Source organism: Vidua chalybeata, chromosome 3 (genome assembly GCF_026979565.1).
Source record: "Vidua chalybeata isolate OUT-0048 chromosome 3, bVidCha1 merged haplotype, whole genome shotgun sequence".
Lineage (NCBI taxonomy): Eukaryota > Metazoa > Chordata > Aves > Passeriformes > Viduidae > Vidua > Vidua chalybeata.
The window spans coordinates 94,705,209-94,777,297 of NC_071532.1; the positions used below are offsets into that span (position 1 = coordinate 94,705,209).

A 72,089-nucleotide genomic window follows, 5' to 3' on the forward strand; every position below is an offset into this window, starting at 1 on the left:
AAACTTGGACAAAAAGTTGCTTTTTTGTCAAATGAATTTTTAAAAAAGAAAAACTAATGAAAAATATTTTATTTTACTGCATAACATGGTAATTATATATATATAATTATATATATGTGTGTGTGTGTGTATACATATGCATATATATATATATATATATATATATATATATATATATATATATATATATATATATATTTAATAGGAACTCATTTTCCTTCTCATTTTCAGGAAATAATTCTGATGTAAGAACTGATGACACAATTATCTTTGGTTTCCCAGCAGGAAAAAATAAACAAGTCAAGTGTTAACGTCAGTTTCTGCTTTGTGGGAACATAACTGTGGCCAAAAAGATTTTGAAATAATTTGCACTGCTAAAGCTTGAGTGAGTACCAGTGCATAAAGCTGATAGCATAAACTGGGTCCCTGGAAAGTACTTGGCTTTCATAATTCAGAACAGTTACTGCCATCGATAAAGTACAGAACTGTGGAAGATAATCTCCTCAGCAGACAAAAGGTCAGACAATAAAACTTTTGCTTGCCATTTTCCAGAAGAAATCCATTATATTAACTCATAAAATGCAAAAGGAATGGGTGTTTTCACGTTGAATTTCTATGGGCAATATAGTTTCTCTGAATTTTCAGACTTAATTTCTTTTTTTAATTTTGATAGAATATGGAGCTAAAAATATTTCAAATCTTTCACTTTCCAGTCAATATAGTGCATGTGAAAAATGATACCTTTTGGAGAGTTTATATATTTGCACTGCTGTAAGAACTGACAGAGTACCAGTACTGAAATGGAGAATGCAGCTCACCTCAGCAGAGTGGTCATGTTCACTGTGCTGCTTTGATACCACAGTTATCTATGGATAGGAGCATAGATTAGGGTCTGACTAATTGTTATTAGTTTGGCCACTTCATTATCTTATGTGCAATCACTAACTTACAATCAAATCAGTCTCATGCACAGAGAAGTTCAAAATGAATGGGAGTAAAATATTGATGAATTTCTAATATATGTGCTGCTGATATTGTGAGAACATGTTATGTTATAAAATAAAATTACATGCATCATTGTGCTAGAAGCTTCTCAAAATGCAAAAGAAAAGTAATAAGTAAGGAAGGGAAAAGAGAAAGTGAATTACTTTGAACTTCAAAAATATAGTCAGAACATGGTTGGAAATCTAATTTTAAAGTAAAATTTGCCATATACAGAAAATTATTTATAGTCTGGCTTATAATTAGAAGATGAAGGTATATGTATTTTCAACTATCTCTTCTTTCTTGTAGATGAAAGTTTTCATTATTTTGGGATTTTCAGCAGCTATAGCCTTCACAGCTGTTTTCTTTTCTTTCCTTCAAATAAGGAAAGACACCATCTTTGGTAAGTAACAGTAAAAATATACGTTAGTTTCTTATGTTGATGCTTAAGCTGAAAATACACTGACACTGCAGACAGTTTAGCAACAGCAGTATAGCTCAACCTCTTTTGTGTGCAAAATACACTATCTGGCCTCTCTGAGAATTATTCCATGGAGGTGTTCTTTTAAATTGTAGTTTCATAAACTCAGTAAGTAAAACTTTGTATGTGTAGGGTATCTCAATCACTGCTTTGACTGGGAGCGATTTTACTTTCTTAGCAGCATTCATGTGTCAGATGATCGCTGCCAAGCACGATTGCTGGATTTCTTTCCCCATCTGCTAATCATCCTGGGCTAGAGGCAGTTGCCATAGGATGTCCCACCTGGCACCCTCCTGCTGTCCCACAAGGGTGCTTCTCTCCTGTGGATCTGTTGGCTGCTGGCACCCTGAGGATTTTAGAGCATCTCAGATTGCAGTATTCCTTATGTTCAAAAAATGTAATCTTGTCATTTTTACCATCATTTGTATCTGCTCAATTTAAATTAGTTAAATCTAATAAACAAGAAGTATAGCAGATACCAGACTGAATTTTAAAAGAAACCTGCAGAAACTGATTTTACTTGAAATTAGGGCAGAGATAGTAAAGAAACAGAATTTCAAACCACAATCTCATATTATATAGCTGTATGCATGATTCATAAGGCTTGGTGATATGATTCCCTAGGAAAGTTTTCACTGAATTTAGTGTAGAATCACAAATAAAATAAAATTATATGCAAAAAATTAAATTAAAAACAAATTCCCAAGCTATTACTTCTTACAAGAATTTTTTTTGTACCATCACTTCAGAACAGATCAGGTTTTCTTTCCATACTGGATTATTTACTTTAAGCTTCCATACAAATTGTTTGGAAAGATGTGGTCTAAAATGGCTAAATTATATTATATGTTAGTTAATACAAAATAAATCCAAGAATAATAGAATGGTTTAGTTTGGAAGGGACCTTAAAGATCATATAGGTCCACACCCTCTGCCATGTGTAGGGATGCTGTTCACAAGACCAGGTTGCTCAGGGCCTCATCCAATCTGGCCTTCAACATTTCCAGGAATGAGGCATTCACAGCTTCTGTGGGTAACCAGTTCCAGTGCCTCACCACACTCACAGTAAAGGATTTCTTCCTAACATCTAATCTAAACTTGCTTTCTGTCAGTTTAAAACCATCGGCTGTCATCCTGTCATATAAGAAGTCCCTTTCCCTCCTTTTTATATTCTTCCCTAAGGCACAGGAAAGCACAAATATATTAAAAATATATATTTATATATAAAATATATATGATATATAATATATTATATATATTTTACATATTATATATATAAAATATATAAAATATACATGGACTATAAATAGATGAAATGTGATTCTTTTTATAGTAAGTGTTCTTGGTCTGATGAGACACTACAAGATTATGCTTGTTACTCAAGAACCACATATTTGAAGACATGGTATTGGGACCAAATTCATACTTCTTAGAAGAAAAGGAAGAGACACAATGGAATTTAAGTATAGCAAGTGGATATTCTCTTTTACATCAGTTTGAATCAATATCACAGGATGAGCAATACTTCAAGCATGTTATATTTCTCAGAGCTAAGCCCCCTAAAAGTAATTTTAAAATATGCTATATTAAATAATAAAATAACTACTTATTATATGGCCTGTAAAAATCAAACTTTTTTTTAACATAGACTCAAAAAGGTTTTCAAAAGTAGTGGAAATCCAAATGATAACACCAAATGAATCATCTGAATATTTTATTATGCATAGGTGAAAAAGAGAAATAATTACTGCTATACTTAGATACTGAAAACTTTAGTAGAGTATAATTTAGCCTAGGAGAGATTACTCCTCATCACACATTTCTCTTCCTTGAGCTGAGTGCCTTATTCAAAAAACAAATGATAGAAATAGCACAGAATGTACTACAAATTACACCGTACATAAATGATGAACAATTGTACATAAATGATTGTTATTATTTTTTACTCGTTGTTTTCGAAGAAAAAATGTGCCATCCCACGAAATTCAGATAGAATTGGACAGAGTTGGATAGAGTTGGACTTTAAACATGACTGGTTCTTTTATTGTAAACCAACATGTACACAAAAGAGGGATAACCTATGCCTCATAATAGCATTATACAAAATAGCACAGCTGAAGTATTATTATGTTCACATATATCTTTCCACCAAACATAGGTGAAGAAATGAGAATAGGGTTTTCATGAATTGGCCCAATCCCAGGTCTTAATTTTGCTTGAATATGGACTTGAATTCTTTATGTGACTCAGACCAGGTCATATTACCTGTGAGTGAGGATCAGGTTTGTCCTGTCAATCCAAGGACAGTTTGATGAAAAATACATATGAACCTAAAGAACACAGTTGCATACAGAGAACACAACATGTTTCAGCTGGGCGTATTATATTTGGTCCTACATGACATGTCTATAATTGGATTTATACTTCAAGCAAGGAAATCTAAATCCCCAAGTCTTATATCCCCAATAAATTCTTCTTATGGAAGAATTTATTTAATACACCTACCTTACCTTTTAGAAAGCTCAGACGCCACATTAATTTCAGGAAAAACATAAGGAGATACTTTTAAAGGGCAAAAAATGTAACTTAATATTAGAAACTTGTATATTTTCTAATTGTATATATTTTAATAGATATGCTATTTATTAGCATATTTATCTTTCTTCTTTTCTTTTTGTTTTTTCCCTGTTAAGAACAAATTGAAGATAACTGCATTACTAAGGCTATCCAGAAGGGTTCTAGTCTGGTGGATTTTGCTGCACATTATGAAATTAAAAGGTAAAAAAAGAAGTGAGTAATGTATTCAGGAAAAAAAAAGCTTTCATAACAAAAAAGTTTGATGTCAATATTTTTGTTTCTTTGACAGCCCAAATAATAAACAAATCACTGCCCCCATTTAGCTCTGAGGGATCTGGTATAGAGGAAAGTGACCCTGCCCATGGCAGGGGGGTTGGAACTAGGGGATCTCTAAGGTTCCTTCCAACCCAAACCATTCTATGATTATGTCACTGATAATCTGATCCAACAGGACCTTGTGCATTATCACCAATAAGTTGCTCTTTTAAAATGTGGGACAAAATAAATAACACAAAAAAATTGGATTTTTTTTTTTTTGAGTAAAATAGCTCAAAAATCATACTTTTATGGACCTATTTTTGAACATTAATTATGTTTTTCCTGTGCAGTGAGACAGGAACTACTCCTATGGCATAATGAGCAAAACCCTGTTGCCTTAAATTGGACTGTAAAAGTGAATTTCATATTTCCCCTTCCATCTACAACAGATGTAAAAAAAAGATAAGGGAAAGGAAAGAAAACATTTGTATTGGACTGTGGATAGATAACAAATTAGGGGAAAGCTCCTTTGTGCTTGAGTTATAGTAAGAGAATGAGCTCTTTCAACCGTTTTATGACTAGATTTTCTGTGCAATACAAAATTAATTTCTCTCCAATATTTGGAACACAATATCTAAGTTTTACAGGGTACAATCCCCACATTTTTGCATAGACTTTCCTAAAGACTTATCCCTGTGATTTGAAAATGAGTCATGATTTGCAGAGCTCTGTGAGTGTTAACCGTTTACATGGACAGAAGTCAAGAACTGTTGCCCCTCTGTATGTAGAGACTGAGGTCACTCTCGATTTTTAGTGATAGTATTTTGGTGACAATCCTAAGGCATTTAAAATTTAAAACCATAAGTCTCAAGCTTCAGTGGCTCAACTGCCTCATGTAATAGATGGAAATACTGATATTTATCTGTCTCACCAGATGTTGTGGCAATTATTTGGTCAATATCTTAAACATGATAAATGCTAAGAGATGCTAAAGATAAATGCTCAACAATGATTATTTCAATTAGTAATTGAAATTTTATTAGAAATAAAACTGAGGCCACTTACCCCAGACACCAGACTATTAAGCTTCCTTTGAAATACTATGTATGTGGATATATAGACTTTAAAGAGAATTGGTGCTCAGAAGTCCTATTGATGATGGTCTTGGGTATTAAATGTTACATGAAAGCAAAGCCTTTTCACAGCAGTGAGTTGGGAGACCTCTTTTGTGACCATCCTGCACAAGGTCTTCCACTTAGTGCTGCACCCCAAAAGTTTCTTTCTTATCCTAAAGGCTTCCCACAAAATGAACTCGGTGTGTGTCCAACAGAAGCACAGTTTCTCTTTTAGAATTTTCCTTGAAGAACAAGGTCACAAAACAGCCTTCCTCTTTGCTTTCCCAGCCTCTCTTCATTCAAAATATACCTTAATACATTAAATACCTTAAACTTACAACATATCCAGCACAGACAGCTTTATTGTTATGAAAAAGTTTTAAAAATGTATTCATTGCAAAACCTTCTGTATTTATTTCAATTATAGAAAGATCCAAGGAAGTGGAATAGCAACCCCTACCTTACTGCTGGCTTTCTCAAAATTTCCTGAACAAGAAAGTCAAGATATTTCCCAAGCAGCTGAACGAATGGAAATGTCAATTCAGGTGCTGAAACAAAAAATTTGCCAGAAGCACAAACGTTCATTGCATCCAACTGGTAAATACAGTATATTGACATTGTCAAACCACCCTATTGATTTGTTGAATGCTGTCTTTTAGATTAAAGTTCAGTTAAGTTCACTTTTATTTTATTTTACACTTTCTTTTGTTCTTGAAAACACTTCAGATATGTGTACTTCTCTTTGCTGGAGTGTGGGTGGTGTTCTTATAGTTGAGGAGAGCAGTATTACACTATTGGCATCCTGTGAACTCATGACTGTGTATTTGTATTGCCTGTAATTAGCCTGCATATCCTCAGTGTTGTAAGCTACTTGTTTGCAGTGAAATATCTATCTTCCCCAGCAGTTTGGGTTTAGTGCTTTATCTTCTATCACACTATGGCACTGCCATTTTCAAACACACTTCCTCTCAACATATGCATATCCCTCTTTTAAAAAACATATGTTCATATTTCCAAAACTAATTTTATAATGCACTGCTGTTACACATTTATTTCCACTTTAACTGGCTTTTTTAATATTAGATGGGGAAAGAAAGACATAGTCCAGAAAGTTCAATATTGTCTAAGTAAAATACTTGCTGTTGATTAGGTATGAATTTCAAGATGTTTGTCTGGTGTCTGGAAGGCTCGAAATATCAGAAACATTGACTTTTTTCACCCCCTAATTTAATTCTTTCACTTACATGAAGTGTTCTGCCTTAGTACTAGAAAAATTTTTTCCAAGATATAGAAGCATTAGAGTGCTATAAACTAACATAAAGCACCACAGTTATTATTTTATTTCCTTGCAGAAATATCTGCCTTACTAAACTAATGGGACATTTGTAGAACTAAAAATATATCTTTATCAGTATGTCTGTGCATATATTTATATACACACAAACATACAGATGCTATTATTTTTGTGCTGTGCGATGTCAAAAAGAAGTTGAATTTCTAAACTGCAGAAGTGCACAAAGCTCTTGTTAATTTTCAGAGCTGAAACAATGTTAATATAATGTGAATAGACACTGTCCAGTCTATGTGCTGCAATAGAATAATTTTACATGAATTAAAGAACTAAATTAACTTTAAAGAAGATATGTGAGTCTCTGCCTAGGCAGCCCAGATAACTGGGGAGCTGGGCTCTGAGTGCAGTTTTGAACCTGAACTAACATAGAACTACAGCTCTATCCACAAATTTGGCACAAGTTACTAGTACATAATGACAAGATTATGTAGCCAGTCTAACATCCTATTCTCCTTCTGTTCTCCCTACTGCCTTGTACAGGTTCTAACTGCTCAGCAGAACATGTTTTGAGCTGATTTGGTCCTTGAACCTTTGTTGTTTGTTTTTGTGGCTTAATATTTTGGTTTGAACAATGGATTAAAGCAGTTTACTTCAGAGTTGAATGGGCAGAAAAAATAGATATTGGGACTGGGTGGCATGCACTGGCCAGTGGGGAGACAAGTGCAAGAGTTATATATTACCTCTACCCTCATCTTCCATCATGTGTTGTAGTCACTTTGACTGTCAAGGTTTCTCTGAGTTCAGAAAGAATCATGGAAAGGTTTGAGCTGGAAAGAACATTAGAGACCCCCTAGTTCCAGCCCCCTGCCATGGGCAGGGTCACCTTCCTCTAGACCAGGTTGCTCCTATTTCATGGGTACATCCACCTCCAACTGGCCATACATATTTCAATACCTGCAGAGGTGAGAATAGGTGCCAGCTCTCTGCAGCTTACACAATAGTTTGGCTTTGTCAGATGATCATCATCAGATGCTCACTGAGAGACCCATTTTGGATCATTTCAGAAATATATTTATAACATGCTGTCTTCTGATATAAAGGGTCTTGATTTTACCTAGCTTCCAAATTCCAGCTAATAATTCTGATTCTCTTCCACTCAACATTGAATTCTATAGTCAGCTGCAGGGTCTTTAAATTTCTGCATCTTTCCAGTGCCACATTTTTCTTCCTTGGCATATACTTTTTTGTTCTTGAATGGCATTTTTTACACCTTTGTTGTAAATACAGGGACCAGGCGAGAAAAGGACTACAACACAGAGAAAGAAGGATGCAGCAAGCAGGTCAACCTCAGTTCCCAGCTATTGCTAGACCTCTTTCTTCTCATTCTCTATGCATCACCTAATAAAACCAGCTCTGCCTCTAAGTCCCTGACACAGCCTCTTGCAGTACTTCTCATTAAGTGCTCTTTCTGAGGAAGAGGGAGAATACTGTAGATGCAGTTGACAATAATGCCTTTTCTACTCTAGCAGCTAAATCCAATACAGCAAATTGCTTGTCTGGGTTCTTCATTTCAGATCGTTTATCAGCTGATCTGCTCACTATGATTGCTAATATTTCTGGATGTCTGCCTTATATGTTGCCACCAAAATGTCCAAATAATTGCTTAGCTAATGAATATCGACTCATCACTGGTGCCTGCAATAACAGGTATGTATGATAAAAATTGTGCCCTGAAAAGCCCTTTTTTCTTGTTCTTTAAATCCAAGAAGCTGTGTTTACTTTTTCCAAGGAAATTGGTGAAGAGGGACTGGTGTTAATCAGTTAACTTTGGCATCAACGTGTCTGTAAATGAGGTGCCTGTGAAAGTTCCTGGAGGAAGAACTCATCATTTAAACATTGGTGTACTACTTTTTGTAAACAGGTTTTTCCTCTGAAAGTTTCTAGGATTATGTGAGGAACTTCATATTTAGGGAGAACTGATTTAGTAGATGCCTTCTTCAATATAAAAAGAAAACTTAATTCTAACCCAGCATTTATTTTTTATTGAATTGGATAAAATTATATAAAGCAGGAAAACAATATTACTTCCCAAGGAGAAATATTTTTGTATTTTCCCACAATTCTAACAGTTAGCAAGCATGAATCAAAAAATTCTAGTTGTTATTTTTAATTTGACATATCTGCTTGTATGTGTTTAGTGGTCATTTTTTTTAACTAGTATCTACTTGTTGCCTAATTTATTTGACAATTGTTTCCTGCAAAACCCCACATAATAGATGTGCCCATCTTTTCAGAGCCCTCCAATGCAATGAGTGTTAAACTGAGAATGAGGGCCCTTGTAAGTACAAGGGTAAACAATATTTGTACTCGACAGCCTCTGGATACATAGACCTAAGGTCACAAACTGAAAGGTGGACTGTAAGTTTACAGGTGAAGTGCTACAGAGATGAAAATGGAAGGCTGTTATCATTGTACAGGTTATGGTACTCTGCAATGTGGTGAATAAACAGCAGTACAATTCTGCAGTTTTATTATTCAGTGAGTCTGGGTTTATGAGATGAATCTGTTTTGCTACATCACGAGTCATTTGCAAGGAACATGCCTGATAGACTCTTTGCTGAAAGGACACGACCTGATATGCATCAGTGTTATAAATCTAACTATGTGGATATCCATAATTTCCCCCAGGCATGTTCAGAGTTGCCTGGAATCTGAACTAGCAGCTAGTACAATATTTGCACTGACATCTCCATCAGGGTTTGAATACATTGGCCAAGATTTGTGCAGCTGAACACAGACACATGGATGAAGCTCTTAATTTACAGGCATGGCTGTTTAGTCCTTCTCCCTAGAGATGGAGAGAAGCACTCTGCTATAGGTAAAGACCTTTTTCTCTTCAGTGACTGATAATGCTAGGAGGTGTACCGGCATTTCAGTCTGACATCTAAAGCTGTGTAGGGTAAATATGATTCATTGAGTCTGGCCTGTAGTCACTCTGTTCTACTTTGTATGTTTTTATGCTTGTACCACATCAGAACTTAAACCCACCACTCATATGTGGTGGTATTTTAGACTCTTTGCTCTAAATGTGTGTAAAAGGTGTAAGGTGACAAAAAAACCCTTCAAAACCAAAGGCGTTGAAACCAGTGAATCAGATCTTAACTGAGTCTAAAAATTTGCGAGCCCCTTGAAATACCTCTAGTTCTACTGAAATACATCAGCCTAAAAAGCCCATAACTCTGTAATGTAAATAACATATTCTGTGATGTAAGCCAGCTTCAAGGACTTCAGACATTAAATGAAATATCATTCTGTGCTTTTCCTTGCTTTACAGCTTCCACTTTCAGGCAGAAAATATATCAAGACCTATGTTGCATTTGTACTTTTGTTCACTCTGCTTGAATATATAGCTGTACTGTAGATCACAAAATTCTGCATTTCATGAGTGAAATTCAGAAACAAAATTTCTAGTGGAATTAATTATGTGTCCAAAATAAAAATGTTTTTTAATCTATTTAGAAGGGAGAAAGGAAATGCTTTACAGATGTTCTGCTAAATCAGTTTGCACATTTGGGGCAAATCAGATCAATTGCAAAGGATTTTTTCCTTAGCACTGAGATTGCTTTGTTTTAGTGTTCACTTCCAAGAACAAAGGTGTAGCATAAACATGACCTTCTATGGACAACATTAACATAATAGCAGACATTTCCAGCAGAGATATTATCCACTTTTACTAGTAAGAGATATTAACAGATTTTAGTTTCCTTTCTGCCTAAACAAGCAAGCAAATAAAATTGCATTAATTTAAAATGAAGAATAAGGAACAGAAGGAAAATCCAAAGACCTTTTTTTCCCATTTTTAATCACAACTAGCTAGCATTGATCTAAGCATTTTTTTTAGTGTCTAGTACAACAAGAGGAATTCAAGGGTGAAGGAATTACAGGTACTAAAGGAAGGGACTCCCACAGTGCAATCAGCTTCACCTAATCTTAGCTTTCAGAGGTAGTTATATGTCCAGTGCAAGGCTGCATCTTTGGCTGTTCCTGGTAGTGAGAAATAAATGGAATGAGAGGATGGCACCCAGGAACTGTCTGTCCTTCTGGCTTGATGGACAGGTTATTCAATGACTTACTTTTTGTACACCTAATATTTGGGGCATCAGGGAGGAATTTTATCTGCAACATTTCTATTTCACTGTTGCATCATTAACCATTCTCTCAGGTAAGGACCTGGTGCTCAGTCTGGAGGTCCAGTACCAGCAGAATTAGGAGTATGAGTATGGCTCACCTAGTAGAAAGAACAAGCAGTCCTAACTGAGTCCATTGACTTCCATAAGAAGGAACTGAGATGTTTCCTTTAGGTTAGCTACTTCACCTCAATGCAAGCTAAGTGTTCAATTAGTAGCAGGCTTATTTTTCAATAAGCGTGTCCCATGTTTCCAGAAGTTACACTCATGATAGCTTAGCACAACATAAAACATCACAAATTCCAGTTATTAAGTTGCCATATGGCATTCATTCCATCTACTTGCAACTCGGCAGAATATTAAAATAAGATTCAAAAGATAAAAATATGGATAGTAAATGGCAGCTTAAGACTTCTGCTTCTCAGGCAGCCAAAACAAAATCCAAATGGTACAATTCCAGTATTCACAAGCAAAGGAAAACTCCCACTTTCCGTAAACAGAATATATAGTAATCAAATTTGAGTACTTTATAAAGCTATATGGTAACAAAATCTCATTATTTCAGCTGCCTTTTTAACTCAAGCAAGATTCCACTACATTAACATGTTTAATGCAATAATAAAAGGGCATGTGAGATGGGTTTTACTAGAGTAGCATTCCAGTGATCTGCTAAAATACAAAAGCAATCAGGAGAAAAATCACTGGTTAAGCAGTTATATTAACATTTCATTATATTTAATTGAGTGAAATAGCACTACACTATGTGCAGTATTTTATGCAATTTCAATAAAGGCAAATCAACTGTAACTAATTTGAATGCTTTATTAAAGCATACTTCAACCTTCAAGTGTGAATTATTGTGGATAATTAAGCGTATTACAGCACCATATAGCTTGGCAAATTGAGTCTCTTCAGTGTGCTGGAGATCAATAAAATATTAATATAATTGTTTAGCATCCTGATCCATGTAAATGTATGTTTTAACACTATGTACTTCTACCAACTTTCCAGAAATATTTATGGTTCTTTGTGGCTTACTTTACAACTTCAGTCAACTGAATGCATTGCAAAAAAATAATTTCTTCTTTTTAGTGTTGATATATATTTAACAATTATGAAATATATTGAACAGGACAAGTTGAAAAACAATCAAAAAAACAAAATCCTAACATTTCTAATATTCATGATAGAGGGAAAATTAATTGGGTCAAACCCAAGACTCACTGACTATACTAATAAATAGAAATCACCAAGAATCATTTGCTGACCCTCAAATTAAATGTGACCTGATTCTTGCCACCCTCTTACTTTTACACATTTGACTACACTTTTTTACTCCTCTTCCCCCTTCCAGGTAGGCTGGCTGTGGGATGACAAACTGGTATACAATGATGCCAAGATATGCTCAGGCAGGTGACATTCAGAGAAAAGCAAGTTTTTGTGAGGAAAAAATGCACTGCAGTTAGTGCTGACAACCTAGCAGCATAGTTCAGTGCCTGGGCTTGTGCACAGGCCCTCCCAAAGATGGACCCAAGAAATTGGTATAGCTTCAGCCAGAGGCAGCATTGCCATTGGATTCAGCTCCCATCTCCTCAACCCTGGCTCCTTTGGTCTTGCTAAATGATTTATTCTCTATGACTAGTGTCCAATTTTCATTTAAGTTTTCTTCACCTTCACACTGAAGGGTTTCTTCATATTTTCCCAAGTTTTTATTTCCTCTCTGTTGCTCTAAACAAGCATCTTTTAATGATGCTAGCAAAGGCACTTGAGAGTATATCTGACTTTATGGGGAATGGGGACACTATCAGGAACTCACCTTCACAGCAAGTATTTAAAAAATGTCCAAAGGTAAACAACTTAGGTTATAAACATGAGTAAAATAGTAATAATTCATTAGTAATTTCAATTTTCATTATTTTCCTTTTGAGTAAAATTAATATTGGCACACATAAAGACAAGTATTTTATGCACTTTCAAAGACTGCTATATGAACATCTTATTTTAATGGCATTTTGCTTTATGTGGCTGATTATTTCATATTATTTTATTTTTATGGTCAGATCTTATATTCAGAACATATATATAATATAAATATAATATAATTATATATATGTATGTATTTATTTATGTATTTTTTTTATTCAGAATCTATTCAGAGGTTCTACTGCTGCTGTTGCCTTTTTGCTGTTGATTTTTAATTTTGTTTTTCTTTTCATAGGGAACATCCTAGATGGGGGGCATCCAACACAGCTTTGGCTAGGTGGCTTCCAGCAGCCTATGAAGATGGCCTCAGCCAGCCTCGAGGATGGGATCCCAGAGTCCGATACAATGGATTCCAGCTACCCTCGGTTAGGCAGTGTACCTCCAGATCACCTGAAACACTTACTCTGCGCCATTAGCACACCTGCCACCACAGAACTCCATTTGCATCAGTAAAGGAAGTATCTGTGTAAAATACTTCCAAAGTATCTGTGGAGCTCAGTTAAGAAGCCAGTGGCTTTGCTAAAGCAGAAGTTCAGCCACATGGTGAGAGGTTCCCTGTCCCTGGCTGGGGTAAGCCCAAAAGTAATGGGAAAATGGAGCAGTGCAGGGGGCACTGACATTCCTGAGGGGCAGCCCAGTACTCCAAAAAGTGCTGTAGGGGAGAGCAGGCAGGACAGGAGCCAGCCAAATGCCTGGCCTGGCAGGCACCAGGCAGCCAGCAGACACGGTGATTTCTCTACAGAGGTAGAGGAAAGGTGCACAGTGGACCTAATTCTGACTTTCCCATTATGAAATTGCAGAGAAGAGGGAGGCCTACAAGGATACATGCTGCCATGGCAAGAGGCAATGGTCACAAGTTGCTCCAGAGAAAATTTTGTCTTGAAACAAGAAATTAAATATGTTGTGAGCACAATGAATGTTGGAAAAGGTTTTTGTTGGAATATGGATTCCAGCCTTGGCAACTTCTAGCATATCCCTCATGGGAAATACCCAATATCTGTCTTTATGGGGCTCTTAATAACCTAATCCCTGCTTTCAATTTAAAGTTGCACATTGCGGTCTCCAGAGCTTCCTTCCAGCCTAGGTTTTCCAGCAATTTTGTGATTCTTTGTTTTAATAGTGGCACCTTCATTCAGGGAAGCAGGAGGGGGGAAAAAATGTTGGATGTTAACTAAACAGATATAAAGCACATAGACATGCTAGCATGTGTGTAGGTGTGTGCATGTATGCCATTCTTCATAGGCTAGCAAGCCTTAACCAAACAAGTATTGCTGTCAAATCATGACTTCATTTTTCAGCCAGTCCAACTTACTGATCTGAGAAAGTATTGCAATATTTATGGAGTTTGGCACCTCATATACTTAAAAAATAGCAGACCTGCCATAGAGGGAAGTCTGAAAAAAGAATGTTTGCACAGAGGACTGGGAGAAAAATTCCCCAGGGCAGTGTACAATGATTTGGGCTGGATTTACAATTTGTGATTTGTCATCATTGCTTTGAAACCTGACTTTTAATGGACTCAAAGTCTTGTTATTTTAACCACTGTATGTTTAATATGGATAAGCAGGAGAATTTAGTGTTAATGTCACCTGCAACTCATGTTATTAATGAAATAACATTGTCTCCAAGTTGCACAATTTAGCACTCAGTGATGAAAACCTGACATTTACACAGGCAAATTTCCAGGAGATAGTACAAACTGCCTTTTTCTAGATTCACTAGGGTACATGCTTGTAAAGTAAAACACTCTTAATAAAAGATTATATAACTGTACAGAATCTGATCATCAACATCTGACCATCAGCAAGGTTCTTTGCTTTGTTTTGGAGTAAGATAGGGTAAAACTAATGTCATAAATGTTTTTTCTCATTTACATAATTGTTCTTTTTTGGTACTTTTGGCTATCTAACTATATTCTTTCAAAAGTAATGGGAAAATATTGTGAAAGTGATAGATAAGTGTTAGGATTACTATAAAGCAAAACAGTGATAAGCAAATTTTACTAATTTAAAAAAATATTTGTGGCCACCAAAGCTATTAAAATACTGATCTAAAGATTTGGATTCCTGATGAGCTGTAGGTAGCTTGCTTTTGACTATTTCAGCATAAATTCTGATGTTCCTAACAAGTCCCACGTTGCCTGTTGTCCTTACCAATTCTATTTAACTGAACCTGCCTTATACATTCATTACATAGCCCTTATATTTATTACAGGCTCTGTGAGTCGATTTTACGTGCTGCCCTTTCAGTTGCTTGACTTCCAAGGCAGCTGTTATTTGCCAGGGAATATTTTGTAGCATGAGAGAGGACTCTGTGAACAATGATACCCTGAACATCTCCACAAACTGAGTGCTGATTTTGCCCTGATGGTTTTGCTTGGTTATTAATATAGGCGGGATATGTAGCATAGATGTTTCTATGTGCTCCTCCTGTATCTCTGAGCATCTGTATCTCTGTGCATCTTGCACAGAACTGTGCCAGAAATAATTTTTTTACTTCTCCTTGCTTGGGAAAAGGAAGCTGAACTTTCAGCTACCATGTGTTTGCAACCTACCTCATGTCCTGGGCTGTGTAAGCTCCTTTCATTTACATATGGAACAGCTCAGACTTTGAGTATCAACAGTGATTTGAGATTTCCCAGCAAATCCTTTTGTTTAAGGAGGAGAAAACAGAATAAAGAGAAAGAAAACTTTTATACAGTCTAAAATAGATGTGTGGTTTTCAAAATCCTCTGGAAAGGAACAGATCAAAGATACACTGTTAACTGGCAAACATATAGAAAAACTCCGATGAAACGTCCTTGAAACTGCTTGTGGGACCTTGGTCTCAGCTCCTGAACAGAAATAAGAACCTGATAGAGGCTGGATTTTATATTGTTGTTGGGTTGGTGGGGTTTTTTTAGGTTTTTGGGGGGTTTTGTTTGTTTGGTTGGTTGGTTGGTTTGGTTTGGTTTTAGTCAAACCATTAGAAGCACTCTACAACATAAAGGTGGGGAGAGGGAAGATAGATTTTATCACTGTTCCCCCTACTTTGTAGTGTTTTATCACTTTGTGAGAAGTAAAAATTGTTTGACACTCAAGGTAAATTGGTTCTCTTCTCAGGTTCGTGAAGTGACCAGAAAAATTATTCATGCACCTAATGAGGCTGTTACTGAAGACAGACTGTATTCTGATATCATTATGGTATGGGGACAGTACATAGACCATGACATTGCATTCACACCCCAGAGCACAAGTAGAACTACCTTCCTAAGCGGGACGGAGTGCCAGATGACTTGCGAAAAACAAAATCCATGTTTTCCAATAAAGGTAAGATTCTAACTTAAATTCTTCAAGAGAAATTCCAGGCTCTAAACAGGTGAGTAAAGTCAAATCAAAAACAGTACAACTATTAAATGAAACAGGTAGACATTTAATTTTTTTTTTTTTGTAGAGATAATAAACTATAGTTAATGTACTTAATAAAAGCATCATTTTTTTTAAACTAAGGTTTATGTTTAAGAGAAACCTTACTGGTCTCTCCTAACATCATTGTTCTCATGCTTCAAGGTTTTGAGTTCCATTGGGGAATATAGCAAAGTAGTCATTTACATTTTCAGTCAGATAAAATGAAAGTATATCAATGTTACTCATTGAAAGCAAAGATACTTCTTCCAGTTAATGCAAACTTTCAAAGAAAGCTATCTTTTCAATGTATGTATAAAAATTATCTCCAGGGAGCTGCTGAAACCTACATACATCACATCTTTGCTTTGAGCAGATGGAAAACATGAGTTCAAAGCTTGTTAGAGGGCTAGAAGAAACACAAATAGGTATGAATTTAGGATACTGTATTCTTGATCACCTAATTTAAACCATGTTTTTGTTTCTCAAAGTACAGCCTGTCCAACTCAGGCTACAGGAAAGTCCCATGCCCATCACAGCCCTTGGTGATGTTCAAGTCAGAGCAACCTAAATTGCTTTACTTAGTGTTGGAGCTTGATTTTTGACCAGCTTGTCTATGTACTGCCATGTAGGGCTTCTATCAGAATAGAAAACCTTTTTTGCCTCAGCAAACTGTAGTTGATAAACATTCCACAGTCTCGTTTTGCTTTAAGTGCCTCATTCTTCTTTCATTAAATGTAGAGAAAAATATTTGGCTAACTGTAGAGAACCAAATCTTAAAAGTTATTTGTTAAAAGGTGGCTTGTCTTCATATAGTGGGAGAATTTAAATTTAAAATTTTTATGGTGGGAAGGTTAAGTGAAATTAAGGAATGCCTACAATTTGACCACAGGCAGGTAAATCTAGTCCCTCTCACCCTGGAGATATGGACTTTTGAAAGTCCAAAGTTTTGAAAGTTTGCAGACGAATCTTGAGAGCATTCAGAAAGAGTAGAGGCTTCTTAAAGAACCACATTCTTTCAGATAGTGAGCAACTGAGAGCACTGAGTAACCTGAATCAGCCACAACAGCCCTAATTACTAAGAGTAGGCTATAGTTCTGACAAAAATCCCTAGTTTGCTGTGCTTCAAATTTCCATCTGGGGCAAGAAATTGTTTTTTTCTGTTTATGTTTTTAAATAACAGTCTTAGAAATATTCCCATTCCCAAATTCTTACCAAGAGAGGCTAGGGTGGACACCCACTCCGTGACCAGCAGTGCTTTGTATGATGTGAAAACGGATCCATCTGAAATATATACCACAATATATTGATTCCCTATTTTAAAACAGTCTGTTTTCTGTATCTATAAAACTGCAAAAGTCTTCAAAAGTCGTTTGTTTTTACGATAAATTCTTTGAAATACCATGTCTAGTATTGATTTTTAAGTGCAAAACCCCCACATTTTTTTATTACTACATGGATTTTTTGATTGAGAGAAGACTCATACTGTTTCCTATAACTTGAATGGAATGTGGATCACAGGGACCACACTGGTCTAATCACCCTGGCTAATTCAAGCCTCGAAATCCCATCTATTTAAAAAAGGAGACAACATAAGGCATCTTTAAAAAAGACTCCAAGGCTAACATTATTCATGTGGTAGAGGCATTTAGTGCAGAGGATAAAAGGTCCACAGATTGTCGTGGCATAGACTTGCAAGTACATCCTTCAGTGCTCTAAACAAGGCACAGACTTTGGATTTCTGTCTTGGAGCTGTGATGAGGTTCAGAGAGCATGTTTCAAGGATGCTCTTTAAGGTGAGTTATGTGACCATGTACTAAATCTATCACTGAGTATTTAATGTGTAGCTAAATCTAGCACTGAATGCGCCTCCTAGTCACCAGTGTAGCCCTGCAGGAGGATGGCTCAAGGCTACCTCCTTTGTAGCCGATTGGCCATGGTAGGGGACATACAAAGAAATTCAGTCAATACCCTGAAAGTATTAGACAAGTTTCCCAACTTGTGACCCCTTTACATGACTAGAGTCCCATGAATTTTTCAGCTCCATTTTGTTATTAACCTGTTATTCATAGCTTTGATGGACAGATACAAATATGGTTGTTCCTTTAATTTTATTACATATGTTCAGTATTTTGTGACTTTTTTTTCTCAAAGACAGAGAACAGAATCTGTATTAAAAAAAAAGAAAAAAGAAAATATTTTAAAAAGAAAGGACTGTTGCAGTAGATGCAGTAAATAGTGTGATCAGAGGAACTAATTTTTGAACACTGAAACAAAATGCTACTCCCCTCTAGAACTAATATTCTTTCAGAATTATTAATTAAATAAATCTCCACATATTAAATATTTGGAAAACTGCCACAGTCAGTTTTATGCTTTCATTTTGTATATGAAGAAACTGTGTCTGGTTTCCAATGGCAGTGAAATCAATAGCATATTATACAACAACTTAGACATAGAGGTTGCAGTTTGCACTCTTGCTGTTCCTACAAAAACGGCACCCAAGGGAGAAGCCACCCACAGAAAAGGACAACTGTGCCTGCAACTGCACATCCTCTCTGGGGGTTTCAGCAGGGAGAGGAAGCTCCTGACTGCACAGATTAGGGAATCCATCCAGAAAATATTCAGAGTCAGTGCAATTCAATGAAGGATCAAAAGCTGCAATAGTGCATTGATATTAAAAACAAGGGTCAGTAAATGATTCATAGGTTCCCATGAACTATTATGATTTTCTGTTCTGGACATTTTTATAATAAATTCTATAGAATTTCTCTCAGCAATTCTCACATAGAGGCTGTAATTCCTGGTAGAGCCTGAACATTCTTTTCACTGTATATTTATGGGGTTGCCTAATGGGGGAAAAAAAACCCAAACCCACTAGCTTTAATTTACACTTATTTTATAACAGCTTGACATGCAGAACAGGGCTGTGGAGAAAACTTGACATATCTCAGATTATTTTTTCAGGTTAGGGCTGAGACATAAAGAAGCATTAGAAAGACTTTCATAAGAGAGCTACTGACTTTATTCAGTATTAATTATGTTACTGCCAACAAGATAGACATGACACATACAGTTAGCATGATGCAATCCAGAAAAGCTTACAGTTTTACCTGAGATAAAAAATGATGGAAAAGAAAAAGTCACAGAAAAAGTGAGGTGATTTGAAAAAGGTGACACATAACATGACAGGTTACTGTCTCAGCTACAAATAGATCAGTCATCTGCACTCAACAACTAGCAAAGTGAATCCCTGCTTTTTTCTTCTGTTTCAGAAGCAGCAGCTCGCTGTCAGATGGAATCATGGACTCTTCTCCAAGTTGCATGTCCCCAAATAAGCATTAACATTTTCCTTTTCTTCAAACTTTCAGAGAACCTAAGCTAGGTTTTCTTTTAAATCCACAGGAAAAAAAAAATATTTACAAGGTCATTTTCCACAGGATAAATTCACAATAAGAAAGATTTTTCTTTAGCTCAAATAACAGTTTAGAGATTGTGATACACTTAAACAATTATTACCTTTCATTTTCCTTCACATAGAAGAATTTCACTGTAACCAGATTTGACCATGCATATATAATGACCATTTAAATTAACGTGCAGCTATACAGGAAAACTATTGTGGCCAATCATGGTTTTGTTGCAATTTTTTTCCCTTTAGAACTATGTGACACAAACAGAAAAAAATCACATGAATTTTAGTCATCCATTTTGAAAAAAAAATGTTACTCACTACCCATTTCAGCAGAAAAAGGTCTCTTTTTTTAATTCAGATTATTTTTAATGTATTCCAACAATAATATAAGGAACCTCTATTTTACACATTCAGCTGCTGACTACAAACTACTAATCCTATGAAAAGGGAAAGGACAGCATTATGCAGCTCTGCCAGTCCCTTAATGTTCATTACTGCTGCTTTTCTCCACTGGGGACCAGAACAGATTGAATTGAAATTGCAGAGGCAGTTAACTAAAGATTATTCAGTATGAACTTTATTCAGTGTTGATATGTTTGCTGTGAGCCTTACTGTTTAACAGCATAAAGGCATCTCCTACATTCTTTTCTCAGTGATACCTGAATTCTTCCCAGAATATCTCCTGATGACTAGAAGCAGGAAACACTCAAACACATATAGAGCTGTGGCTGTCAAGTTCAGATATTTGTATTATGACATGAATTACCTGCTTACATTACCAGCTGAAGGGAAAAAGAAGCCACACTAATACCAAAAGTCTTAATAACAAATGCTAAATAGAAAACACAAGACAGAGAAATTACTGATTTCAAAAATCAGTGAAAGAAAATTACTTATTTTTTTCAAACATGACCTACTTTGATTTGCTAAAACCTAGGCAATGAAGAAATAATGGTAGAATTTCTTTACCAAACAAAATTAAACCATTTGTTGGTATCAATTCCTACTGACACAAGCTTTCAGTTGTAAGAAAATCTTACTTGGTATAATAAATGAGGTAACATTATTATATAAAGTTAATTAATTTAATTCCAAAATTGCTTTGTTACTGTTAACCCAAATTTAATGACAGTTCTATCTTTGCAGACTGATCTCTGTATTATTAGAAAAATGAAGCAGAAAGTACATCACATATTCAGCATTCACTGTCTTCTGCCGAAGAGTTCTGAAAAATGAAAAGCAAGCAGACAGAATACAAATAAGGGTTAGCTCAGGTGTCTGTACAAAACATTTATTTTCTCTTAGTCAGATTTTTGAACCTCATTATTTGACCTCAGTGTCTCAACAGTGTGGAGTTCAAACCAATAAAGGACTGGGCAATCTTTCATTTAGCCAAGCCTATGTGCAGCCTTTGCTTTTTATAAAGATGGTCAGAATTCAGTACTTGTAAGACAACTGTTAGAGCAAAATAATGTGGCAGAAGACTTGTGGGGGACTGGCGGAAAGTAGAATGAATATTTACATCTGTCCTTTTTACTTAGGAAGCTGGATTAGAATTCAGTATTGAACCAAAGATTTTACAGTGTGCTGCTGCAGACACTGAAACTCCTCATTATGTTTTTATGCATACAGGTAAACCTGCTGTTTCAGTTGCTCTTCAGTAGAACAGAATTTGACCAGATGTTCACATCTTCACTCTGAAACATTTTATGATGAATTTTGATTGTAAAGTCAGACTGATTTAGATGTAGATGTATTACATCAATATCTTATGAGAGAGTAAATGTTTTGGGGTTTTTTATCTCTGCTTAAAAAATATTCATCTTTTTCCTCCAATCTAAACAATCTATACATATTTAGAATATGTCACTCCAGTAGATGAGGTCTGAGCAATGAAAAACTGAGAGAGCAAAGGTCAATATTTAGACAAGACTCAATTCAGCATCCACAGTGGTTCTCCTCACCTCAGAAAATACCCTTATTTTGTATGCAGGTAACCGCCAATGATACATTATCTGCAGGGATGGATTGCCTGCCCTTCTACCGCTCCTCTCCTGCATGCGGCACTGGTGATCATGCTATTCTCTTTGGAAATATATCAATGCTAAATACAAGACAACAGATCAATGGCTTAACTTCTTTCCTTGATGCCTCTACAGTCTATGGCAGTACCCCTGCTGTTGAAAACAAACTGAGGAATTTAACAAGCAAAGAAGGCCTTCTTAGAGTAAACTTAAAGTATTATGATAACCATCGGGAATACCTGCCTTTTACAGACCAGATCCCATCCCCTTGTGCACAGGACTCAAGTGCAAGTGGAGGTGAGAGGGTGGAATGTTTTCTGGCCGGGGACAGCCGCTCCAGCGAGGTCACATCCCTGGCTGCCATGCACACGCTGTGGCTGAGGGAGCACAACCGCCTGGCCCGAGCCCTCAAACGCATCAACGGCCACTGGAGCGCGGAGACCGTCTACCAAGAGGCACGCAAAATTGTTGGTGCTCTGCATCAGGTTGGCTGCTTGTTTGCTTATCTACACATTGCAGTGAATATCTCAGAACAGAATTCAGAAAGCTTCAAATATGCTTCTGTGAGGGGCTTTTGAGATCACGTTACCCTTTCTTTACCACCCGTTTCCATGCTTCAAAATATGGCATATTTAAAGTTTGTTTTGCTTTCCACTTTCCCGAATGCATTATCCTGCTGCTTAGTTTGTCTAGGCAACTTAGTGCTCTGATTTTCATGGCAGTTTCTATTCAGATATATATTTTCTCCAATGTCTGTTTTGTCTATAAAAGAGGCCTTTTCAGATATTTTTTTTTCTTGGTAAGGGAAATTATTTAAAAGTAATGTATGTCTCTATATATAATATACAAAATGTTTACTTTCTCACAGGTATATAATAAATAATAAATCCCCTGTGTAAAAATGCCTGTGAAGTTCTCAATGAAGTAGTAATGCACAAACATCAGGGGCTACTGTTGACAGGAGATAGCAGTAGAAATAAGAGTGGGAAAATACAGAAGAGTCCATAAGGATGTTTATAGTACACATTTTTTCTGACTCTTACAATTTATTTTTTTTCAGTACCAAAGGAGACTTTTTTGAAGATAAAATGGGGAAGGATGCAATAAAACTTCACTTTTCTGATAAAACACTTTTCCTTCCTTCTGCCACAATTTTTAGACAGTGGAATAGAATATGAAGCATGTTTCCTTTAAGAAACCACCTACATTATCTACTGCATTGTTATGTGCACTCAAAGCCATATAGCTTAAGAGAAGTAACATATATCACTTAATTGTATTTAGTCAGTTCTTTTGAAATGTTTGGCTTTTTGTTTGCTTTAACCAAGTCAGCTCCTCTGCCATAAATATGCCATTTTCTTTAAAAGAATTGACAAGAATAGTTTTTAATATGCATTAGAAGAAAAGTGGAAGTCCAAAAGCAGGCCTCTGTGCACTCATACCCTTCTGGTTTGCATCCACAAACATTACGGCCTGAAAGAAACAGCTTTGTGCAAAGCAATGCGCTGCATGGATCAGCACTGCTCATTATCTCTGCTGGTATCACAGACTAATGAGATTTGCCTGTGGCTCATTAGAAATGTGTTTGAGTTATATCTAGCTGGTTTAGAGACATTCATTCAGGACAGATAATTGGAGTGTCTCTATTAGTGTGGTATGTTAACTGGCACACTAATGACAGCTCTGGTTGAATTTGCTTGAGATTTCCACTATCAAGTATTTTTTCAGTTGCTAGACATTTCTAAAATTCTCTTTTTTTGGAAGGAATACTTTCAAGCGTAAGTCTTGCCTGTGGGTGTGTAATTATAGAGAATTGAACAAAAAACCTTTTCTTCTTTCTAAAATAAAGATGATGGAAAAAAAATATCTCTACTTAGACCACACTTTTCTTCCTGGATGTTTTTTGGCACCATAAATATCTCTAGTGACAAGTATTTGATAATAGAAACTTCACAAAGTTACTAAACATAATAATTGTCTGTTGATATCCTGCACAAAACAGATTCTTTTTTTGCTGCATTATACAGTTTCATTGTAGTAACTGTCCTTTCTATTTCATAGGAATGACACATGACCTCATTGTCATTTAATATCTGAAGAAAAAATGTTCAGTTATGCAACTGCTAATCTTAACATTACTATCTCATACATAAGAAGTTTGCACACACCTATGCTGCTCTTTCTGGAGACAGTTTCCCCTGATGTGCCATTTGGATTTTGAAAGATGGATTATTTGGCACTAGTCAGATGTAGCAGGACTTCTGCAGATCAATCTGAATCCAATTCTCTTTGAATTATTACAGTACCAGGGAACCATCTCTGAACGAATACAGTTGCTCCCGCTTGATCGCAATTTTAGGTCACAACTGCCTTTAGTTTTCAGTGTACATGTAGGTGTTTATTTCACTTCCTTCTACATCTACTTGTGTTCTCTGAGCATCTTGCATGGTCCAAGGCATGGGTTGAAAGTGGGTAACTTCTGAGACTTACATACATTAACTACTTGGATGAAACTTGTTTGTGAAATTAGATGATTAGATAGCTCCTCTCAGAATATGAAATAATAAAGAATAAATAGATAAACAATATATATTATAAAATAGTATGTCTTGAATAATGTCAGAAGTCATGTTTATAGTGTATAGTTTAGACTATTAACAAAACTATAATCATGTGTTCATTTTTTATTAAAAATTGAACTCTTGAGAAATCACCTTTTACCCAAAAGTTTAGGACTTCAACATCATCTTCATCATCTGTAAATCCTTTAGTATTTTCAGTGAGAACTGCATACTACCCATGCATAGCACTTTAATGAATTAAACATCATTGCTGTATTTGACAGTTTTCTATTATTTCTGCAATCTTTTCCAAGTGTTGAAGCTTCATTTAATTGGCACTACACTATCTCAGTGAGCTACTATTCCTCTGTAGTTACAGCTGGCCAATGGCAATGACAAGACACACTTTTGGCCTTACTTATCCTTATGGTGGTTCACATATTTTTATATTCTCTCTTCCAACCTTTTTTTGTTTTCCGTTCCAACCATTGTGCCTCACTTACGCCTACTTTGGGGTATACTTGTAGAGGCTTTTGCAACGAAAGTCTCCTGAACCCTATGAAAAGTGATAAGAATTTCTGGATCTTTTGCATCTAATTGATAATAATGTTTAGCTGTAATTCTGCCTTCTGAATGAGAAGAGTGCTGCCTTTAACAGTAACATCCTGTCTGACTTGCAGTATTCTAGTGTTTAGATGTCAGGATTCAGTTAATTTTTCTGTAAACAGTGCACACAGAATTCATGATATGATGCAAAATCTACACAAAGCCCTTTTGGACACTCAGATGCTGTTTCCATCTGGATACTTACCAAATGATTGGTGGAATTGCTAAGTGTTGTATTTTCTCTGATATGACTAAATGAATAGCATTTAAATGATCTTAATTTCTCAGTTAATATATGGTTATATAGATTAAAAAGATCAAACACCGAGCATATGGGCCTCTGTTTAAAACACAATGCTCATTTGTCATAATTTTCCACCAAATTAAACTGTTGGAACAATGACTGCCATGAGATAGTAGAAATATTGATGTTATTGATTAAAATTCTTTTATTTGTGAGGCTTCTGCAGAGCTTGGATGTGATGCTATGAGGTGATGAATGGGGCCTAACAGGAGCTTGGATTACCACTAATCTCATAAATGTCACAGAGAGTTGAGACCACACAGTACCTTGCAGGTTCAGACTCAGGATATCCACATACATTCCTTATGCTCCCCCAAACACCCAAAAGTTAACTTTTTGTTAACAAATAGACTCAGAGTAAGCCAGAAATTAAGGAACCATTCATTATACTAGTTTGTGATTTCTTTCTCCTATAGTCACTTTCTATCTGATTTTATTGACATATTTTGCAACAAGCACATTCCTTTGTTTCCACAAGAGAATCTCATTTATTGAAGGAATACTCTACTGAAAGAAAGTACTGTTCTTATTTATGAAAGCAAATAAACATTTTATATCATTATCTGAGAGAAGGGACTGCATGCAAAAGAGTTTTAACAAAAATAATTTTGATGCTTGTCAGCTGTTAACATCTTCTTTAAGATTTATATATGTGTCAGCTGTAAGAACCTGTAGTGAGCCTCTCCTTGACTTCACACAGACAAATTTGGCCATGTCCAGAGACTACAGAAATGCTAGATACTATTTCAGATGTGGTTCTTTGGCAGATTCCAGTTGCAGTATTGTATTCTTCTGTATTAGAAATTAGCCTGTATTGTCTAAAACTCATTTCTGTTTGATGGAGCCTCATTTAGCCTTTGGAAGTTTCCATCAAACAGATGTCTCTCCTAGTGGAGGGTAGGCAGGCATAAGACCCCTTTTTACCCTTAGCCTTTTAATTTTTATGTCTTGAAATGGCAACCCCTCTTTCCCTATCAAGAAAATTACAAATGCAGGTGTTGCCTCTGGAGCAAATGAAAAATCTGAGTTGCCCTTTCCTTCAGGGAGTCTGGCCTTCCTGAGCAGCTTAGCTTGGGATTTCATTTAAAATGAGCCAAAAAATTAGTCATGCCAGGATTTTTGTATCCATGACTAACCTACTCCTCCATAAGGTCTTTTATTGTAAAAACTATATTTAAAATTAGAACTGCTGGCTTGCAAAACCTTTGTGAATAAAGCAAAAGATTAGCTTTTCAAATGACAGTGTCAGTATTAATTTCTTGCAATAATTTCAATTGTTTCATATGCTGCATTAAAGGAGCTGTAAAAGGGATTCTAACATATTGTCTTTCATATATTTTGTTCACTGCACAACCTAACCTGAAAACCTAAACCTCTACTTTCTGAGAAAACTAATCGAATTGTGGAAAGGTTTGCTTGTCTGTGCTAAAAGATAAAAAAAAAAAAAAAAAAAAAAAAGATAAAAAGATACAAGTTTTTTATAAGGTCATTTTATGCCAGCTAGTTTTTTCAATATGCACTATATCAAGTTCAAAGTACATTTGTCTGTATATTTATTGCATATTATATTGAATCTGTGAGGTATTTTATTGAGTTCATTATGCTTCATATTTATGTCATATTGCTTTATTGAGTTCAGCATAATCTTTAACCTATAATGCATTTTCATTTTATTTGGTACATTAGAATATTTTCCCCTCTTTCCTTTTGTCATGATTACTCGTATGCTTTTCCAGGCCACTATAATACTGTTACATGATAAAAGCATTTGACAGAAGGTGTTTATCAGCCTTTCATTTTTGAAGTGTATTTTTTAGAAGTCTATAAATTTATTTGAGTTTAGTAAAAATGTCTACAAGGGGATTTTGGGCACCAGTATTTTAAAGCCTCATCATTTCAAATAAAAATAAAAGAGGATTTGTGTCACAAATGTATGTCTGAAAATAGCATCTATTCACATTAGAAAGCATTCTTGAAAGATATTATAGTGTTTCTTGCTTTCATTGCCATTTTTAAGGCCATTATAATTTACATTTTTAATCTCAACACACCTCCTGTGAGCTGGATTACCCCTGTGGTTTGTAAATGAGCAGCACTAGTAATCTCTGCTCAGGAGGCTCTGGTCTAGCATCTATGGTAGGACCTAACAGGGCTTGGCTGTTGCACTGTGCTGATCTGTACCACTGATTCTCTCCGGTCTTTTGTCTCCTTGCTGCAAAAATAAGACTGATACTGTTTTCCAGGTAATACTGCCCTTACTTATGCCAAATGCTCAGGCAGAGATGAATGAAGAAAAAAGCATTCAGCACCTGGGATTCATTACTATTCATCTATAGAAAAGCTGAAATATGTTTCTTTTTCTTTTCTTTCAGATTATTACCTTAAGAGATTACATTCCCAAAATCATTGGTCCAGATGCTTTTAATCTGTATATTGGCCTTTATACAGGTTATGATCCCACAATGAATCCTACAGTTTCTAATGTATTTTCAACAGCTGCTTTTCGTTTTGGTCATGCAACAATCCAGCCAATAGTAAGGCGACTGAATGCACAGTATTTAGATGATCCTGAACTCCCAAATCTTTATTTGCATCAAGTTTTCTTTAGTCCTTGGAGGCTCATTAAAGAAGGTATGATCTTATTTAAACTGCTTCTGTTGCTTTTTGCTCTTTTCTTCCTCAGAATACTGTAACTTTTTTCAAAGTTACTTATCCTGAATTAGGAATGGGAGCATTTATTTAATTTATTTATTTATTTAATGAAATTATTTAAGTTGTTGATTGGAATCCAGAGCACTAAAAAGAACTTGAATTATTATTCTCAATTAAATAGTTGACTGAATTGGAAAAACATTACTCTCCAGATTAAACCAGTCTGGTACATTAGCAATAGAAGGATGAATGATGATGAAGACATTTCTGAGATTTTTTGTGTATAAATTTATTAACAGGTTGCAAGTTCTTTTATACCTGAAGAAGATGGAGCTCTTTCATACCACTATTACTTTTACTTTAAACTAAAGGAGATTTTTGCATGTGCTTGAATGTAAAAACCTGTGTGGACAATGTGTTCAAAACATAGAAACATATATGTGTTCACATTTGTTATGAAAGTTATAACAATTTACGAATTTGCTATAATATAATCTCTTTTATTTTTAAAGGAGGCTTGGATCCTTTAATAAGGGGTCTTCTAGCACATCCAGCAAAACTGCAGGTACAAGATCAACTGCTGAATGAGGAGTTAACAGAAAAATTGTTTGTGTTGTCCAATAATGGTTCACTTGATTTATCGTCATTGAATTTACAACGTGGCCGTGATCATGGACTCCCAGGTCTATTGATTTTTCTTGAGTTTTTTCTTCCACCTGGTAACTGAAGTATAACTGCTTATATTTGGGATGCAATCATGAGCTTTTAAATAATAGCGTTGGTAATCTGAAACATCACTTAAGTCTCTTTTAAAATGTACATTACTAATATTCTTAACTTTAATGGAAAGTATTAGACAGTTTTTGAGATTAAAATAATCTGGTAAATCTGGAATCTAGAAGAACAGTAGTGAGTGGATCTGGGTGTGCTCAGTGTAAGTACCTGAGGCTTGTTTTTGCTGGAACCAACTTTGAGAAGTGGGGCTTTCTGCCTAAAACATCCACTTCCCATCAGCAGGCTGTCCCCAGCCTCTGGGTTAGGTCAATTTAGGCACAGCCTCACTGGCTCCACCAGCCACAGAAGGTGTTGACAGATGTCTCCAGGAGTGGTATAGATGGCTTAGTTAGGTACACTCTGCATTTTAGGAAATATTATATGTTTGTCCCTGTTTTTTGCATTAGATTTTTTACTCCAGTCAGCCCAGGGTAAGATTGAACTAACAGTCACGGACTTAACAGTCCATCAGGCCATGGATATACCTGCTTAGAGGAAGACTGCTGGAGGTTAGTTCAGATCCTGCCATAATTTCTCTGATCAATTTAACCAATAATAGTAGACCTTTTTTATACATAACTGTCTATGACTATGATCAAGGCTGTCAAAATCCAGTCTTTCTAAATTTTAGAATTTTAAAATTTCATATATCCTGCCTAACAGACAAATCTAATCTTCCTTTAAACATCATATTTGCAGGTTATAATGAATGGCGAGAATTCTGTGGTTTACCAAAACTGGACACTCACACTGACCTGAATACAGTAATAACCAATCCCAATGTCACTGAAAAAATAATGGAATTGTACCATAATCCTAACAATATTGATGTTTGGCTTGGTGGTCTCATGGAAGACTTTCTTCCAGGTGCTAGAACTGGTCCCCTGTTTGCATGTATAATTGGAAAGCAAATGAAAGCGCTAAGGGATGGTGACCGGTGAGTTTATTATGAGTCAAATCATGTGTAGAAACACAGCAGCAATGGAGATTTTACAGCCACTTATGTTTCAAACAAATCATTCTCTACCCCTTGCACATTTTTGTCTTAGCTCCTTCAGTTTTGTTGGGTGAGCTTTTGATTATTCTTCTTTGGTTCATATGTAGTGTCAATTCCAGATGACATGGAATTTGTTTCTATGGTACTGAGGTGTCCAGCTGTGCACTCCTGCTGAAAATGCAAGGTGCCACCAGAAGTTAATTGTGGCAGGGGCCAGTAACTTCTGCATGGATTAATATAGTACTGTGCAGGCTTTATTCCCCCTGAGGGCTGCACTGGGCTCAGGAGCTGGAAGAACCTCAATATTTTTCTTTGGCAACTGCAGCAAAGTCAGAAGGGATAGGAAAAAGCTGTAATTCAGGCTTCATAGAGAGGATAATAAAAACACCACATACTTGGCCTTATGTGAATTGGGACTGCAGAATGTTCCCAGAGTTGCCTCACTGGACTCAGCATAGAATGTCAGTTCAACCAACCCTGCACAAGTGTCACCAGGATCTTGTGCCAGTACAACCCTTCATACCAGAAAAGCAAGAGAAATGCAGCTTTAGGCCACAATGGGGTACAAGAAGCTGTTTATATCTTGATTCTGCTCATGAAGTAATTATAAAACCAAACTTTACTTCTGTCATATACTTGTGGCAGTAATTTTGGCTCTTATGAGACAAACTAATTTAAAACTGCTCACACCATGCTAGCAGGGGTGTTTTAAGTACATCTGGTCCTTACAATGACCTTTAAGCTCTTCTTAAAAATCACTGTTGTGGAAAGTAACCAGTATGGAAATAATCATCCAAGGCAGAATTTAAATCTGATCTTTAAAGAATGTTAATTAATTAGCTCACAAGAAAAAAAAAACCAATGCTAATCATAAAGGTGATATTTTATTTGCAGAAACTGCATAGACAACACACATTCTACTCAGCTGTGTTAAAAACATGGTTGAAAGTCTTCTGTATTGTACAGGCATACTTGTCCCTATCTGAGGAAGGAGTATCTATGGAGGTCTTTTCAGCCTCCTTTCTATTATTCAGTACCTTACACTATTACTTAACATTCAGTGTCTTATAATGCTACTTGCATTTAATAAACATAAGCATAATTTAATACATTAACTCCAAATTGAGGAAAAGAGAGTTCTAATAATGAAAGAATTCCCCAGGTTTCTGCCACAAAGTTTGTGGCAGTTAACTTAAATGTGAAATGGTATTCTGTCATTAATTACAAAGAAACCACCTAAGAGAAGTTAGAAGTATATAACAACATGTTATGGTTGTCATATAACAAGAATGGAAAAGTCTAACACATTGCAGTGTCTGGTCAGCTAGAGTGTTGGGTGTTATCTGCAACTGCACCAGCGACACTATATATACCAGATACTCCAATTGGCAGGTCTGTACACAGGGATTTAAAAATAATTCTTCTAATGTACTCTTTAAGTTCAAAAATCCAGACTACCTGGAATTGTCATCTGACTGAATTCTGAATTCTGATAGCCCTAAAAACCTTTTTTTCAGTAATTTGACAAAAAATAAAAGGTTTTCTTCTTCCTATCTCCTAAACTCAAGCACTGTCTTAACCACATCACCTGAAACAAATTGTTTCCGATCCATCACCCTTCTTCCTCCTCTTCCTCCTCTGAATATTTTTGCAATCTCAGGATTTGAAATATTTGGGCAAAAATTCTGAAGTTTTGACATACTTTGCATAGGGATTTTGTCACCTGATGCAGATTGAGTGAAGTAAACCAAAATGTTTGTTAAAGTAAACATCTATCTGTTGGGTAGATTTAAAAAAATGTTTTTAATTTAGGCTGTAGATAAAACTGAATTTTGTTATGAAAGTAGAATAGGTTAAAATGCACGTGAAAGGGGACATGACAAGTGTAGGAGAACTGAGTGGAGAAGTCTTTGATGGCTTTGGTTCTGGGAAGGGGCCTTGGAATCGTCTGTGAGGTTCCAGGAATTTAGGAACAGTGGCAGGTGCGGTGTAGGATTGAAGGCTCCTTTCTTTTTTTCTCCTTCCAGCCCCTCCATCTCTCCTGCATTTCAGTGCTGCTTAGGTGTGAGATATTCGCTCCACCCCGGGTTCTGTACATTGCCTTCTCCTTCAATGTAGGCCAAGTGGGATGAGTTTTTTAACAAATCAGGCTTCTGAAGGTAACTATTGGCCTACAGATAAATCCAGTTTTCCAAAATCTCACATGCACTTATTTGGCAGGTATGCTCCTGTTAGCAGCAGGATCCGATTTGCCCTCAAAAGCCACCCTAGGGCACACTGGCCACAGTCTTCATCCTCTCCAGAACACAAACACAATTATCAGACTTCCCATTTGTATGGTACCTTTACAGGCAGCTCATAAAAATCTTTAAATGCTGCACACGTGCCAAGTTTGCATAGAGTCCACAGTCAATATTGCTGTTCTGTTCTAATCAGGAAAATGTAAACACAAACTCACAGACTTTCTAGAAACCTCAGCCATATGCCCCCTGTATTATGGATCATAAGTCCTGTGTTAAACCTGAGGTCAGTTTGTACAGTGTGATCACTCCCATACTCTACTGCTGATTATCCTCAGGCATGTTACCACCAATCCTGCCTAGTGTTTGGGAAAATCCTAACTGGCCTGGCCTGAGTACCACAGGGAAATAAGCAGTATAGAAGTGCTTATCATTGTTTAATGTACCAATAGAGATGTTAAATCAAACTCTCCAGAAGTATTTTTGCTATTAATGACATGTCCTTATATACAAAATGTTTGTCTTTCCTTTTCTCCCCAGTGTTTTCTTTCCTTTTACCTTTTAATGTATATGTATATGTATATGTATATGTATATGTATATGTATACATATATTTTTTTTATAATGTCACCATTTAATAGATATACCCTTGTAGCACCAACTGGTTCCTCTCTTCTGACACCACATTCCTGATCTGACAAAAATAAGCAGGTCTTGTCTGTTCCAGACAGTCCTCTTAGCATACTTTTTGTATGATCAAAAACATAATTACTGTCCATTCAGTAAGGGCAAGCAGAATTCAAAAGCTTTGGTATGGGAAAAATCTATTATGGTTACTCCTCTAATTCTTCTGTAATTTATGCTTTAAACAATTTATGAGTGAACAGAACATATTAGTGTGCATAGGAGTAAGGATCCAGTCCAATCAAATCTGTCTCAAGTTTTGGTCTCAGGATTGTAACTTTTTTTTGTGGACCTGTTTAATCAATGAAAAGCAATTCTGCTGGATTTAACACGTGATCTGAGTACATCAGACTCACACTAGCCTTTTTATGACTGGTTCTGTATGGTCATGGTGTTTACTCTTACTATTGTTATATTCACCTATTTTTGCTGTAATTCTTATTTTTGGTCTTTTATATAAGGTACTATGAATGTAAGAATAACCAGCTCTTTGAATTTGATCTTTTCAAAAAAAGTTTCTATCATTCTTTCCAGATTTTGGTGGGAAAATGATGATGTTTTCACAGAAGCTCAAAAGCATGAACTCAAAAAACATTCACTGTCCCGCGTTATTTGTGACAACACAGGAATTTCTGAAGTTCCAGCAGATGCCTTTCAACTTGGAAAGTTTCCACAGGATTTTAAGCATTGTAGCAATATACCTGGGATGAATTTAGAAGCTTGGCAAGAATTTTATCAGGAAGGTACTCTGTAGTTACCAATCTTTTTGAAAGGGAAGGGAGGGGAGGGGAGGGAAGAGGAGGGGAGGGGACAGTAATGAGCAGTAGTAAGCTCTGGACTTGATCCAACAAGTCCATGTGCTGCTTATGTTGTATTGCTAGTTTTGTGAGGATTACAAGTCAAACCTGTAGTATTCCATGTAAATTATTTTCCAGAAATGAACAATTAAAGTCTTGATCACCTTAAAACATGTGAAAATTTTCACTGAAGTTAATGTTTATAGCAGTAATGGAGAATACCCTCAATTTGCAAGTATAAGGGAGTGTCATAGTTTCACATGGGATGTCAAACTTTTAATGTTTTAAAAGCCTGTAATACAGACTTTCTATTTGTAGATGAACTATGTGGAACACCAAAGAGTGTAGAAAATGGTGATTTTGTGTACTGCTCAGAATCTGGAAAATTTACAGTGACTTACACGTGTCACTATGGATTTCAGTTACAAGGAGAGGAACAATTAACCTGCACAAGCAAAGGATGGAACTTTGAGGCTCCAGTTTGTACAGGTATCGTATCTATTATTATTATTGTTGTTGTTACTATTAATATTATTATTGTTATTATTAATTTCTGAATTTTCTAACAGCTAAAGTCCACCATAGCTCATCAGATGTGAATTCACACCTATGCTTCCTTGTAGTTAGCATCCTGGGCTAATATATATAATAATACAAAAATGTGAAACTCTCTCCAGAATTACTATCTCAGTAATCTAATTCTACGCATCCTGATTCCGCAATCAAGTTGATGATGGGAAAATGGCACTAAAAATTTCCCAATTAAGCAAAAATCAAGGCTATTAACAGCCAGTGGGAGGGAAGGGAAGGAGAAAGGGAGGAAAAAGATAGCAAATCAGAATTATACATTGCTTCCTCCTACCTTGAACATAACAGCATGACAGAGTGTTGTCATTTTCCTGGCATTGTTTCAATGGATGCTCTAGATAAAAACTGAACTCTACACCACTAGGTCATGTGTCATCCTAATAATTTTAGTAAAAGTGAAATAAAAACATTCTGTGAAGTGAGTAAGTGAAATTAAGGAAACTAATAATCACTTTAGGTCCAACCTCCGTCTCCCAAATATCTGCAAAAAGATTTGCCAAAAGTTAATTACTTCTGCAGATACAAAAGTAGAGCAGGTGAAAAATCAGCAAAAAGACATTTCTGGCACATTTTCACAGGAACCCTTTTCTGTTATTTTAATAGTTCTTTCATCTTCTCTTTTCTTTTTGCCTTTTACTGTTTAGTAGAATACGTTAGAAAGAGAATGTGGCAAATATTTCAAGACTTTCACTCTTCATGCTATGAAGAATGAATTCTCTCTGTTCACATTTGAAATGTGTGTGTTTATAATGGGGTGGGGTGTACACGTATATATGTATATATGTATGTGTGTGTATATTCACACTCCTCTACTTTATAAGAAGATGAGAGAAAACTAAACCCAAAAAGGCTGTATTTCAGAATATATTATGGATGGTGGTATAATAATGTGAGTGAAAGTGCTGCAGCTCATCCACAATAAAGTCTGCTTATCGGTATTTCTGTGATAGTGGAATAGAAAGCTCTTCATTCTAATTGTATACCTGGTATGGAAAGTCAAATGAAATTTGCAGCTCTTTCCTTTATTCACATCCTATTTATCCACTGAATTCCTCCCACATAAATACCATATAGAGAAATAAAGCTGTTAAATGAATTATAATAGAACTTTTTCAATAGATTAATGTTCTGGCAGTGAATGGAATAAATAAGTTAAATGAGTGAATCATTCCTTGTCCTAGTTTCTTTTAATATGTTCAGTAATGTAAACAAAAGACTGTATATCTGCTATAGGAAAACAAGCTGCTGCATATATTAAAAAAGCAATGCCTTTATTAAAGGAAAACCATCAAAACCCACTTATGCAGATGCTACTTGAGTTTTACAGTAGAAAGCACTTTGTTCCACGCATGTCTGTGCAATATGTTCCCATTCTTTTAAATATTCTGCAAATTAGGGATAAATCAAGCAATATAATGAGGAGGATAGAGCTTAGCATTTCTGCAGATGGTTTCAAAATTATATGCTGTTCTGGAAAAGACAGAGTGGCTTGCTGGCAAAAGCATAGATTCTGAGAGCTGTTAATTCCCGCTTACTAACTTGGGCTTTGACTGAAATAATTTCTATGGATTCAGGAAGTCATTTAGTGCTAGAATATGCTACCTTCCTTTATATAAAGTGATGTCACACTCCTGATAGATAACTATTTTGATTTAGTAAACTACTGCTCTCTGAGTAGCAGGGTAGACTGGTCAGATCTGACATGCACTATTTAGTGATGAAGAAGAGTTAGCTACTTAGCAGACAGCATGACTATGGATCTGCAGAAGTGGAAGCAGCACATTTGAATTACAGTGCAGGCAAAGGTGCAGGTTTTCTTTCCTGGATGATGATTAAGCCATGAACATTAACTCAAAATGTAGTTTTGAAGGGAGTAAGACTCAGAAATCTTCATCCTGAACAATAGATTCTTTTCCTACTTCAAAGAAGTGTTATGAAAGCTATTGTTTCTTAAGAGTTCTGAAGTTTTAGATTTTTCCTGCATGTTAGTCTTTTGACTGTCTTAGTTGATAACTATCTTTGGGCACAGCTACTTTTTTTTACTAAAATTTGAGTAGGCTGATCCTATTTCCAGTGATGGAAAGTGGTGTCAGTGACAGTGCTAAACTAAGTCAGTAAATACAGGTCAGTTTCTAATACTGATTGAAAATTTCCACTTATATTGAAGCAGCAGATCAAACATTGTGTTAGAGAAGGAAAGGAATAAAACCAAAAAGAGAAGACACTGAAGACTTGACTAGTTGTCCACATATGGGTTTGCAGTGCTTCACAGGACCATTGGTCAGAGACATTAAACAAGATGTCAGATATACAGGACCAATTGGAAAGTACCTAAAATAACACTAGACACCTACTTTTAGTCAACTGAATTCAGTCATGCAAGTAAATATTACATAGAAAGAAGAAAGGTGCAAAAATATGAAAAGACCCCTTTCTTTCCCTCACTGAGTACTTTCTCTTCTGCACTGCTGTTTCCCATTTCATCACATAACCAGAAAGTGAGAGTGAAAGATCTTGAAAGGCCTCAAGAGCAATATGTGTATATACATTTTCCAATGGATAATTGTTCATCTGCTCAACATTCTGCCAGGATACTGTCATTTTACAGAATTTACATAGCATCTAGAAACAACCATTCTTGCAGTGATATCACAAATTATGGTTATAAATTTTGTAACCTAAGCTAACCTGAAAATTTGACTCCTCAAAATCATATCTAGAAGTGTACAGAACTGTGTCTGCATTATTGTTTTCATTATCTCTATAGAGCACAGGATGAAAACATTTATAAAGGAAGTAAAATCTTAGGACATAAACACATGCAAGAAGAACTGTCAAGTTTAGGATTTGCATTTTTGAAAATCCAGCCAATTTCCATTTGTAGCTTTTGGAGGATTATGAAAGCAACATTTTTTTTTCATAATTTCCAGCTTTAAAACAAACAAACAAAAAAGCAAAACAAAACAACCCCCTACATTGTCCTTTAAACAGTAACAATAAAGATTTTTATCATTATCAGTTTCATTGAAAGGGTACAATGCTTTTCATTTATAAATCCTTGTAAAAAGTGTCTATGAAAAATTAGTAATCCCTTTGTAATTTGTAATTATTATTGATCACTGTGTACTCATTTTGCAGACATCAATGAATGTGAAAATGAAATTAATCCACCATGCCATCCTTCTGCTATATGCATTAACACTAAGGGCAGCTACAAATGTCTCCACACTGATCCCTACAAGCTGGCAGAAGATGGAAGAACGTGCATTGGTAATGGTTGTGAACCTAGTGTCCATTAAAATGTTCTCTGTTCCACTTTACAATGCTGTAAAAATTCATCAAATTACGTTTTATTGAAGAGCTGTTAACATATGTGGAAAATCTCTACACAACCATGGGCATAAAGATACAGAGAGATTCTGTAAATGAAGGTGTTTAATAAATAATTCTGATACATAAATAAGCTTTTAATTTCCATTTGTATTGCATATAAACCACTAAGTATTTCCTGACAGTGCATATGAGGAGGGAATCAAATTTGTCTCAGTTTCTCCTGTCATGGATAGAGTTTGTTAAAGTGGTTATTTAATGCTGTTCTTAATACTGTACCAATGTTAGCTCACACTTATCCATTTTCTATACATCTCAGGAGTTGAACCAGCTGTCCTGGTTTAATGTTAAAAGCTGATGGGTTGTTGTTAAAGTTATGACTTACCTGTTTTATCTTCCTGTATTCTGAAACCCAGATCCTTGTAACCCTCTCCCTCGCGTCGGGTACTCCTGCCACTGCTCCCCGAGAAGATTTCCGGGTTCCCAAGATGCCTCGCAAAGAGTGCATATTAATTATCATAACTCCGGAATTATTAAATCTGGATTATCCCTAGAAAGCGAGCCCAGAACTACAAATTACCGGTGCCCATGGGTCGGGGACAGTCCCTGGTAGAAGGAAGAGGGCATAAAAACATTCCGGGCTGGTCACTGCAACTTAGAAGAAGCCTGAAGAGGATCACCTCCTAAGACTGTGAGCCAATTGACGAGTCTCGGACGTGTTCCGAAGAAGGTGGAGACTTCCGACCCTGCCGGTATCTGACAGGATCGAGGCCCTTCCTCTGTTTGCCGGCTCGAGGGAGCAGCGGTGGCGTCGCGAACCCTGAGCCCCCTACCCCTTAAGCTGAAATCTCTTAATAAAGGCCTATTTGGTTGGAGCACAAGGTCTCCTAGGCCCATTTATTTCATCTCCTAGTTAGTATCTAAATTCAGCAGCTAAATATTAGCTAAGTTCCACCTGACACATTCCAAAACTGTCAACCCTTTCAGAGATAGCATAACTTAGGCATTTTCTTGGGGTTCTCTACTTTTCAGCATGCATGGAAGCTGTATGGTAGAATTTTAGGGGGAATATGAGTACAGTTGCCCACTGAAGCTGAGCAATACCTGTTTTGGGGAAACCTCCATGAAAATCTACTATCCAAACTCAAGTTAATGGGTACTTGGCTTTATCTAAGTGCCCAAGGGAAGCACATAATGTTTAAACCACTCAGATCTTGCATATGGAGTGCTGTATGCCACACAATCATAAGTTCACTGAACCTCACTGATGGCACATTACCTTTTTCCTATTTCAGCAAATTCCTTGGTCATGATGTGGACAGTTACACTGTCCCTTATTATTAATTGTTCTAAGAAAATACAAGATGATAATTCCCCAGCAAAGAAACATCCAGTTGCAAACAGACATCTCTTCAATTATAAGAGGTACATCCAGTCAGATTTCCAGCTGTGTTTCAAGGTCACATGAACATATCTGACCAGTGAGACCTCATTCTTCAAATGACACCATAAGTGAGGCCACATGACTTCATCAAAGGCTCAGGAATGAAGTGCAGTGAGAGACTGCACTAACTCAGAATGCACACCAGTAGAAAAATTTCCCCAACAGGAGGTTGCCAGGACGGACCTACTTCTCTCTTGCTGTAGCAAAAGCAAATGCAAATCTTCAGGGCCTAATTTTTATGAGATTAAACTAAATAGTTATAGTGGTAGCCATTCAGAGTTTCATCTGAATCAGAAAATACAAAAAAACCCACCTTTTTTTAGGTACTTCTTAACTTTATTATTTATTCCTTTATCCAATTAACCATGGTTACATTTATTTATCCCTCTAAATTCAGATATAAAAATCTGCTTTCAGATTAATTTAAAGTAGTTAATTCACTGGTGTTGAATGCAACAAAGATAACACAAGGACACTGCTTTGGCATATGGCTGCTGTTGCAGCGGGTATGTGCTATGGACTTCCTGATCAGGAAGTAGATGGGTCTTCAAACAACAGAAAGAATCTTTGTGTTCACAGACCCTGGCCCTCATGGGGAACTTTACCCACAGTTGTAAGGACAGTACAGCAGGGCACATACAATCTAGAAGATTTTTGGGGAGCACTGACAGCTTCCTGACAAAAGCAACAAGGAAAGGTGCTCTGTGGGACCTAGTGTTTAAAAATGGTTGAGATTGGAAGGAACCCCTGGAGTTCATCTTGCCCAGTGCTTCTGTTCAAGCAGGATCATTAAAGCAAATCAACCAGGACCATGTCTAGACAGCATTTGAATCTCTCCAAGTGTGGAGACTCCACAACCTCTCTGGGCAAATGGTACCAGTGCTCACTTACCCTCCCTGTCACAGTTTCCTGATGACACCCACTTGTATACCAGTTGCCCATTGCCTCTTGTCCTGTCACTGGGGACCACTGGAAAGAGCCCAGCTCCATCCTCTTTGTACCCTTCCTTCAGATATTTATACAAATTGATAAGCTTCCCCCTGAATCTTCTCTTTGCAAGGCTAAGCTGCCCCAGAGCTCTCAGCCTCTTCTCATAGGAGAGATACTTTAGACTCTACTTGTCTTTGTGCCCCTTCTCAGGACTCTTTCCAGTATATTGATGTCTCTGGTGCACAAAGAGCTCAGATTACCCACCCAACTCCAGATGATGCTTCATCCAGAGCAGAGGAGAAAGACCACCTCTCTTGATCTGCTGGCAATACTTTCCTTAATGCATCCTAGGATATCATCATCCTCCTTTGCACGAAGGGTGCATTGCTGGCTCACGTTCAGCTTGGTGTCCACCAGGCCCAATGGTCCTTTTCTGCCAAGTCATTTTCTGGCAAGTCAGTCGCTGGTGTGGGCTGGCGCCTGGCGTTGTTCCTCCCCACATGCAGGAGTTTGTATTTTCCCTGTTGAACTATGAGGTGTCTGTTAGCCCATTTATCTCATCTGTAGAGGGCCCTGGGCAACCTGCCGTAGCTGATCCTGCTTGAACAGGGAAATTTAACTAGCTGACCTCAAAAGGTCCCTTCCAACCTCAATGACTCTTTGATTCTATGTTTAGGTAAAGAGAAAACAAACTGGATTTAGCAGTGTTTTATATGGTTTCTCTGTAAACTGTGGTTCTTAACATACTAGTGTACATCTCTCACTGTCATTTTTCATATTTTTTGAATTGAGAAAAGAGTCAATTAGCTATTTGATAGTAGATTGCTCACAAAAATATTTGTATTAACAAGGGAAAGGAGAATGCTACAGCTAAGTGTATTCTCATTTGTTTAATTTCCATATTAAAAAAATGAAAATTTTATATAAAACAAGCCATTTGTCTTTTTATTTCAGATAATAAGTTTTTATCAAGGACATTGAGTGGCTTCATTTGTTGGTCTATTGTTTTCTTGCAATTTTAAGGACATCATTCATAAGACCAAGCTAATTTCATCCTATGGTTAGAATGAGGTTTTGAGACTTGGTGAAAAAAGGCAGTGCAACACTTTTCTAAACCAACATATTGGTGATAATAGATGAGCAGCTGAAACTGAGCAGTAATAAGAATTTGGGAATCTGCAGTATAGAGTGATTTAAAATTATGAGAGCACTTCACATTATTATGAGCATTTCAGTCTTCAAAACTAAAAAGCTCTTATAAATGTTGAAGAGCTCTGGTAATGCTAACTATTCAATACTGAAAATCTAGATAACCTTCATTCCTGCTATTATTGATGAAATTCATCAGTAGCCTCGAGGCTTTTTTTTCTAAGTTTGAATAATGTCTTTGACTCAGATGGAAACTTGTATAGGATAACTTTATTCAGGAAGTTAATTTGTTGCATGGTCTCAAATCATAAGTTGCTCATCCCTTGCCACTGTGGCCCGTGGTTTGTGATACTTTTAGAAGAAAAATAAACCAAACAAACCCCAAATAAAAACAAACAAAAAACTTAAAAAACGTATAAAATTCCCCATTTTCCATCTATGCATACTCAAACCACAATAAAAAGACTGTCACAATTTAAATATTTTCACTCTTGATCCACAGTTATTTTACCTCTGCACAAAAGAATTTACTCTCAAGAGTCTTCATAGTCATTCAACCCAGAATATTGTCATTGGCCTCTAATTTAAATTAGTTTTAGTTCTTGTTTTGAGTTATATGACAGTGACAGATTGTAACTTTTGGATAAGTGTTCTTAACTTTTTGCATGCTTTTACTTCCATGTCAAAGGAACATAAATCCTGAAAATGACACTTCCTTAAACTTTGATGGAATTATAATATCGGACCAACTTTCTTTGCTGTGCTGCAGAATGCTGTAAGAAGTGAGTCATCACAGCAGGTGCTTTAGTCTGCAAAGTCAGTTAGTATACTCAGCACTGCACCCTGCAGGGTTGAGAAAGACAGCTGGTTTGAGATGGCAGAAAACAAGACTTTTGGCACTTTTATCAAAACTATAGGGAAAATATGGATCATTTGGGGAAAAAAATATTCTGTGCTACTCAGGTGCTTACAAAATAGATCTTTTTGTATGCTCAATTTTGTATTTACCAGTGGATGGATTCATATTGTTATAAAGACTTAACTGAGACACTGAGATAAATAGTGAGGCATATTCAGGGGTAGGTAAAGAGAATAGGCTGAAGCAAATTAAATATGTACTAAACTCAAAACACAATTTTATTCCACTAATGATGTGTAAAAGCAAAACTAAGGACTGGAATTAAAACAGAGTAAGAGATAAATTTTAGCAGCATTTTTAGCAGCTATGATATTCTATTCTGACATATGCCCTTTAATTAGATTGTTTCAATGGAAAATATAAAAACTCTATTATGATTTCTGTGAGTGTTCATAGCAATTCCATTGTGCCTTTCAGCATACATAAGAAAAGTTTTTTTACATTTATAGTTAGTTAAAAGCATGGACAATTAAAAAGCTAAGTTACCAGTGTAATCAGTTTTTGAATCTGTATGGCTTTTGGTGAAAAACTAAGAAGGAATTAACATTCTCATTTTACCATTCTGGATTCTATCTCACAGCCTGCAAATGAAGTTGGTGTGCCTCTCTTCAGAAGTCTATCAGTCACATGATTACACCCTTTGGATACTAGAATTCAAGAAAAAATGGCAATCAGACCTCCCAGCCTGGAAGGTCATTTTTATTTTGCATGGTTCTACATGGCATTGGAAGCCCACACTTCTGCCAAGCTGATGGCCGCCTGCCCACTCCCAAAACAGCAAACCAATTTTGCAAGGATACAGATGGCAGCTGAAGATGCATGGCGTGCCCATCACTGCAGAGGCAAATTCCACCCTCCAAGAAAGTTTTGTTGCTCCATCACTGTGTGCCAGATTGTACTTTATCATGTTTTCCTCAGAAACATAAAAGTGAAAAACACAAAAGATACTGTGGCACTTGACACAGCAGAATATATTTTTTGTAATGGGCCACATGCTGGATCCCCAATTCCCGCACACAGTAAAGACAGCCAACCTCCAGGCAGACCCTGTCAGCCCAGGCTTAACTCAGAGGCAAACACTTCAAGACAAACTCAACCACAAGGCTGACAGCCTTGTCCAAATTTGCCACAGGGCTTAACTCATGCTGAAAATCCAGTGGAAAGGCAAAGGTTTGTGTACTGACCATTTTCCCAGGAGGTGTTTGCTCTCTGTTCCATGGGGCATCCTCAGAGCTGTGATTTTAGACTCCCTGTCTTTGTAGAGCAATGTCCAGGTGTCTGCACAATGCTTGGAAAGGGGTAGGCAGCCCATCCTCCATCAGAATTATCATGCTCTTCCCATTGTCCTTTTGGGTGTTTCATGAACCTGCTTGCTTATCATACACATGACCTGCATGCTCTTTCTCTGACTTTTTATTATAAAACTGTGGGGTGCTTATCCTTTATTTCCACCCATGCTTTCTTGAGGTTCTATATTAATTGTAGCTAATTATTATTTTGCTGATTTGATTGCGGAATGAGATTTGACCACAAGTGAAAGGATGAACATTATCTTTTGAAAAACATAGGAAATGTTAATATTGGATGACTGCCAGGAAGGTACCAAGAGAAACTTCAGCCAATGTCCAAAATGAACTAGTTTTCTCAGTTTTTTGTTCCCAGAACTTATCTGTTATTCAGCTTGTCTGAGCACTACACATTACAAGTGCCCAGTTCCAGATCTTTGATAATTTTGGACATGACTGAAATAAGAGTCTTGTATTCCCTTTCCTTTTTGAGCTCCTAAAATAAAGAATAATGATTGGTACCACTCTCTGTATAGGCAATTAACAGTAAAGGTAAACAAGCACAGGCTGAGGTTAGGGCCCCACTAGATTAGCTATAAATCAAAGGTAGTAACCCATTTGTGTCATTAAAATCCCATTATCCTTTGTGTGAATGGAAAGACTTAGAGCTATGGATCAAAGTTTATTCTACAATGCTTCAGGGATTTTTTTGACATTTTTCACTATGATGGCAAGTAACCAAGATGTCAGCTGGAAAGCATTTAAGAAACACTGACTTCTTTGACAAAGAAAAATACATCATCATCTGTGACTTTTTCTCTTTTACCATTTTCCAGTCTGTGAGAAAATTTGCAGCATTTTTCTGTCTTCTATTTTTAATTTTAGGAAAAATACAAAGCTCTCAACTTCTTTGGGTCATTTTGCAGCCTGAATACCTCTAACAATACCCTTAGTTTTGTAACTCTGCCATGTCAAAACTTATACTAAGGACTCGGATCTGCTGCAAATGGTCTCTGAATACCAAGTAGGTAGATTGTTGACCACCCCAAAAATTTGTGAACTTTGAAAGTAGAGTTGGTGCCATGATAGTTAGGTTGTTGCTGACTACAAAGAGCATGCTGACTACATTTCTGAAAAACTGCTGATGTTTACTTGTACCCAGCAAAGTCAGATGTGACTCTACATTTTAACTAAAATATAAGAAATATGTGACAATGACAGATTTTACCAGAAGGAATTTAAATAATTGTTGTTTTGGAATTATGCTATTCATAATCAGTTCTGACCCATTTTGACTGTTTCTGAATTAACTTTCCCATTATATTCCTCTGACATATTATTCAAAATATGTCACTATAATAATAAACTCACTGAATGATGATATTTCACATGGAACAAGTCCTCACACTGTAGAATTCTGCATTTTCTTCTGTGGGACAGAAATTCTTCCTTTGGGCTGTTCCCAAGTAAAGCAGTACTATTTTCTTTAACCTCTTTCTGAACTGGTGATATCTGGCTTCTGTCTGGTGTGTATTACACTTTCAAAACAAAGGGAACCTGTCTGTTTAGTTGAGGTAAGTACCTTGGGAGTATTTAAGTGAGCGCATTGTAGAGTGATCTTCTTGTGTTTTGTGGTATTTTTGCACTTTTTCTTGGATTATTGCAAACTCTAGTGACAATTCTCCTTATGTTAAACATAAACCCAAATAAATATATATACCTTCAGTGGAAGAAACCTGGCAACAATAGGAAGAAGGAATTTAAGTGACTCATATAAGGTGTCTCGTTCTCCACAGAAACTTCAGAAATCTTCCAGCAGCAGATACGGCTGTTGATTTCTCACAGTTGAGGGCACAATGCATAAAACCAAAATCATAAGTAATTTGGTTTAAAATATATGAAGAAAATGATGACACGTGAAGTCACTCATGCTTGTAGAAAGTGCACTGATGTTTTTCATAAATGGTGCAACATCTGCTCCTCTTCCATTTTTGTATTAAATTACCAGAACCAAAACTTCCATATATATGCATGTATACCCATATGGATGTAACCTTTGAGATTTCAGTAGGTAAGGTCAGACAGTGCTCTTTCTGTGATTCTGCTCTATTGATTTCCTTAATAAATACATATTGAATTCTGGCAACATAATGTTGCATGTTATGATACATTTTGCTATATGTTGTTATTCCATATGCCAGATAAAGTTGGAGAATGGGATTTACACCACATGATTTTAGATTCCTGACTATATCTAAGTCAGTCCTTTGGTGGAGTTCTGCAGGAAATGGGCTCTTCTGGGGTACAGCTCCTCTGATACTCTTCTGACTTACTTCAGTTGTCTACATGAGGATGAAGTTAATGCTCCATAAGCTCACAGCATCACACATCTAGACATATAATGCACATTAAGCTTAATGAACTCTGCCAGGGCATGATGGGGGCTAGAGGCTGCTTGAGGGTAGTTGCTGGAGATGCTAGAGGCTCCCTGGGGTGTCAGGGCAGGGGCACTCAGGCAGGGTATGTCCCACCTCCTGACCAAGAGCAGGGCAGCCAGGGGCACCGCGGCAGCGCCAGTCCAGGCACTGGGCACACTGCTGGGGACTGGGGATGGGACAAGGCTGTGCTGAGACATGAGCCAACAAGTGAGGTTCATGTTTCACATCAATAGAGGACTGCCATGGGCATTGCTGTGCAGCATCTGTAACAGAGAGTAGGAGGGGAACAAACAGGAGGGGGCCCAGCTTGAGAGCAGGTCCCAAGCTAAAGAAATTTCAAAATGTAAGCAAATGCTAGAGCTCTATTATTATTTTTTTTCTGGGAAAAATGTGGGGGGTTTGCAATCTTTATGCAATCCTCTTTATCTTTTCAATCTGAGGTTTCTCCCTGTTAAAATAAAGACTGCTTGATATTTATCAGCTGAGACACCTCCTGTGAAGGCTGCTTCCAGATGATGCTAATTTGTGCTGCATCTTAAATACGTAGAAATTTTTGTTTAAGAGAATGTTTTATTTAATTAACCTATCACTACAAAAATCTGATAGACAAGACTGAAATTTGTTTAACAAAACTAATAATGAATACTTATATGTCTACAAGGTATTTTTCTGCAGGCTCTAGAAACACTTTGGAGACTGCTAGGCCAATCTGAACTAGGAGTAGGACTCTTACTCACTCTACTAAGCAATTACAGAAATCTTTCTTTACTAGGAAAGTTATTAATGAGATTTTTTTTTTTTTTTTAGAAAAAGAAGCAACACAGATTCTTCAGTTTTAATGGCAGAGTAGAATTAGATTTTCAGTACACTGGAAATTTACGAGCAGCAACAAAATACTTTGAAAAGTATTTCTGAGACATACTTACATTTTCAGTAAGAATTTGTGATGAGGAAGCTGGATAGTTATTAAATATGTATAAAATATGCATTATATGTATTATAAATATGTATTAAATATAATCCTTTTACGCTATCCAGTTAGCCTCTGTATGTAAGATCATTGAACATGTGGGCATCTGAGTCTTTTCCCTGCTTTTGACACCCAAACTGATTTCCTGCATCCAACAATATCAGATCTACCCTCATATCCACCATGACTGAACTATATTCTTATATTCTTGCACTCATCCCAATTCTAGCCTATGATTCACAATGATGCTATTCTGATATATATAACAAAAAGAACAAAAAAATTAGACATATCTATATTTCAAAGAGTTTTCTGGTTTCTGAAGAAACTCAATTTTTTTACATAACACCAAAAATCTTTAGTAGTATTATTAAAAACAGGGAGAGTATTGTGACCATAAGGTAATGCTAACTACAAGCCTGGATTTCCTTCTGCTTTCTTGTCCTGAATCAATTGTCTTTCTTTCACTTCTCTGCCCTCTTTCTCCTGAGTATGCTGTCTGCAGCATTCCTTCAATGCAGTTCAACAGAGAAAAACCCCTTGTTTTAACAGTGATGTATTGGAAACCTCTAGGCATTTACAGGTAACTAATTTTTTTAATAAAGATTGCTCTCCTAATTTGCCTTTCATACAAGGCAGGAATTTACACAAACTACTGGATTTTCCCACGCTTATTCCAAAGTGAAACTACATTTACTATTGATCATTTCAACAGAAAATCTTGGTTCATTTTCATCAGAAACTATTTATAGAAGCACACAGGAGTCCTAGGGCTAGAAGAAGTACAGCAATCAAGCAGCTAAGCCTAGGCACTCCTGAAACCTCAGTTCCTGGCTGAAGGAAAATGCATTTCTGCACCCAAGATTTAAACCTTAGATTAAATCTAAGTGATATCTGACATGATATCCTGACATGAGTTTTCCTGAACAAATAGCTGGGATCTGTCTTTTCTTTTGCAAATAGATCTTTATCCCATAACAGCTTACAGGTCAGAGAAAACAAGATTTCACAGGGACTCTACAGCTACATGCAATTCATCCCAGGAGACCAGGTCTGATGCTGTTAGAGTTGCACCATGGTGGACTGATATCCAGGGTTAGCAGTATAAGGAGGTCTTGATTTTATACATAATTTTATTTCTGTTTTTATTAATATATGGGATTAATGGCTTATGTAACATTTTAAAAGTATCTTTTCATTTTTTCCCATAAGCTTGCTATGCCTGGTAGACTTAAGTGCATTGCTCTCCCTTTGCAGAAAAAAAGGTGTGATAAGTGGACTCTTTATCAAAATAAATCTTTTGGTGGTCCTGCAGGAAGTGCAGACTGCATCTCCATTAGGTGAGAGAAAAGGATCAATGCTCTTTCACTGATCTAATTTGCACGTTTGGCCCACTTCCATGATCCCTGTGCATAATAGCCAACCTGCTTCAGAAGAATTGTATAGATGATGAATTAACATTGGCTTATCAGCATTCTCTACTAATATTGTGTTGAATCCCTGCCCTAAATTCACAAGGCATGGAGAGAAACGCCACTGCCAAGAACCTTTTTTTATACTTAATAATTATTCTGTGACTGTAGGTGTGGACATGTGAACAGGATTTAAATTCACCTTTTTTTCTTTTTGGTTTTCCTTTCTTTCTTTCCCCAAATTGCTGCTGAGGAATCATTTTGATTTAAGGATCCTATCTGAACTGTTTAAATGTCTGTAACAAGGAAAGCTATGTTTACCAGTTCTATGAGGGTTTTATTGCTTGCTGTACAGTAAATTACTCTGAAAAGAAGAATGACTACAAAGTGTTAAAACTGATCTGTTTCCTTGCCTGTGCACACATGCTGGGTGCAAGGGTGTTTGCCTGCGTGTACACATGCTCTTTGGCAAAATACTTCTCAATTAGTTGAAGTAAGATGAAAAATAGAAATTTGAAGGATTTTAGAAGAGTATTTTGAAAACATCTCCTCTGCCCCACTAAACTGATATAAAAGAGTCAGAAACTCTTTTCAAGAGCTAAGGCTGAGACCTGAACTATCCAGACAGCCACCAGCACTGACATTCAGCTCTCAGAAGTTTCACAGAAGTATTCTAGTTACTCTGTGTAATTTTCCTTTTTAATGTTTGAAAGCTGATTTAAATAATATATTTCTTTTATTTCCAAATTTTGCTCAATAACTTCTTTAGGCTTTACCTGAAATTACTCAGAAGATATGTTCTGATTCATGCTGAATTGCTCACTTTACTGGCTGTGTGAGAAGTTCAGCATGTTTCCTTCTTTTGTTTTAAACAGGACATATTCTGTTAGCACATCAGGTCTATTGAATGTATTCAATAGATGAAATTAATCTAGTTAGTAAATAGAAACTGAAAAAAACCACCATGACAATAAAAAGATCTCAATCCACCATACTGGCCAATCCAGCCAGTAAGGTCTAATGTCCCCAAAATTAAAGCATTATAAAAAATAATTCTGAAGTGAAATCCTACATCCGATCAAAGTTTATCTACAGGGAAGATATTTACTTAACTATAGCAATACCTGAATGGAAGGTGGGCATATAAACATAGAATTATCCAGTTTCCAAATCCAGGGTAACAGTATAGGAAACAGATTCATTTGACAGTTTGCAAGTGTTTATATATATAAAGTCCTGCAGATGCACTAGGACTTTCTTACATGTTTTACCCATGATTTATTCATTAGTTTTGAGAAAATTATTGGGTTTTGGTTTTAATATACCTTTGAATATAAGTAGAATGTTTGAATAGCTGCCAGAGGCAACCTGTCACATGCTAATAAAAAAAAATTTAATCTCACCCAGGAACTTGACATCAAGTGAATTTTTCTTTCCTTCCACATGAGGTACCACAGAAAGGAGGATTACAAATAAGCCTTGGAGACTAGGGATATCAACAGAACACTGCATGCAAATTGGGGTACAAACCTGCTTGCAGACTGTTCTCTGAGCTGAATACTAAATTAAGCAGGGAGCTTAGTGAATCTGTATGAGATTGGATTTAGCTGGTTTTGGACATTGTGGGTTTTAGCACACCCATGAAAGGGCAGATTACAACTGTGCTCTGAAAAAGGAAAGGGGCATGGACTTTGGGATGCAGAAAATGTATTTTTTTAAACCCAAGGTAAGAAAAGCTGAGTGGGTGCAGGAATCAATCAGCAAGTTGCAGAAAGAGTCGTTGTTATAGTGTGGGTGCTGAGAAAGGTGCACAGAAATTGCAAGTGGAGCTCATAGTTCATGGCATATATTGTACTAACAGTAAAAGTTACCTTGGGAAAAAATAAAATCAAAAGGTAAAAGACAGAAAAAGAAAGGGAAAACTCTCCTCAGTGGCCAGCAGGAATAGAAGTGATGGAAGTTCCCAGGTAAGCAACCACCCCAAGGCTCCCCTCCAGTGCATCAGGGTTCCCCCACAGAAAGCTTGCAGTAGAGACACAAGATTTATGTTCGAACCCTTGTAGATGGCTCCTGACTAAATTATCTTATCTCTGTTGTGCTGACTGGGGCTGGTGCTGCATCCTCACTGCTACACTCAGTATTAAGTATGTTATTGGTTCTCCAATTTACCCTGAAGACCCAAAAGAGGTGAAAATAGGTCAAGATTGAGTGTTTCTCCTGCCTGGCACAACTGCTTCCTTTGAGCCCACCACTGCTGCATTCCCAACTTAGCAGGATCAAGGCCATGGGAACAGATCATCGAGAGGAAAATCCAGGCTCAGGGCCCTGGGAGATCCTGTCCAAATGGCTGGGGTGATGAGGACCCCACCACTGCTGGGGGAAGGCAGGCTGAGCATCTGCAAATGGGAGGCTCCCAGTACAAAGTACAAAGGAGGCTATGTCATCCAAAGCACTGTGCAACACTCTGCACGCACACAGCAAATTAGCACCGAGCATCGCCATTGTCTGATGAGGCTGAAGAGAAAGAAAATTCTCTTCTGAGCTGTGAGTCATAAAACAATTTTGTTATTGCAGCCATTAATCAGCTCTCTAAAATTAGATACTTGGGATCCAAATCAGCAAAACATTTTATACATGTGCATGGAATTCAGGCAAAGCTTTAGATACAAAATTTAAGTGCTCTTTTCCTTGTCTTTAAGACCATCATAATCTACCTACCATGTAAAAATCTCAAAATGTCTTAGAAGACAATGGGAAAATTCAGAAAAAATTCACTACTTTGAGAGCATTCAGTGTCAAGACGGTTTTGAACTTCTTTAACAAAGAGCTTGCATAGTTTCTTTCTTCTTACTTTAAACATTTTAGAGTCCTTTATCATACCATAATGATAATATCATAAGACAGAGTATGTTAAAATTTAATATGTGGGCTCTTCCAGTGCTTCCAGTGAAGTAAATGAAGAGCAGTATAGTATTCGCTCTGGAAAATCCAAGATGTGCTCTTAGTTTCTTTGTGAACAAAGAGAAACAGCTCTGTTCTTCTCTGACTCCAGACAAATTAGTAAAAAAAAAAAATAAAATAAAAATAAAACCCAACCAACGAAAAACCCACACAAACTGAGGTACTCTCTCAAATTCACATATTTTAATTTCATTTACATAAATGCTTTATTCTCAGCCACTAACATATGCACTTGAAATATATCTTCCTTCCTTATATTCATCCCCATTGCCACTTTTACATACTAGCCATTAAGAATCTTTAGAGATTCTGTGGTTTGGTAATCTTTATCCAAAAAACAAATTAGTAACATACATGAAAAACAGATTAATATGTTAAGAAATGTAGATTAAATTAATTGCACTTATACCAATGTATGGCAATATTTCATATTCTTTGCTGGTATTTAAATCCTCAATGATCTCTGCACATGACTCATGGTTAATATACTGTGTCTTGATTACAGCTATCTTTTTATGCAAGTTTGAAGGAGACTTTTTAGCTTTCTCATGTGCACAGCTACATACAAAACTGTTTGTGAATTTTTTTTACATTTTTTACTAATTTGACTGTGTTTTCAGAAAATAAGTCCATTTTTATTGTTGTTGGTTGAGTTAATTTTAAACACAATCCCATTGCATTCTAATAAAACTTTTAAGTAGTCACTCTCAGATTTTCCCAACTTCATTGTGCCTTCACAGTTTTTCTTTTCTTTCTGTTGTCAAATTCACATTGCATTTTCAAAGGGATGGTTGAACGGTGCCCTGTTTCTGCATTGTAAGACATAACAGCAATGTACTGTGATACAATGGATTTACTTTAAGGCATTATAAGATAACAGGGAGCTTCTAATGAGCTCCATTTATCACTCGGAAGTGAAAAATTCACCCACGCTATAACAGGGAGAGAAAATATTAAACTCTTGCTACAATACTGAAAAAAAAAATAAAACTCAATTGGTCTTGAACTCTTGTTTCTTGCAGTAAAAAGAATCAGTTACATGTTCTATAGGGTCTATAGTTTAAATGTAGAACCAGAAAGAAATACTGTTTAACTCCAAAAGTGTTGCTGGTTCTGCACAGCACAACATAGAGACAGTGTCTCACACTTCTGGATGTATCATTGAGGAGCCAACTTTGGGGTTCTTCCCTGCCAAAAGCTACATAGGATGTTGCAGATATGCCCATAGGCTTCCACAGATTTGTGAGCTTGCCACAAGACTGACAAATTGACATCTATTTCACAATACCCCCAGCAGGCACCATTCAGTAGCAGGGCTGACATGGTTCATTATCAGCAACATGTATCACACAGAGTACACATTCAGCAAATGGGCAGATGTTGTCAAATTAGGAATGACACCAGATCAGATGATATCATTTGTAGCAGAATAAACACTGTCAAACCTGTAGGAAGCTAACAAGCAGATGCAGCTCCAGGACTGCTGCAGACAAGAGTGGTCAGTATAAAGTGTGATTTTATCTTTGTACACAGGCTCCATCTGCATTAGGAAAGAAGGCCCAGGCTTGTGGTTGATATTTGTCTCAAAGTCATCCATGTTTTGACCCATACCACTAAAAAATCTATCTTGTTGGGGCTTTGAGCATTATTTCCAGCACCCAGTGTGATTTGCTCCAAGATTGCTCCACGACTGACTTCTGAGATAAAGATATTAGCATGAAAAGCACAAAAAAAGGAATCATTCTGAATTAGAGCTGAATTTAGAAGGTGTACAGTGACTATGGCATGGGGCCACATATTGAGCACAAGAAAACACTGAAGGTCATAAGCAATGCTGTACTGATATGTGTGGAAAAAAAGATACAAGCATATAGCTAAGAAAGCAAAGTATAAGCACAAGGGACAAAAGTCACAGACAATCTTCAAAATGTCATCCCTATTTGCATTTGCTGTCTTAATAAATTGTTTTGTTGTTGTTGCTGCTGCTGATTTTATGTAGCAAATATTTTCTTCTTATTATTTCAGCCTGATTTCCTCTACCTTCCTGTTGGAGATCTTTAGGATAAGAGAATATAAAATTCTGCCAGAAACAGGAAATTAGCTTCTAAGAGTAAAACTATGCAGCACTATGAAGCTTTCTTAGAGATAGAAATAAGGGGAAAAGTTAGAAATCACTTCCACATTGCATTCCTGTCCTGGATTGAGTTGGTTTCCACTCAACTTTTCTATTTCCCTCTGTGTTGATTTTACATGGCCCAGTTTTTGGTAATGGTGGGGAGAAAGGGGCCAGGCATAGAGGTGGCTTCTGTGAGAAGCTGCTAGTATAGCTTCTACCATATCTGGCAGAGCCAATCCCTGATGGCTCTGAAGATGGACATGCTGCTGGGCAAAGCTGAGCCAGTTACAGAGGCTGGTAATGCCTCTGTGATGACATAGTTAAGAAAATCAAAACTAAGTGGGCAGAGACAGTTTTTCTTCTAGTCAGAGAAGAGGAGGAGGTGACAACATGCAGACACCAAGGTCAGTGCAGAAGGAGGGGGAGGAGGTACACCAGGCACCAGAGCCGAGATTCCTCTGCAGGCCGTGGTGATGACTGTGGTGAAGCAGCTGTGCCCCTGTAGGTCATGGGGATCCATGGGGAATGCAGAGATCCACCTGCAGGCTGTGGGGCAGGTGCTCATGCTGGAGCAGGTGGATGCCTGGAGGAGGCTGTGATCCAGTGGGAGACCCAGTGGATGGAGAGGGCCCTTGGTCCCAGGCTGGAGCAGCCTGTCCTTGGAGGATTGAAGCCCGTGGAAGAGTGACCCATGCTGCAGCAGTTTTGGGACTCTGTGCCCGTGGGAGGGACTCATGTTGCATCAGTTTTGGCAGGATTTCTGCTCATGAAATTTGGAGCCATGCAGGAGAAATTCAAGGAGAACTGTCTCCCGTGGGAGGGACCCCACAGGGAAGGAGGGGAAGGCTCTCTCACTGAGCAGTGGAAGAAAACCTTGGGTGATAAACTGACCAAACCCCCATGCCCTGTCTCCTGGGCTGTCAGTGGGAAGGAGGGAGGGGCTGGGGGGAAAAGAGGTGGTTTAAGGGCTTATTTTACTTCTCATTATCCTCTTCTGATTCTGTTAGTAAGCTGTTTTGCCCTTGGAGTGTTTTCTCTCAGTCCTATCTCCACTCATGAGCCCTTCGTTAATTTTTTTTCTCTCCTCTGCCCCGCTCTGGCAGGGAAGGGTGAGTGAGTGGCTTTTGTGGGTGCCTGGCATTTGGCCAGTGTCAAACCACAACACCCTCTCTCCCACATTTGTATGAGAATCAGGATGTCCCACAATGTTGATGTTGAAATCCACCTCAAGTTCACAACTACCTCCTGCCTCTACTTCCTCACCAGTTCTTCTAGCTTTGACATTGTGGACATACATACCCCTAGTATACTGGCAAGCAAAAGAGTAAATTTAAGATTTAAAAAAATTTTCAGCCACTGGAAATTCTGTTCTTGGTCTCAGTGAGACTGAGAAGTCCACCTGAATAAGCAATAAATGCTGGCCTGTTGATTCTAACAATCCTTTTCATAATTAATCCATTGTCATTTTCTTTAACATACTTTAAGTGGCAGCACAATTTCCAGTTCACTGTATCACATGGACACTGCAAACAGGCAGTCTTAACACTGATAGTGTAAAGGTACTTTAATACTTATTTATTAAGCCAATATAGTTTATCACTGATATTTGTAAAGCATTTCCTTGGTAGAAATTAAGTCTAGATTTCCATGAGTCACATAATACAGGTTTCTGTCATGAACCATCTTTGATCTTCTCTGTACATATTTAATCAGCAAAGACATGTAGATTTAGGCTTGCCTGGCTTATAGCCACATGTCGTTGGAGTAGGGCCCAGTGTTGAGAGTCAAACTTTCTGACCAAAGACAGCTTGAGTGAGAAATCACTAGTTTGCAACTCCTGACAGACTAATTCCTATGTATGGGACTCCATAATAATTTGTCTATATTGATCCTGACTATGCAGTGTGAATTGCTAGTCTAAAACCCTGGAAATCCCTGTATTGTGCTCTATTTAGCTGTGTAAATGTACTGGTCATTTATTGCAGAGCTTTTACAGTGATGGTGGTTCTGCATGGTTTCAGGCAATAGTATTGGGGAGCAAGAATAAAGAGGGATTCTAGAGATGATACATCTGTGATCAGCCAGCTCTACCAAAATTTTCAGGCAGCATTACAGATGAGTACTACAACGGCTTGTCTCAGTTATGTGAGTTGTTTTCATTGTGTAGCAAATCTTCAGTATCAGTGTGAGGTTTTATAGCTTTTAAGAAATGTCTTTATATGATTACCTTATTAATAGTTTTTTATATGCAGTTGCCCTTGATTTTGGTAACGTCCTGGGGAAGCTTCTATGGAAGCTTCATTTGTAAATATTTTCATAAATCATTACATTCCTTAAGTAGTCAGGAAAAGCAATGATCAGTATAATTTTCTATCATCCTCCATGGCATGGAGACAACTTTCCTTCACCAAGAAGAAATACTGAGGGGAGAAGGAATTAAGACAGCAGCAACAATGACTGTTTGGAATGTGGTTATGAACGTCTGTGAGAACTGTGAAAGCTTTAGAGATAAACTAAAAAATAGAAAGAATGAGGAGGTTTTCAACTATTTCCAGTGATTTCAGACACATGCCATGTAAAGTCTGCCCTAAACAATGAGAGATAGATGGTGATTTAGAGTCCACATATTTTTGTGAATGAACTTCATCATGTCACAGCAGTTGAAAATACTGAAGATAAAAAAGAGAGGGGACAAGGAGGACTACAGAAGGAAGGAGAGTGGATGGTATAAAAAAAAATTGCATTGCTACAAGCTGTAGCAACATTGGAATATAAAGCAGATGTGGATTTTTTTTAGCTAAATGAAAGGCACATGAAGTGGGAAAGAAAGAAAAGTAATTCACACAAGAAAAATTGCTGTCAGTGTTGGAAATAAGCTGAGTCAGGGATGTTAATCTATATGTCATTTCTACCTGCCACTGTAATAATTTATCCAGCTCTGTAGTATCAAGAAGTCATAAAATCATTCAGGCTGGAAGGGAACTCTCACCGACTGTACTGCAAACTTCTGCTCAAAACAGAGACTGAACCAAGTTCAGACAAGGTTTCTGAGGTCTTTGGCCAGGTGAGTCTGTAAAACCTGCAAGGAAGAGAGTTATGGAATCTCACTGGGCAGCTTGTTCCTGCTTTGCATACTGACTTGCTCCACTCACCATGGACTTCAGCAGAAAGCCTGGCTCCATGTTCTCTGTAACTACCATGCAGGTGTTGCAAGGCTGTTGTCAGGTTCCCCCAAGGCTGTCTGTGCTCCAGGCTGCAAAGTTCCATCCCTCTCAGCTGCTTCTCTCAAGGCAAGTGCTCCCACCCCCTAAGTATGTTGGTTCCCTCCTATGAACTCATCCCACTTTACGATGGAGTCTCTCCTGGACAGAGTGGACCAGAAGCTATTTAACAAGTGCTGAGGGAAGGAGAGCAATCCCTTCACCCTTAGCGCAGCCCAGGATGCTGTTGTTGATTGTTGCTGGTGCCAGGGCTCAGTGCTGGCTCAGGCTCAGCTCACTGCCCACAAACTTCATGAGGGTTTATTCTCCCTCCTCCTCCTCCATTTTGCTAGTAAAGATGTACGGAGAAGAGTGTCCTGAGGGGCTTCACCTGCTTCAGGCATTGAGGTGGAGCACAAGGCATTGACCCCTACTGCCTGGGCTCAACAACGGGGACAGTTTCTCACCCAGGTGGAAGTGTCCCGGTCTGGACAGTGATACATCTACAGCTAAACATGAGAATCAATGTCTAAACAGGCCTCTCAGAGACAAGATGACAAGCAAGGAGCTCCTCATGCTGAGAACAGTCCGTGGGAAGTGCAGTGACACAACTGGGTGCTTGAGGCAAATGTGAGCAAAGTAAAACTCTTCACTGGTCTGGATGATTTTATGGGAGTTTTGGTTGCCTGCAGAAGGCCATAAATAGGCCTAAATCAAGCAGCTTGATATTTCTAAGCACCTATTGGAAGCTGTCAGTCATCACAGTCCCGAAGTGGCCAAATATATCTGTTGTTTTATAATTACTTCCAGTATTTTTCATGTCAACACTGAAATGCAAATGTTATTGTAAGTTCTGTTACATTTTAAAACTAAATGAATATACCATGGATGGCATTGCATGTCATGGGAGCCACTCTAACTGAACAGACTGTTAGAGAAAATGATACTGCATGCAATCAAGATCCTCTGCTGCTCAGCTCTGCCCAGAAATGCAACTACATCTGACAAAGTGGAGCTGAAAGTCCTTGAAGCCAGCACAGACATTTCTTTCCTTCAAACCTTTGCCATTAATGGTGAAATTTCACCACATCACTCTAAATGAAAAAAGGAGAGGAAAAAAGTCTCTGTTCTTCTATGCTCCATCTTAGACTCCCTACTTCATAATTGCCTTCATTTGATACTATTAGAGCAACATTTAAGGTGTCTGAATCAAAGCCTGTGTTACACTGCTAATCTGCAGCACTTATTGCAGGGTGAACATCCTGAAGACAGAAATGGTTTAATTATCGATCAGATTTACCTCTGCTGATAGGTACATCAGGCACTGTAGGCTGGCTGGGAGATTGGTATCTCTAATACTTTTCATTCCTCCTTTTTATCATTTAGATGTATTTGTTTAGGTGGAAAAGCATGAATTATAGTAAAATGATCCCACTGTTTTTTCTCTCAACTTCAATCTTTGAAAACAAAATGAGGAAAACTTCTTTGGTTTTCCCCTTTCTCTTACATATGAAGTTAATACTCACCTAAATGAGACCCTTGCCAAGTGGTTGAGTTTATGACATCATTTTGAGTTAGTATATTTAGTGTTTTCAAAAAAAAAGTTTTAGGATCACAGCTTAGTTATGTGGTATTTTATATCTGATGTAAATATGTATTTGAATAAAAATTATTTCAACATGACCCTGTCCGAAGGACTTTGGCATGCAGGAAGTGAAATGGTGTATTTTGGTGAAAATTTAAACTCTGTCTGTGGAGAAAATATGTTATAAAATCAAAATTAAATTCTGTTACTGAATTAAGGGACATACTTATGAATTTCCTCACATAATTTTTATTCTATAGATATAAGTCTCTGAATTCTCTGTACTTGCACTTAATTTAAAACCCTCTGCAGCACTGGTTGATTCACTCAGGCTTTTCAGCTCTTCAAAGTTGCAGAAACAATTGCTGAGGGCTTATACCTACTCCTTTTAATCATTAAAAATAACAATGATGTATGGGCTGATGAATCTTTGTCCTTGAGAAGATGAGATTTTCGTATTTACTGTTGAAGTTCACTTGTATCCAACCTCATTAGTTACACTTTGCAAAAGACTTGTATTTTGTTTCATACTGTAAGTTATGAGTCTAGGAGCCCTATTAAACAAAACACTACTGTTTTATATATAGTTCAGATGAAAATATACATCATAAAAATACCCATTAAGTAGGGACTATCCACATTAAGATATAAATAACAGTGAAATTCAAAATGGGAAATTCAACAGAATTTCACTTCTACATCAAAATTCTAAATTAGCACTATTCTGGACAGATATATTTAGGCTAACTGCATATCTTCCAGTTTAATTACAACATTCATACTTCCATTATGGCTAAAAATATAGAGAACAGATCAATGCTATACTATAAAGTAGATAAGGTATTTTATCAGAGGTAGGAACTACTTAAATTAACTAGCCTTTATCTGTGCTATTAATTTTTGTCTTAATTAATGATGTGCTAAAAATACTACATAGTTCTTTTATGGTAATGATGCTAATTTGTATTCAAGTGTCCTTCTGTAACAGAAGATATTCTTTGCTTTTTCCTAGCAGTTGTAGGAAAGCACACAAATGAAAATACAGTGACTTTATCTTAACATATGGGAGAAATGACATAGGTGTATTTTTCAGGACTGTATTTGGTCTGCTGGCAATTATGTTAAACTTGATTTATTAGTTCCATTAAATTGGGAGCCATCAGTAGGTCAGATCCCTAAATGCAGTACTTTGATATTGAAGACAGTGCAGTTAGGTTTACCTACCTTTCTTATGGATCTGGCCCACAGTTCAGAAGACAGAATATTCCAGAGACTTCAATTTACTCAAGGTTATGAGTGGAACTCAAATTCACTTTTAAAATACAAAATCTGTTAGAAGAGTAAAAATCTTTAGGCTGATTAGAAGTATAAGAAATTTATACAACAAGCCGGATGTGTACAAGTATTTGAAACTCAATAATGCTGAAATGTACTCAGTGGCATTTTAAAAGCATCAAAAGCCAAGAATTCAGTGTTCAAAACTATCATCTAAAAGCCTATCCATAGCCAGAGCTATTTTGTTCTCTAGGTTTGGTCACTGAGATAAATTGCTTATATCAATATATTGAACATTTGGAAGGGCACTAGAGTGGTCGAGCTACTGTGAACCTGTGTCAAGGAAGTAATTTATAGTAAATATACCAATGATATCACATCAGTTACACAACTGGGAAAGAGAATTCGCTTAAAAAATTACAGGAATTTTATTTATTTTTCAGCAGTCACTCAAAGTAATGGGGGTTTTGTTGTTGGTGGCTTTGGGTTGGGTTTTTGGTTTATTTTTTGTTTTTTTTTTAATATGTTATTATTCTTGACACATGTTGGTTATTGTACATAGATCTAAAACAACAGAAATATGACTGTAAATTTAGGCTCAGAAATACAAATCAATTATTTTTTAGAAATATCTTGTGACTAGCCTGTGTTTTTTTATTGACACAAGCACTTTATCAATGTTAAACAGTTTTCTCAAATAACTTCAAGGAGCTATCAGAACTGACAATTTCTGCTACCATATTTGCATCTTAATGAACTTTCTGATAAAGCAGGCTGCAGGCTGACTGGAAGTGGCATATTTTAAATTTGTCACTCTGCTTCGTCCTGTAAAATACTTCAGAAAAGGAGGTGGATGTGGGAAACAGCAGCCAGGCTTGGAAGACATGCAGGTGAGGGCAGAAAACACAGCTGACCTCTCAGCTTTTATAGAAGCTTAGATAGAAGCTCTTTTATAGAAGCTTAGATAGAAGTCCCTCCAGGGTCAGTCCCTCCTCTTGGCCCCCAGCCTGACTGTCACCCATGAGAGGAGGTGCTCCTGGCTGTCCAGACACCAAAGACAAGACCACTGCCCTCTACAGTGCAAGCACTGACAGGTTGACCTCAGCTCATTACTACAAGCTCTTCTTTCAGTCCTGCACTTTTTGCAGACCAGACTCTCTTGCATTGCCCAGCCATGCAATTCAGCTTTTGGCAGTCTTGCTGTCACTTGATAATTTTACTGAGGGCATCATTGTAGTGGAGTTAGCCTCTGACTGCTCAATAGTCTTGCTACCAAACTACTATCTAGACAGCCTGCTTTTCGGCCATCCTGTCATTGCTTTTAACTCTTCTGTCCACGTGCAGAAGACTGGAGCCAGAGGAGGCACATGCTTGAGCATCTTTCTCAAAGCAGTGCATAGAAGCACAGTTAGATTTTACTTCATGTTCCTTGTGTCCATGAAGGCAAAACAGGTCACTCTCCTGCAACTGTCTCTGCTCTGCTTCTCCCAGCACCACCCAGAAGATAAAGAACAGGACTTTTCCTGTGCTGTTTCCCTAATGATTTAAGAGCTGTGACTGACAATTAATAGAAAAGTAGGATGGAAAAACACCCTACTGGGTAGAAAACAAGTACAAGCTGATGATTAAAAACTTAAATGGTATTTTACCAGAATATTCATTCTAATATGATGTTGCTGACACAGTCACTTTGCACCTCTTCTCTCATCTCCCCTTTTGGCATACTGCTTTCTTGGCTTAGGAAGCGGCCTGTTCCACTAGTGAAGTAGTGGTTCCTCCATGGCTAAAAGGGTTGGAATAAAATATACAGTAATGTGGGAGCACTTGGTAGAATAAGCTCCAGGCTAGTCTCAGAGGCTCAGGAAGCAGCTGTTGCTTCCAAATTGTTTAGCAGATATTGTACTATAAACACTACAGTGTAGCAAAAGGGTTTTTTTTCTGGAAGTCTGACACAGGAGAAAGAGGAAAGTAAGACTGGGCCTCCTTCAGTCAAAGGTGTATGGGAAAATTACTTAGACAAGTTCCTGATGATTTCAGAAATCTGGCTACATCAGAGATAATTTTCATTTGAAACTAAGTGTGGAATTAGGGATTAAGAGACAGGAGCAAGTCTCTTGTGAGGAAAGGCTGAGGGAGCTGGGCCTGTTCAGCCTCCACAAGAGTCAATTGAGAGGGGACCTCATCAGTGTCTGTCAGTATCTGAAGGGAGGGGGTCAAAAGGACAAACCAGGCTCTTCTTGGTGGTGCCAAGCAATAGGACAAGAGGCAGTGGGCAGAAACCGATGCACAGGAAGTTCCTCCTGAACATGAGGAAGAATTTCTTTACTGTGCAGGTGACTGAACACTGGGACAGATTATCCTGAGAGGCTGTGGAGTCTCCATCCTTGAGGAAATTCAAGAACTCTCTGGACACAATTCTGTGCCATGTGCTCTAAGATGGTCCTGCCTGAGCACAGAGGTGACCCTCTATGGTCTTTTTCAACCTTAACTATTTCGTGATTCTTTGAAATGAAAAGTCAGACTGTGTTTTTTGGTGTGTCTGAGGACCCACCCTCTGTGCACATGCTGCTGGTCAGTCTAGCAAGCTCCTTATCCCATGCACTCTGCAGCTTCTGAAAGCTCTTGTCTTCCATCACACAGACATCTGCCAAGCACAGACCTGGAAAGATGAGCTGCAGCATTTGCAACCTGAAAAGAAACAAGAAAAGCATTTTAATTCCAAAACAGGTAGCACAGACAATATGCAATAAAAACATGTACTTCTCAAGAACCTTTTAGAGAAGAGGGCTGGTGCCTCCAGGGAATAGGCAGGTACAGGACAGCACCTGCCCTCCTCTGCACCAATCACTCTCCTGGGGTCCCTCCTGCCCCTGAGGCCAGCCCTAGTTTGCATCATAACTGGGTAGGTTTTTGAGACTTCTTTGGAATAAGAATTGCTTATGACATATGCATTTAACCTGATTTTTGCCATTGCTCTGTTTGTCCTGCATAGAGAAAATTAATTCTCATTGATTCTCAATAAAGGAATAAATCAAGAAGGAATAAACAAAGAAAAATAGAGAGATTGTCCTTTTTAACAAATATCCCACAGATATTTCAAACCTTGATATGGCATAGAATTTCATAGATTCATAGAATCTTTCAGGATGGAAAAGTCTTCTAAGACCATGGAGTCCAACTATTAACCGAGTACTGCCAAACCCATCACGAAACTGTGGCCCCCAAGTGCGACATCTACATGCTTTTTAATTACCTCTAAGGATAGTGAATTAACCACTTCCCTGGGCAGTCTGTTCCAGTGCTTGATACCCCTTTCAGTAAAGAATTTCTTTTTGTTAATATGCTGTAATACACCAGCATATTAATAATATAGAAAATAATTTGTTTTTCTTTTTTTTTTAACAAATGCTTGCTCACATAAGACCATGCATAAATTGCAACATGTTTACATGATCCCTCACAATAATTTGTGACTCAGTGCTGTGCACAGAGTGACTTGTATGTTGGTCATAGCTGAATGGTTTAAAATCAGAAGTCACAGTGCAATGCATATTTTATGCTACAGCACCATCTACAGTAAGGACAAAACATCTCGTGGTAAAGTTCTATTTTATCAGATGTTAAATCACAGTGGGCTTGAATTTATATTTGTCTGCAGATTTGGCAAATTTATTCCCAATTTGCAATAAAAAAATGGCTTATTTTCTGATTAATGAATAATAATATTAACTTCCTCATCTGTTCTTTTTCTTAGGCTGCCTCATTTGTATTTTATAGGCTAACTTGTGTACTTTTTAATATTATAATAATTTTATAGTCTGTGATAACTCTTTCTAATTCTATAAAATACAAAAAGTATTTAGTTTACATCAATTGTTACAAATAAAATAACAATCTACCACTTAAATCCTGAGTTATGTCACATGTTATGTTTCAATCCCAGATCTCCCTGCTTCTTCCTTTTGTCACAACAGGTAAGTATTTGTTGCCAGACAAATTATCTGTCTCACTGTGCCAGCATCCTGGTCCAGTGGGCATCTACATATATGTCAGCTCACTCCCAAGTTCTCACTCCAAATAACTGATCAGCTTTGTGTGAGCACAATCCCCAGCAACTTTTCCTTGTTCCTTGTTCTAAGCAGGAGAACAGAAAAAGTAATATTTTTCTTCCATACCATTCAAGTTTCTGGAAATATCTTATCCATAGAGGGCACTAGCATATAAAAATATCTTTCAGTCTGGTTGACCATATCTATCCTCCATCTTCTCAAATCCTGGTAATTATACAGTGTCAGTGCATACCACGTTGTATACATTTAAATTTAGAATTTCTGCTAAATGTGCAAATTCTGCTGGACTTGTCTGTAGTTTGATAGCAATTTTTTATTTCTCTTTTGCTTATAATATTTCCCTTTATTTTTCTTTTCCTGTAAGCCTTAATTCACTGAAGTATAGCAAATACTTTCTGTAAGTGTTGGAATTTTTTTTTTTTTAGTGACCTATACTGATTTGCACTGTGGAATCCAGGGAATCTGCTTTTCCCTCCAAAAGGCTACAAACTGCAAAATTTTATTAGGTGACCAAAAGAAGCTAACTTTAAACCTTCAATTCTTTATTGCTCACCATCTAAGTAGTAGAAAATCTAACACTTTCCCAGATCAGACCAGACAATGGAGTGCATGAGACAGAAGTCCTCTTTTTTATTGCTTTCTGTACTATTATTAACCCCTTACTTCCTTACTTCTGGGAAAAAAAAAATGTAGGACAAGTAGGGGCAGGAGGTGTGGGAAATGGCAGGGCAGGTCTTTATAAACTTCTCCCTAGTGTCCCACAGTAAAACACATGCACCAAATTCTGAACAATTTCAGCAGATTATTTTTCTTTTGACAATTTATCATTATCTGAGGTGAATCACCTCATATTTTTTCTGACTAAGCACAGGAGTTTGACCTAACAAACAGGTGGAATTAGAGTAACAATCTTATTTAAGACAAGAGCTCTATGTATAGAAAGGCTCTGGTTTAAGTTGGAACAACAGCTCCTCACAAGCAGGATTTCACAGTTAATAATTTTACCTCCTAAGTGTCAGAAGAGTATTGGCAGAGCTAATGAGAAGCTGTAAGAGCTGTACCAGTGGTCTGATGCAGACTCATAAGTGGAATAATTCCTGAAGGTATGTGTAATGTAACATGCATATGAAATAATAAAGCAGCTGCTCCACAGCTTGCTCCTTTTTCACAATAACCTTAGCAGAGGGCTCATGAATTGAGAAGCCAACTATTGCTTCCTGTAAACTGGGCTGGGCAACAGAGCAGCTAAAAATTTGCAAATTTTCTATAACTTACAACTTCAGGTGATTGGATGTGGCATTTATTTCACTTTTTCTATTTTTTAACAAGTGTTCAGTCCGTTTAAATACTTTTCTTGACCATAAAGTCTTCCCAATAGTGCTATTCCATCTTTAGATCTCTTCCAGACCTAAAAAAAAAAAAAAGATGGCTTTCTAAGAATGAGAGTATTTTATTATACACAGCCTATTTACTTAAAGACATAAGATTTGAGACAATTACAAAGCATCAGACTGTCTGGTCTGATTTCCCATGTCTGACACATTTTTCATTTTTGTACAGTTAATCTACCCATTTTATGAATTATGACAAGCCACCAAAATTATGTTTAGACAAAGTTTGAGAAGATTAGCTGATCTTTTTGTAGCTGAGCATCAAATAAGAAAACAATGAGGACCCTAGACATGACTGGATTTGGCCATTTGTCCATCCTAATTTCGGTAAGGTACTGCCCTTTCTATGCTCTAGGATTGCTGCCATGTTCTTACAGATGGTGCCCCTGGTTCTTCCCCTGTCTGTAAATGGTGATGAGCTTCAAAATACATTTAATGCCTCATTTGAGACATGATTGTGCCCCTTGGCTTGGGAACTAGTCATGATTATGTCATAGAGGGAGAGGAAGAATCCATTACTGCTTGCTGGCCCCAGCTGTTAATGGTGCTGTGTCTTCTTTTATATACAAATTCTCTGGCTTCAGGTTTCACTTGGTACTTCTTGTTGCTTTTCGCTGCTGCCTATGTTCTCCTCCTGTGGATATTAAGGTTTTGTCAAAAAAATCATAGTTTTGTCTTTTATTTTCCATTATATAAACTGTTTTTTTTAATACTCACGAAGTATTTCCTTTAGGTTTTAACTGATTTTTTGTGGCTCATTTTTCACATCTTCAACTTTAAAGTTTTTTTAAATACTGTATAGATAGAATACTTAGTATAGATAGAAAAAATTTCACCTATGCTACTCATTTTTCTTTTATTATTTTTGCCCGTCATATCAGCTATTTTTGGAACAATAGTATCTTGAAAGCTTCTGTTGACTTACTTCTCTTCAAGACTTCTCTGAGTTAGTTTTCCAGAACAGAATACTTACTTTATTAGGAACAGACTGCATATTGGATTTTCTTAGCTTTAAAAATGTCATAACTTTAAAAAAAAAAAGTAATTGTAAAAAGTTTAATTCCAATACACCCTTCTTTCTGTTCCACTAGTTATAAGAAGTCTGGGTTCATAACACCTCCAGAGAGACATGAGACTTGTGGATCGTACTGAATGTGGAACTCAGAGGAAACTGGCTCCTGAAAGTCAAAGCCGTTGGTTCTCTCTCAGTATCCTCTGGATCCTGGTCCTGTCCCAGATTCTTTCACAGCACTGAAAATCCACCTGCATGCCAAGTTCTGTATCAGTTCCATAGGCTGGTGGTCCTCGTGCTACACATACTGACCCACTTGCCCACAAAATTGCCCTTTTGATAAGTCAGGAGCTGGACTCTATGCATTGACTTCCAGGATTTGGAATAATGACCTGTAATTTGCAGCAAAAATAAACTGAATTTACCACAATGTGTAAATGCTTGCCAGTCATTTTCATCACTGTTCATTGTACATCGTTGTAATGACTAAATATTACCAGTCATAAATAAGTGCATATCTTTAACCTGTCTTTGTAATTCCAAAAGGGAATTGTTTCCAGACTTTGAACACAAACTCCCATGTGGCAAAGCTATATTCTTCCTTTGGTTTAGCAAATACAGAGTGTCCAGGCATACATTGTGTTGTTTCCATCTTCTTCCACATTATCTGTTATAGCACCATTCATTAGGCTTCTCACAGCTGTGAAGTATTATATTTAGTTGAGGAAGTTTTTGATTTCCTCACCCTCTCCCAGCCTTTGCCAGCAGACTGTGTTCACTAGGAACCATATCACAGATTAGGCCAGCATGACAGTTTTGGACACAGGTCCAGATCATGATTCAAGATGCCTTTGGAAATTACATAAACATGAAGATATATACACAGAAATATTTTTTACTAATATTTAATTCAAATTTCAACAGGAAAAACAAATAGCCATTGCTAAGAAAGGAAGCATCAGCTTTTCTAAATGTTGCCAGTGGCTTTCATGATGAAAAATACATAGGCAGCATAGTTCCCATCTCAAAAGGAGATGATCATATGGTACAAGAAACCGTGGCAACATTGATTCTTCTTTGCATATTTATATTTTTTTTTTCCTAGTGGTATCATACTTAAGTGCAAAGATGAGTAATTACTTTTATCACCAAATAACTAATTTCATTGAAAATGAACATGCAAAAATAAATATAGGAAAATGTTCTTCCAAAAAAGTATTCAGGCTTCCCTAACCAAGTAAGTTTTGGGGTTGGGGCATGGGGTTAAATGCATGTGTGCTTGTGTTCAGGGGTTATACAAAGGAGTTACTGGAGTTATTTCATAACCATGCACTTAGAGAAAAAAATAATGCAAAACACAGCTTTTGAGTTTTTCAGCAGTCTTTTTTCAGATGCTAACTAATAAATTGTGAGAACCTGAAATGACTGATGAATAAATCCTTTGATTCTTATCTCAGGAGAAAAAGGCATATTCAGTTTGTTTTCTCTCAAGTATTTATGTGATCGTGTTGATTGCCTTTGCATGTGTCCTAAAGTTTTCTTTGTCCTTGGTGGCTTCTTCATTACTGACAAAATAGACAGATTGATATTATGGAGAGAAGAAGTTTCAAAGGAAAATAAGCAGGGATGATGCTGATAGCAACTTGAGCAGAAGAGATGGAAGGTGTCTGTGAGTGTCAATGAATGAGCACTGACATCACAGCTGAGACCAGACTGAGTAGTCCTACTAGTTGGGATTCAGGCAAGTTACAGTAGAAAAAACTACTGGTGAAGGTGAAGGATTGCCTGCTAAATTTTGCTGAACGTTGTGATGAGCCAGGAAACCAGAGATGACTGACAGTTGGGGTTGTTCAGCCTGGAGGACTCCAAGGACACCTTAGAACACCTTGTAGTATGTAAAGAGAGCTTACAAGAAAGATGTAAAGAGACTTTTGGCAAGGACATGTAGTGATAAGGCAAACAGGAATGACCTTAAACTGAAGGAGGGAAGTCATTAGATATTAGGAAGAAGTTCTTTACTGTAAGAGTGGTGAGCCACTGGAACAGGTTGCCCAGAGAATCAATGGATGCTTTATCCCTGGGAGTATTCAAGGCCTGGTAGGATGGAGTTTGGAGGAACTTGGTCTAGTGGAAAATGTCCATGCCCATGACAAGGGGGTTGGAACTTGATGGTCTTTCAAGTCCTTTACAACCCAAACCATTCTATGATTTCCTACCCAAGCCATTATAAGATTCCATTCTATGATTCAAAATGTATCCATGTAATTGAATTGAAGAAAGAGTAAATCATCATTGTCTATCACGACATGTAATAACTGTCTCACTCTTAATAATCCATCTTCATAATAAAGTATTACTTTTATATATTTTAAGATGTATCCCAGCATTTGTGCCATAATGTTTTATCTGAATAACCTGGATTCTCATAAAAAGTGCTCAGTGTGTTTCCTGCACAGGCCCTAACTTCTTCTGGGCAACAGAGCTGGATGGACTGCTAAGCTTGGTGTGACTTGAGGTCAAGAAGAGGAGGGCTCACTTCACCTTGCAAGATGTGTAAATCTATTGCATTCCCAGTAAAGTGTACATACCTTATTTTATTCTAAAATTGTTTAGGTTTAGCTGACAGTCCATGGACATTTTATGCCTTTGTTCACAAGATTGATGGTTCATATATTCTGTTAAATCACTTTCCCATGTAGGTACTTACAGACATTGATTTAGTTACATACTTGGCTTAGATTAGAGATTGATAACAGCTGTCTTAGCATTGCATACATTTTGAGTTCATGTCCAGTTTGTTATCTACCACAATCAGACTAATTCCCTTTCTGTGTCAGTGACATTCAGAATATATTCCCCCATTTGGAAGCAGCATCAGAAGCTAGCATTAGTCTCTAGAATATAGTCTCAAATTTGCTGCATTAAAATACTTATTATACAAGTTAGTTCAGGTGGCTGCTCAAAGAAGTTTTGGGGGTTTTCTGGAAAAACTTACTTCTGATATTTGTTTATGTTATGAACAGCTATGTCAGCATGGATTTACATTTCTAATAGTTTTCTTCAGGATAGTAAAAGGTCAATTACATATTCTTCCTTAATCCCACTTGAAATGTACCAACGGGAAAGTGTCTAACCATTAACTTATCTTTTAAGGAACTATGAGGTAATCATTTTAGTGCAGACTTGAAATGATACTGTTAAAATTTTTATTAAAATACTGTGCAAGGCTACATCAACTCACTTCTACTAATTTAAGCATATTTTATCAAACCCTTTGTAAGTCAAATCTGTAATCATACAATGAAGATTTGCTTCAGCTGGGATGATCTATTAGCTATAAAATATGTTGAGTGGTATTAATAAGGTTATGATTCTATAATTGTATAATGCTTCCTGAAGCATATGTATCAACAATTTCATGAGAACTGCATAACTATAGATAAAGAATATAAGAAGTGAAGGCTGTGTTAAGATCTGGCAATTGTTTTAATAAATATTTTTATACCTACCTAATTTCATAAAAAGACAATGTAAACAGGCATGAGTTAAAGGATTATGGTTTAGAGAAACTGCAGAGACTGGTCGTGTAGAGTGGGTGTTATCCAGTCTGACTAAGTCAACATGAATTTCAGTTTCACAAGCAGAATCCATTTTCATTCCTGGAAATCTTGTCAGAGCAGAATATTTGCACAGTACTTGTCCAGGATTGCTAGACATATCTCAGCACAGCAGGAGCTCAGAACATAATGTCTATAGATCAGATATGCTCACTGTGAAACTTCAGACCATTATCACTGGATCAAAATGTCCACTCTTACAGATCTGATCTTGATCTACTGTCACATCAAAATGTCTGGACATAGTGGAGCTACTGTAAACTAAAAAAAAGGTAAATACATGTAGAGTATGTCTAGTGGTTTTTGGCCATATTTAATTCTTTGATTTACAGTACATAACACACCACAACTACGTTTGGGTGGAAAATTTAGCAGAACTTTGGAGTTCTTGCTGTCAGCCACATGGTCTTAATATTCCTTTGTAGAGAGGAAGTATAAAAACATTACCAGAAGATTTTGCTTGCAAATTCCCAGGAGGCAGTTGTAATACAATGATCCTGAACAATAGAAAAGATCTCAGAAGCTGTGACATGTCAATTCAAGAGAGCAGACTTGAAGCCTCTAATTTCCATCAGTAAATTACCAGGCGTCTCATCCCCATTGAACAGAAAGGTCACGTTTTTGTTTTCATAGGAGAGACACGCTAATGAAATACTGATACAAAGGGAGAAAGTGGAGCAGGGAGTTAATGTGACTGACTGAGACACCTAGTTTTGGTGCAACAGGATGTAAAGCACCAGTGAGGAAATGTAATCTGCTCTTCTGAAAGAACATGCTTAAATTCTTCCTGCAGTCAGCACAGAAATAGCTATCACTCTGAAGGCTTCTGGAGAGCTGTAAAGTAAAATTACACTAAGTACTTACTCTTTATTGAAAATGCCTGCATCCACTGGCAACCTGAACTGATGGTGTCCTTTAAAAGATATAGCAAAGAAGTCAGCACAGGACCACTGGGTGTGAATCTCTTTTCTTTCAGGATCTCAGCTCATCCTTCCAAGAAAATGCCTTAACTGCCAGATTTTGAGGTTGTTTTCACCCTTTTCATAGTTGTGGAGCCAAAAATGCATGAGTGTAAAATGGTGAGACATGGAGATAGGCGCCTAAGACAGAGCCCAACTCACACCTGGAGGGGAAAGAACTGGACATTTTGTTCCTTCTCTGTTACATTAACAGAGGTCTGTAATGACAGAATGAAAAGAAAAATGGTATTTAGTGGTGATAAAAGAAATATTTTTTATCATTGATATTGAATAAGTAACTTATTAATGCTGACAGTGGCTAAGATGTATGAGATATTTGTGTCCCCTGAAGATAAAAACATTAAAGCCCATGTAGCAAAGCAGTGCTGCAGTGTTTGAAAGGCACCTGTCAAACTGTCAAAGTTATTCCATTAATTTTATTCAATGTATATTAGAAAGTTCGATGGCTTTATTGATAAAGTGAGATCTTTTTCAATTAATTTATACTGCTGTTAGCAAAATCTTGTGGGGATTAGTTCTGAAATTGATTTATTTGGGGAAATTCTATAAAGAATGTATATGAAAACTCAGGTGAATGTAGCATTTAATTACTGCTTATCATGTTGCAAGAAGGTGACATCTCATTTCTCACTGTCACCGCACATGGCTTTGTGTTCACTCTCATCACAAGTGTAAACTCACAGTTATTTCTGATTAGCACAGAGCTGATAAAACTCTCAAGTCGCAGCCATTCTTTTCTTCTCTACTTCTTTTGGAATACACTAAAGTTCCATATTTTGCACTTCTGATTCTCTTTAAGTAAGAAACAGAGAGGAAAACAAGCTTGTGATATAAGCATGAGATCTGCAATTCAGATGCCACACAGAGCAGAAATCAAGCATATTCTTGGAAAAATCCTTTAATATAAGCAGCTAAATAATTGCCTGGTTTATTCAACCTACACACAAAAGGCCCACAGCCTAAAATATTTTAGATAATGCTGGATTGCTAAAAACCATCTCAAGTTACTGTGTAAAAGCAGTGATATTACTGATGTATGGCTGAACTAAACAAAATGTCAAGCAGATTATGAGTCCTTTGGCTGAACTTTTTCATTAGAAAATGGTGATTCACTCAAATTGAAACTCTGTAAAGGAATGTGCAGCTCTAGTGAGATGTTCTCATCATGGGGAAACCGACATTCAGAGCAGCACCTCTGTGCTGGAAAGTTTGATCCTGAAACAGTATCTGGAACACTCACTGTGTCTATGGCCACAGAAGATTAAAGATGTTTAATCATAGAGTAGAGCAAGGAAAACTGCTCCAATACTGTGAATTGTATCAAATCTGGATCAAAGAATTTTATTGGTTTTGCTGATGTTACAGAAATTACTGGTAATCAATAATTTGGGATCATTAACATCAGTACAACAGATAATTCACTATACTAGACACATACAAAGTATAAATAGATGCTATTCTATAAAAAAATTCCGAAACATTCTAATCCTACCCCAACACTCTAATCCTACACTCATGCAGAATGATGTGCACACTTTGTGGGCCCTCTTTGTCCCCCTCCAAAGTTACCTGTGCACATCATATCCTGAGAATGATTGTTCCCCCTTTGCAAGATACATATTTTCATCTCCTACTGGAGCACTACATGAGCCCCTGCAGCTCCCTACAGCTTGCTGGGGCTGGGACTGGTGCAAAACACCCCTCAGAGTCCCACAGGCACACCAAGGTGTGAGTCCCCATGTGTGTGTCCCCCTCCTCAGGCTGGACACAGATGCCTTGGGGTGGCCCATGGGAAGGTTACAATCATTGCAGGGCAGTTTCTGGCAGTGCCACACCAGGCTGTGCTTCACAAGATTTTCTTACACCCCTGTCTCCCAGGTAAAAAATTTCAAAGAGTCTTTTATACTTCTTTTCAAGCTGAACCTTTTTATGATTAAAAAGTCTTCAAACAAATATCAGGTTGCTGGTTAATCTGGCTGGTGGTCATCTTTCTCCCAGCAGTACCTGTCTGTTCAAGTACTTGGGCTGATTGGCTTTTGGAAGTTTGGGTCTTTTTTATATCATTCCCTAGCCACAATTAATTGACTTCACCTGTTTGGATCT

The 72,089-nt window shown here is 37.1% G+C and overlaps 1 protein-coding gene across 1 annotated transcript; it reads left to right on the forward strand.

Moving 5' to 3' along the window:
- The first annotated feature begins 1,293 nt into the window (after positions 1-1,293).
- Positions 1,294-37,200, forward strand: TPO (thyroid peroxidase). Its single transcript, XM_053937531.1, has 13 exons — positions 1,294-1,387; positions 4,159-4,243; positions 5,843-6,012; positions 8,281-8,413; positions 13,112-13,241; positions 15,978-16,184; positions 21,668-22,183; positions 27,542-27,800; positions 28,334-28,504; positions 29,295-29,532; positions 33,051-33,259; positions 33,632-33,802; positions 37,040-37,200. Exons 1-13 carry the CDS (start codon positions 1,294-1,296, stop codon positions 37,198-37,200), a joined length of 2,544 nt encoding a protein of 847 aa, XP_053793506.1.
- Positions 37,201-72,089: the final 34,889 nt, after the last annotated feature.

What these genes read in the sequence shown, in the direction of transcription:
- TPO (XM_053937531.1), top strand. Translation starts at nt 1,294, where the DNA reads ATGAAAGTTTTCATTATTTTGGGATTTTCAGCAGCTATAGCCTTCACA. An exon ending in AAGGAAAGACACCATCTTTG is followed by an intron (nt 1,388 to 4,158) that starts GTAAGTAACAGT and finishes TTCCCTGTTAAG; the next exon opens with AACAAATTGAAGATAACTGC. An exon ending in TTGTTGGTGCTCTGCATCAG is followed by an intron (nt 22,184 to 27,541) that starts GTTGGCTGCTTG and finishes CTTTTCTTTCAG; the next exon opens with ATTATTACCTTAAGAGATTA.